Source organism: Gigantopelta aegis, unplaced genomic scaffold, assembly GCF_016097555.1.
Source record: "Gigantopelta aegis isolate Gae_Host unplaced genomic scaffold, Gae_host_genome ctg2714_pilon_pilon, whole genome shotgun sequence".
NCBI classification, from domain to species: Eukaryota; Metazoa; Mollusca; class Gastropoda; order Neomphalida; family Peltospiridae; genus Gigantopelta; species Gigantopelta aegis.
In genome coordinates this window covers 11,073-76,423 of record NW_024533008.1, presented here as the reverse complement: position 1 = coordinate 76,423, position 65,351 = coordinate 11,073, and the positions used below count along the sequence as shown (strand labels likewise).

The following is a 65,351-nucleotide window of genomic DNA, read 5'->3' as shown; positions in this document are numbered from 1 at the left end:
TCATATTCGAAGTCTTCAATCTAACTTCATCATGAAAACACAGACATTAATCAATCTTGTATTAAGACAATTATCTGAAAGTGATACTTTGGAATTGTCTATTGCAAAATGTTTTGCAACATGCATTGAAGGTGTGTCATAGTATCCGGAGTTGGCTAAAAAATTCCTCTCTTACGATTCTATACAAATTTTAGAATATTTCCGTTCACGTCAGTATACTTTAGCTCGGGTAGCCACGCCTACTTAGCAAGTAACACATACAGATACTATAATTATAGTATGCATTAAAAGAAATACTTCCTCAGATTTAATATACGGTGAGGATAAAGTAAGGACACTATAATTATTTATATATTTATTATATTTTCTTTCTTGTAGTCATTTTATCTTTCTATTGTATTTTACTCTTGTTTGCTATTTTGATTGGTTTGAGATTGATGGATTCTCACTGGACCTTATAGTGCTGTGTTGCCTGCCTCTTTGGATATGGAATGGACTAGTTTTGGGTGGTGTGGTCATGGGTGTGGTGCGATGGTTTAGCAGCAGTAGAGACTTCAGGTAACATAAGATTTGTGTACGAAATTTATTAACCTATTTATATCAATGGTGTAATAACTGTTTGTGTAATTTATTTTCGAACATCGTCCACTATTCGAATTTTTTTTAAAACAAGCGAAACTTTCCAAATCTACGATATTGTTTATGTATCATTTATGATCCATCATCATCTAACCATTATCTATTTAATCTAAATTATCTGTCCATTTATCATAATACATCCATATAGAGAAAAAGACGAACATGTCTATCAATTCAAGGCTATGTGACATCAGAAAGTCTCCAAGTCCCAATTTTTTTAACAGAGCTCTTAATATCTATCAATATTGATACCAGCAGTATGCATGGAGTGCTGTATTCACTCCACTTTACCTTTTATGGTTTCTCAGTATACCTCTTGTATATGGGGTTGTTATCGCAAGATCTTAGAGGTAGGTCATGGTGACTGAGGCTATGAATGTCATTAGTTTTTTGGTTAGATTGAGCTCTTATCTATAATGACATTACTTCAGCTGGTATTTTTTGGAATACGTTTGGATCGGGCAGTCAATTGGAGGTGGGCGGTGAGTGGTACATCCCCTCTGTGAGTGTTACCATTGTTTCTTGCTAGATTGTTTTATACCCACATGGTTACTGTTATGTGGACTTGTAGTTGGTTTAATTATAATGGGTGTGGTCACTATTTTATTTCATACATTTTGGGAGAGAATCAACAGGACTTAGAGAAACGTAAATTACCTGATCATATTCTTTGGTTTTTGCATCTACTTTCGCCATTTTTATTATAATTTTTTATGGTAAGTGGATTATAAGTAGATGATATTCTAGTACATTACATTAGACATTGAATGTTGATGTAATGCTCCTATATTCTATATTAGGGTTTATTATCCAGTCGTCTTGATGAGAACATCACTTCCCCCTATTTCAGCCATTTTTATTCCTCTTTATCTCTCACTCTTCTCTCTCATGCAATGACTCTAGGTAGAAAACCAGCCAACATTTGTAAGTAGATACAACTCTTCTAATTATCTTTCTCTCTTTCTTTCTCTAGGTGGTTTGGAGTTAAAAAAGAACTTTGTTGATTTTGTATTAGAATGGTGTCCATTATTTACAAGATTATGCTAATGTCTCTTATAATAAAGTTAATGATGATGTTCTTACAAAAAGTGAAGAAGGTCAGAATAAAAAAAGACATCAAACCAATACACCCAGTAGCAATAAAACATCTGATGATGATATCTATCAATATGAAAACATTTATGAACCAGATTGATAAAGTAGGTGTGGTTGTTAATATCATATATATATGTTTATATAACAGTTCCTGATGGGATCAATATGGGATTTTTCAACCAATTGAAAGACACGCCCATATATTGCATGTTGTTCAATATACTATAGAGAGTGAGAGAAGGGTTAAAATATTGGCATTCATCCTTACTTTGAAATTAGCCAGTATTTGTTGATATTTATGTAGACATGATATGTCTGTTAATGATTGTGTTTGTGGATAGTAGTCTGTGAATGATATAGATATTTGTAAGGCCTGTAGTCCTTCATGTGTTTCTATGGAAACAAGCTATGTCACATGATTGTCATGTGATGATATATATATATATACCTAATAATTTGATAACCGCTTGAGGTGAGATACGAGTGTGAGTTAAAATAAATGAGACAAGAGAGGGAAAGAGTGATGAAAATTTATCGCTGCCTGCCACACCTATTTGTGGTCCCTTAATTACATGCAAATATTGCAAGTTAGGTATTGTTGACCACTAGAGGGGTGTGGTCAGGTAGGAGGTGAATAACAACTGACCTACCTAGTTGTATGAGACCTTGTAAGGTTATACCATTTCCTCCGAGGGTTAAGGCGAGAGAGAAGGGGAAACCCCTGACTAATATGATGTAAACAGTCATTGTTAAATCGATAACGAGTTCTTCGTCTTCTGTTGGTGGTAAGTGAAGTTGTTGGAGTTTTACGCAACCATTAGCTAATGACCATAAGCTCTCAAAGTGGCTGGGAACTCTTCTGAGTGATACCACAGTGAGATAAGGTGAGGACAGTATATGCTAATTAGCCAAAGACATCTTTCAGTCAGTAGAAGAGAACATTCATATATTGAGATTGTTTTAATAGATTGTCCACATTGTTGTAGTAAATGATTTAAGACCTACTTCAAGACCAGCTCTAGAAAATGATTGAGTACATTAATATTTAATACAACATTTACTTTTGACGATAAATATAACTTTGTAAATCTTCGTCAAATGCAGCTGGTCTAGGAGATAGTCCTGAAGAGAGAGAGAGAATCAAGGAGTCATTATGTGACATAACTCTTACCTTGTAATGTGATGTGTTCTGTTTTGGAACAACGTGTTGCTATGGTAACTAATGCCTATAAATAAAGTGACTTAAATTCCTACAAATGTATTCAATTACTTTAGAATCTAATGAGCCCATCAATTAGTTTTAAATGCTGCCATAGCAACGGATGATGACTTAACTCTCGCCACTGTTACAGACTCGTCCAACCTTAAACAAATTCATTTGGTGAAAGATATCGGATACTAATAACAAACTATTAATAGTAACATTGTCGCTGATGAAGCCTCTAGAATGTAAGAGTTAGTATCTGCATCCTCCTCTTCAGTAGGTACGACATGTTGTGAGGGTGATGTGTTGTTCCTTTGATCAGATGATGGTGTCTGAGATAATTTGTCCTCTAGTTGTACAATATATTGCTCAAGAGAGACAACTTTAGATTGTAGTTCTGTTATCCTAAAAATAATGATATTAAATTCTAATGTAACACCTACGGTCTCATTCCCAGAAGTTTAGGTATGAGACCAAATACCTTGTCTTAAGGTGGTGATTGTCATTATTATTGACTTCATATTGTCGTGGTAAATGATTTAGTTTGAGGTATGAAGGAGAGTAGAACAATGTGTTAGTAACGTCTGTAAATGTTCTGCTTTAGTCGATAAACAATCCTCCCTCTTTCCTGACATATTGGGTGGAGCTGACTGGTGCAGGCGTTGGGGGTGTGGCTGACTCATTTGCGGTATATTATTTAAATAGTGATGATTTCGGTCATTGAATGGCTGCCCACTTAACAGCTTTGAGCTAGTAGTCGTCAGTTATGATAAAAGCCCTTTTGTAAACTGACCTTGCAGTTAATAAATGTCTATACGCGGTATTCAATATGCCTGAGCGAATGGTAAGATTTTATACGTTGGGATCAACCTACTAGCTCTTAATATGTTGCAGGAGTCGTCTGCTGTAAGCTCTGAGAGTGAGACTGATAGCGGTAGCAGATCTAAAGGGAGTCATCCTTCAGCCACTGACTTAGGCAAGAGAGTGCTATTTCGTTCTCAACATGACAAAAAGGAAAAATACGGTACTTTAAGGTAATATCAAAAAAATAACAAACAAACAAACAATACTTTATTGTTTATGTTTTTTTTTCCAGATACTGGGGCACTCCTGAGTTGCTCCTGGTATTTGGTGTGGTATTGAGTTAGATGAGCCTGCTGGCAAGAACAATGGTTCAGTTCATGGCATACGATACTTCTCCTGCTCAGTAAACTATGTGTCTTTATACCAATAGGTCGTGTGGAGCTGGACTCTGCAGGCCTCAGTCGAGCTAAACCACAAGCTACCACTGTTGAAAGAACCAAAAGAGCAGCTCAGCAGTAGCAAAGGAATTTTTACATATCATACTTTACAAGAGCATCATCCATACCAGCTCTCAATAAAATAGCTAGTTCTCCTCGCTCTGCAAACTCTCTCTTCGTCTACAAGATTAGAAGTACCTGGAAAAAAACATGTTGCAGATAAAAAACATTCTGCTCCTAGTATGGGGTTGAGTATATTGAAACACAGCAAGAAATCAAATGATCCTGCAGTTAAAAAAAGTCAATTTCTATCAACAAGTATAGGATTAAAAAAGTATACATCAGAAAGTAATATCAGAGGACGTTGACAGAATCTACAAACATATCAGATCATCAAACTAAAAGATCAACTCGAAAACTTTTAAGTAGTTGTTCAGATACACAGTCTAAATTTGAATCAAATTCTTTAAGAAGTTTTAACAGCTGCAACGATTTAAGTCGCCCAGCTAAGAGTCTCCCACTCATAGTGCTGTTCTATTCCCTCGTACTTCAACACCTTATGACTCTGAAGATAGCCAATCTCGATATAGCAGTACCTCAGATCTCTCTCGAAGAAAAGTACCCTCCGACTCTGACCCCACACCACGATCGTCATCAACTAGTCCCGATATTGAGCCTACATTACTAGAAACTGCTGATAATGCATTTCTCTTAACACCACTAAATGATACAGTTATAAAGATACCATCACCAGAACACAGAGTACCATTACCATTGGGACTTAGCACACCCACCACTAACTTTATTGAGACATCTCGTTATAATGGTGGGCGTGGAGGTGAATGTAGAATGCCATCACCAGAACAAACTCCTGTAAAAAGATATCATAATAGACAGAGAGTGCGTACATTAGAACATCCACTTATCAATGGCCACTCTGCCTATAGACTTCCATCTGAATATTGTGATACTACAGAAGAAGAACAGGAAACATGACGATATATTTATAACATCACATGGACAGTCACAAGAGGTAGTCATTGCGGTAAGTGAAGTGCTACTTGTCACTACACACTCAATTTATTTTTTGGCACTAGATCTTGTCTTGTAGTATCTAGTTACATCATCTAGTAGGATGTGTATTGTGTAGTTAAGAGATTATTGAATTAGAGCATTGTAATAAAATAATTTGTGATAGTGTACATTTCATTATAGAATGGTTATGGTAACCATGGGAGACAGAGGTGAGAGCAAGTCTGACCAGTTATTGCTACATGATATGCAGGTTCAGTTGGAGCAGTGTCTTAGGATCATGGTAAACAATTGTCATAGATATTATCACCTAATATAGTATATTTATATAAACTAGCTTTTTTGTAGTTTAGAGAAGTCTCCCTTGACATTATTTTATAATCTCTAGTGACTACAGTGATCAGTTTATAGGGAGTTCCCTGTTAGTTGTGACTATGTATTGTTATATTGACCATTTGATCTAGTTACTTCACAAACACACACAACACTGTTGGTAGGTAGCCCTTATGTGGTCTGGCAATCACTCCCTATATAGTACATTTTATTAATTGCAGAAATCAATTTGTGAATATTCTTAAGAAGGGCTATTAACTTTATAAGCTTCTGATGAGACTGAATAATATTGTCAAGTTAATTAGTTACAACAACAACTTGTGTTCCTATTAAGTATTATATACAAATATTATACTACATCACATAATACAATACAATGTAGAACAATACAGTACAATACAGTACAATGTAGAACAATACAGTACAATACAATACAATGTAGTACAATAGTGTACAATGTAGAACAATACAGTACAATACAGTACAATACAGTAGTATTGTGTTCTTGGTAATGTTGTTGATACTTCTCTCAATAATGTTCTCAGTAATGTTGTCAAAATAGTGAACAACATATTATATTATATTCTTTATTAGAATCATTGGAAGGTCATGTGAAGGAGTAGAGGCTTCTCTAAAGAATGCACAATGTCAACTTGAGACAGTTTTAAAGGGAGGTGTGTATGTCTTGTCAATAAAATAATTATACTACTATAATTAAATATATGTACTTTACAAAGGAAAGTGCATTGACGTATGTCAGTTACAAGGATTCTAATGTATACATATTAAGACATCTACATGTACTATATGTACATATACACAAACATTGTAAATACATTCACATTTTTAGACAAATGCCTTTAAATAATAAACCATACCTGTTTCTAACTAACCATAAGTGATGATACATATATATGCTAGTCAAGATATATGTACACTGTCAATGTGTATACATACTAGTAATGTTAGTCTGTCTGTTTGAATTAATGGAACTTAACTGTCTCTGACTGATAATAAGTGACATCATTTATATATCTATTTGGTAGTCAGGATATATTTACATGTATCGTTACATGTACATGATAAAGAATCCTTACTAACTAGAACTTATTATAATAATTCTAGAAGATAAGATATGGTTTCTGTCAACATTACTATTCTTATCTTTTTCCCACATTATGCGCAAGATAACTTTCAAAGACAGGGTAATGACGCATCATACATTGAAAATGCATGACGCTACATAACTATTATGACAGCTTTGTCTCCATGACAAGCATAATTAATGGTTATCATTTTATTAATGGAGGATTTCCATTCACTGTATAAGAAAGAGATAGAGCAGCTTCAAGAACACATTATCAAGAATTGTTGGCATTACATAAATCCCATCAACATTCCATTGAAGGTAAGGTTATGTGGTGTCAGGTTTTGATAACTGGTTTTCTGCGTTTTAGAATTGAGAAAAAGAGTTTTATTCAATCAAACAGAAATCACAAAATAAAATTGTATGTTATTAAATGTCGCATATATATTATTATTATTATGTATTTATAAACATTTATAAACTATTATTGTTATGAATTGTTATTATTAAAATCTAAAATTATAATTTCTACTGCGCATGCGTACAATATATTTTTTGGCGCGGCGGAGGGAACCTACACCTTTAGTCTTTAGTGATCTCCTTCAGTTATACGTCTTTAAGATCTCTCTAGGGCCATTATGTATCTTCACGTATCTACGTTATAAACGCGGTAAGTTCTTTCTAAAAGTTTAGAAACGTTGTTACTCGTTAATATTTGTAGATGGACGCAAAGAGACTGTCATGTTTGACAAGATTACTTCTCGTATCAGGTAAACTCTGTTACAGACTCAACCAAGACTTTGTTGATCCTGTAAGAACCAATAATAGCCGTAGTGCTCACTTTCTCTCTCACATAGGCGGCCATTACTATGAAGGTTATAAATGTGTCTATCGGGGAGTGACCACGTCAGAACTGGACACTCTAGCAGCAGAAACTGCTGCTAGTATGACAACTGTCATCCTGACTACGCCATATTAGCTGCTCGAATTGCTATCTCTAACCTTCATAAAGAAACCAAAAGTGTTTTTCAGGTCAGTTACTTTGGATAGCACCCCTATCTTATAATTATAATTATTAATTACAGCTGTTATGCAAGACCTCCATGATTACATTACCCTGTCATGGTCGGCATTGTCCTAAGGTTTCCAAGAACCAATGATATCATACAAGCTAATGCTGATGTAAGATTGTAAATTATATTTATTTCACATATATTTTGTTGCTATAGAAACTGAATTCTGCTATTATTTTATGATCGAGATTACAGTTACTCCTTTTTTGGATTTAAAGTATGACTCTCTCTCTCTCTCTCTCTCGATCCCTCATCTCTCTCTCTCCTCTCTTCATCTCTCTCTCTCTCTCTCTCTCTCTCTCTCTCCTCTCTCTCTCTCTCTCTCTCTCTCGGCTAACGTTCCCTTCTTCTGTTAAAGAAACGAAATATTTTTTGTTAAGCCGTATATTAATCCATTGCCTTCACTCACATGACTTAAAGTCCTAGTCATGTGACCTTGCCCATTGGAACATCCTATATCACATGATACCTGATATTAATCACATGATATTTCTCTTTTTTGTAGACATTGGAACGATCATATCTTCTCAAAATTGATGGCAAACGTAAGACATTTTTATCTACTCAAACTTCAAAGTAACATTTACTCTCTCTCTATCTGTTATTGCTGAACGACCTCAACACCTGTTTAATGAGAGTAGCTATTGGAATTCATGGAGAGAACTTAGATGCAGCTATAGAGGTAACTGACTAATTTCCATATTGTCCTATCCTCATACCTAATATTCAATCCTCAGACCTATACTCTCATGTCAGAACGTTGGTTCACTCATGCCTCACCTACATTGTTTAATGCTGGTACATGTAGACCACAACTCTCTCTTGTTTTTCTTTGACAATGACAGAGGACTCCATTGAAGGGATTTATGACACATTAAAGAGATGCGCTAATATATCAAAGTCTGCTGTGGGCATTGGGTTAGCTGTTCATTGTATTAGAGCATCAGGGCAGTTTATATAGCTGGTACTAATGGTACATCTAATGGACTAGTACCAATGTTACGAGTATTTAACAATACAGCACGCTATGTTTGATCAAGGTGTACACAGGTAAGATTAAATATAAAAGATTCCTTTCACTCACTCTCTCTCAGCGACCTGGTGCCTTTGCAGTCTACCTAGAACCTTGGCATGCTGATATACGTCTTTTCTAGATTTAAGAAAAACCACGCAAAGAAGAACAGGTTTTAGACATTTTACAAACCAGTTTCATATGGTATCATTTAACAGAGCTCGCGATTTATTCTATGCTCTGTGGGGTCCCTGATTTGTTTATGAAAAGAGTTGAAGCAGATGAAGACTGGTCTCTAATGTGTCCAATGAATGTCCTGGTCTTCATTTAAAGTGGGGAGAGAGTTTGAAGCTCTTTATGAAAGTACTAGAACACATCTCCTTTAATATTTAAATTTATGATCTAGTATGTTTGTTATTGAATGTCTGGTATATCCTGTAGGTACGAGAGAGAAGGACGTGCTCGTAAAACCATTCGAGCTCAAAAGTTGTGGTTTGCAATATTAGAAGCTCAAATTGAGACTGGTACTCCATACATGTTATATAAAGACTCCTTGTAAACAGGAAGAGTAACCAACAGGTAAAGATAGATAATGTATATATATTAATTGATTCTCTCTCTAGAATCTCGTACAATACGTCCAGTAACCTTTGTACAGAGATAGTTGAATACACTAGTCCAGATTGAGGTGAGTTATATATTGTGAATGACATCATTTTTATTTCTATTTTTAGTTGCTGTCTGTAATTTAGCATCAATAGCTTTACCACGATTTGTTACCATGACAACCGTTTTGACTTCCAAAAACTATTTGATGTCACTAAAGTTATAACACGCAATCTCAATAGAATTATTGACATCAATATTATCCTATTAATGAGGCGCGTAATTCTAATCTACGTCATCGTCCAATAGGTATTGGAGTACAAGACTAGCAATACTTTTATTTTAATGAGGTATCCATTTGAGAGTGAGGAGGCACAAGATTTAAACAGAAAATATTTGAGACAATTTATTATGCTGCATTGACTGCATCATGTGAACTGGCTCAAGTTGATGTCCTTATCAAACATATCAAGGTTCACCCAGCTAGTAAAAGGAGTATGTCACAATATAAATACTATTATGCATGTGTTATATATTATATTGTATAATATAATACTATATATAGTACTGTTAGAATGTATTGTGAGTTTTCTACTAAGAACCTCTAAAAATTTAGACTGGTTGATGACTATTTTTGAATCAAAACTTTAACTTTTAACAATTTGATATTACAGATCTTACAATATGATATGTGGATGTGATCCATCTAGTCTCTGGGACTGGACCAAACTCAAGCCACATTGCCAAGTTAGTCAAACTAGTTTACCATTAAATATCCTTGTTTATTACTAGACATGGCATACGTACCAGTTTGTTACTAGCTCCAATGCCTACAGCCTCTACTGCACAATATTGGGTAACAATGAGTCTATTGAACCATAATTACCTAGTAATATCTATACAAGAAGAGTCTTGTCTGGAGAATTTCAATATGTGTAATAAAGGTGCATACATAGCTAGATGGATGGATAGATTACTGGTTAAATGGATAAAGGGTTATCTTTAATGGATCAATGTTATATATTTTTTATTTAATAGATCGTTAACTCTCATTTAATGAGGATCTTACTGAACGAGGTCTCTGGAATGAGAACTATGAAAACATCGTCTCATTGCTCATAATGGTTCTGTACAGGTAGGTGTGTTTTAGTAACATTGGATATTAGAGAACATACTCTAATTAGAAAATTCCTGAATTCCTGATGATTTAAAACAATTGTACAGACAGTTTGGGAGATATCACAAAAGACTCTTATCATATGGCTGCTGATCGTGGTGCCTTCATGATCAAAGTCAACCTTCAATGTTCATATGGGAGAGACCAATTTTGGTAAAATGACATCAATGCATTTCTATGCTTGGAAAAAAGTTAACGTTATTAAAAATTGAGTGTTGCTATGACAACTTGTATATAGGTTTGAAAACTGGTATGTACTATCTTTCGAACTAACCAGCAGCTCAAGCCATTCAGTTTTACAGTTGACCAAAAAGTTCTTCAACAAGTTCGACAAAAAGAAAATGTTGATCCTGAATCAAAAATTGATCGTGAGAAAGAAGAGGAAGCAATGGCTTGTTTCTTTAAAACAATAGAAGCTTGCATGTCTTGTAGTGCCTAACATTATAACTATATTATAAACTACTTTATAACTACATTATAACTATTTAATAACTACATTATAAATAGAATATATGGAACAATTTATGAGTTACAAATTTGACATAATTTAAAAGTTTTTAAAAAGCAAATAGTTTAAATGAAAGGGTGGAGTTTATCATCAACATTACACAGCAGCTGTTGGTGAGAAAAAGTTTATTGCTTAAGTCTTCACTTTAAATTGACTTTAAGTGATGAATAAATTATCTACTAGATAACTGTTTATATAGGACATTATGACATGGTCCACAGGAGACTATATATAAGACAATATGATATTAATATCTGTTTATGTATCTATATTATACATCATTTGTAAGCTATATAATACTAACTAACTAATACAATATATTAACACTATATAAATTACCTTATATCAATAAACTACATTAAAAAATGTATTATTTTATATGTAGAGTTAATGTTACAGTACATGTTTATCAACTAATCTCTGATGATATGGACCTAGTACTTGATTTAATCCAATAGTCAGTGCTGGTATATAAAGACCTACATTTATTTATATATGATATTGAAGTATGTCTGTTTATGTTAAGAGAGAGACTATTCACTTGTTCAAAGATCATCAGTTACTGGACATCACTTGAAAACGCTACATAATGTATATATGTCAAAGTAATATTAGAAGGACAAACTTACATTTAGTCAATAGTAAAATGTTATAGACTTTGATTGATGTTGTAACCAAATGGTCATGTTTGTAACCAATATAATGAAACTTTTACCTTTATCATGTTATATATAAAACTCACTAGAGCTCAAACTGACTGGATATCTGAGGGAGAAAAGACACAATTGTTGTTAGTTCCAGTAAATATCAAGTTCACAGGTCATAGGACATTAAGTAGTATTTCTCAACGAACTGGAGTATGAAATATTCCACTGTTAATGATACCTACAATAGTTTCATATTACCTGACTAGAACAGACATCATATAAACTTTGACATAATATTCTTTTGTCTTCTTTCTTCCTTCAAATCTGTATCTGTTTAATAATAAAAACATCACTCTTAGCGCCATCTTTACTTGCGGGTTTGCATTTTTCCATAGTTACAGACACCCCACTAACGTAGCAGCTGCGCGAGCACAGCAGCTGTCGGTGAGAAAAAGTTTGCTGCTTAAGTCTTTACTGCTTTAAGTCTTCTTACTAGAAACTACTAAATGATAGAAGATAACTAACTAGCAAAACTGCTAACTACTAATACAGTCTACTACTGTTAATAGAAACTAAGTTTATTTTAGTAGTAAGTTAATAGTTTGGAATGTTATAAGAAATCTTCTGATGCTGTATGATGAGTACTTTAATAGAATTGTTAAAAGTGAGTGTATTATTAAATAAACGTGTTATTAAATATAATCTTACTTTGTTAAGTGAACTTGTGTGTAGGAAATAAGTTTTTAGGTGATTTGATAAATTAATTGGCTTTAATTAATTGATTTTTTATTAGTAGTAATAATTAGTGGTATTAGACGTAGCGATAATATTTAATTTTATATAGCTACTAACTAGAGGACTATTAATGTACAATTTTAGTCTTAGTTTGTTTGTTATATTGTATTTGTAAATATTAAAAATAAAAATATTGGAGCTTTTATTGTTAATTAATGTAGGCGTGGTCAGTTGTCAAGTAGAGAAGTTGAGTTTTTCCTAGAGAAGAAGTGATTATAAAAATGTTAACTTTGTTAGAAGACAAAGAACTGGAAACTAAAGTATTTAACTAATAATTGACTTATTGGAAATTTAAAATAATTTATTTTTTAGTAAAAAAATACAACAACAATAGTAACAAAATGTAATGGCTAACAGAGTCTATTCCATTAAACAAACAAAACTCTTCAAACTATTATTTTTAACAACAACATTTTTAATTGTTTTATACCAAATTTAGTAATTTTAGGACAGTTATCGAGCCATAGTGATTGTAATGTGTTATGTTAATGAAATGAGATTAGAGAGATGAGGTATATCATTATTAGTAATATTAGTGTCATCATACAACTGTAATACCTTGATTATTTTATTAACAGTTACAGCTGTTGTTAGTAAGTGGTAAGTATTTGGTAAGAGAGGTGAGGAGTAAAGACTAGGACCTCCATTGTTTTGTTGTAAGTTACTACTTGTGATAGTTGACTGACACAGTTACTATCAAAATGAGTGTTATATATTCTGAATCTCCACACTTACATTTCATTAATATCAGTTAATAGTGTTAGTAAACTTTGAGGAGATAAGTGTTTGAGTTCAATATCCCATGTTGTGTGTTGTCGTCTCTTTAATTGATGTATCACTTCTTTACATTCTGCCACAGTAGATGAAGTAAGTATAACACTATCACTGTACCACTTAACACTTCCAGTGTCTCCTATAATAAAACATAGTTACTATATAATATTTTTACACACACAACAATAGCTATAGACACACTCTAACATGCTCAACTACAATTGTCCAAGGCCTAACGAAGAAGACGACGCCATTACTAGTGTTAGGTTACTATAACAACGATGTACGGAGATGAACGGATTCTACAAAACGGAATAATTTAATTATCTGAGCCAAATGGAGACATCATATCTACTGACACAGAGGCACACAGGTACTGAACTGTTATATTATTAATTTACTGTATTAGTTGAAGGCTAAATTGTTGTTCATATAATATTACTCATTGATCTGAGTCAGGATGAGATAATCAATATCTACAAAGCTAATACTGAGACCATATAGGATACCTAGTAGATAACTGTAAGAATAACTAGGTACATTACAAACAACACTCATTATGTAACAGATAAACAGGTACATGTCTTGTTTATTGTGTATTTATAATATATTGAATGAACTTTTGTAGACTTTTGCAAATTAACATTTTATTATTAACTTCATCTAATTAAGTCAACATCATTACCAGTCCATTATATGAGTATAGTCCTGATACTTTACAAATGTCATAATGTAATGTTGTGAGATGACTCACAATGTTGTGTCATTTATAATACATGTACATCAATACATTTATAAAACTTTATATATTGAATAATAATTATATTATTTAGTGTAATTTAATTCAACAGTACCAGTTTATAGTTTTTGATTATTTTAATAGAATATTCCCAAAGATTATAAAATACTATTAATATTTTAAGGAAGGCTTATAAATATTTATACACATAGACATTGGGAACTCCATAAATATATCTATTGAGAAAGGGAGTGGCTAGCTACATGAACTCCCCACCTATTTGATTGAGTTTTCCAGATTCCTCAGTATATTTCTGTTCATGTTGATAATGACTGTGGTTTAGTGGAATTCCACTTCATCAACCTAACTTGGGTGTGGCATTGTAGTTGCAAGTTTTTTATTAAAGCTCTTAAGTGTTTTCTTTATCCACAATACATAATATTTATTAATATCATTAGTAAACAAATATATGAGAGAGAAAATGCTAGTCTCATTGGGTCCACCTACTGGAGTAGGTGTCCAAACTACATTATGATGTAAAGTATATGATATAATACTTCATATTATCATATGTAGATATTAATATTGTATATTATATAATGTAATGTGATGAACATGTGATATAATGAACTAACATTCAAAATACATATAATGACATCATTATGATGTCATATATGTAATACATTAGTTTGCATTAAAATGTTTAAAAGGGAAGTGACTTATCAATAAATATTAGGAATTTCTAACATCATTTTCTTCATTATTATATATTATTATCATAGTGTATCTCCCTAATATTATCATTATTAATGAGGTTATATATTAAGAGGATTTACTTAATTTTGGGAAGAGTAGGTTGAGACAGTTTAACAAAGTTTCTGGGGAACATCCCACGGACTCCATTAAGATTCCCATGTACCATTCTTCATCAACCTATGAAAATGAATATGTTCAGTAGAAATGAATGGATGGAAGTCTCTCTACCATACATACCTTAATGACATCTTTGATAACATCTCCAATATTTAAATTTAGTTGATCATCATCTATTTTATTATAAGTGAACTGGACAATAGCTTCTACAGGAGGTTTCTCCCAGTAGTATGTACGAGTGTTATGATCAGCATAATAGGTACGTCCATTAGGGTAATCCTACTTTCCCATCCAGAGTGTAATAATTCAGATTGTTGATATGATTGTTGAGATACTGTGTAATATGATAAGTTAATAATATAACAATATAACATAATTATAATGTGTGATTTATTTATCAGTTAAGATAATGATAATTGTCTATAAATGTACTATTAGAAGTTCTCCTACAAATATGTTTCACTAGTTTTACACAGTAATGTAATGTGACATGTTCTAATATTAAATAATTTTTTTTAAAATTAAAATAATTGTCTATATAGTGTTAGTTAGTGAGTTAGTGTCATAGAGCCATTCTCTCTCTGTTAAGACAATTTGTGAGAATTATATTGATAAGTTATTAGTTGGAAATATAATACTGTCAGTATCCTAACATTCCAGGTCATAACTAATATATATACATAGTTCAAATTAAAAATATTATATCAAACATATATAATATATATAATATAATATATATTAATATACCTTGACTACTTGAGATCACTTTAGTAACTGTTGTATTATCAGATGATATCTTGTCTTGTACATCAGATGACACATTGGTTATAACTAAGTCTGTCTCCTTCTCTTCACTTTGTGATGTAACTTGACTAGATGACATCTCTGAATTAATTTATCAGTTACTATCTCATCAAGTGATTCTGATTTGACAGACTTGATTTCTGATATTTGAGATTGTAGACCTGATAATAATAATCATAATAATTTCACTGATATATTTTATAGTTTTATTACTTTTAATCTTTTCCATCAATTGACTGATTGCTCCTCTCTCTCCTTTAATTCTAAAGTTAATGATGTAATTTTCTCTTGTAATATCTCAATCTCTTCTTGTTTCTCTACTAATACTTTATCAGTAGCTATAGAACATGACCATATATGGTATGTACTGTACTACTAACAGTATTATAGCTCACCTTCTTTATATCTAGTTAACTTCTCTATCTCTAATGTCTTTGCCTTATTCATTCTATCTATAGTTTAATCTTCTCTATTACATTAGGTACATAGTTATATCTCAATTAAATGTACATGTACCTGATAAAGTGTCAGTTTGATGATTGATCTTGTGGTCCTTCTCTCTCCATACTGGTATAAACTAATGTTTAATGATACATGTATATTATTACTGTATTATTTAATAAATCCAATTATATAAATCACTAATGAGAACAAAATTTTCCAAATCTTTTATCTACTATACTTATTACTACTGATAAATATAGTACTCAAGATCACCTTCAAGAGAAGAGTTCAGGTCCATTATTTCTGATCTTTCTTAGCTATAGCCTTTCTCTGTAACTCTACTTCCTCCTCAAGATATTGAATCTTCTATAAACATCAAATAATAATAATTATATTTTAATTTATTATCTCTATACTTCATCTCTTTTATGTACATCCCAAACAATACAATGACCAATGGTCATGTAATTAATCCTTTCTTTTTTATTGACAGGATTGTCTTCTGAGCTTTAGCAACAAGTGGACCCAGTAGATTGAATGGAAAGGTACAGGTCACAATAATGGAGTTGCCTTCTTTGATTACTTTTACTGTCACTCTCTTTTGCTAGTCGTTTGAATACAGCTAACAATAGTGTTCTTATGTCATCAATGTGTAGTCATCTGGATCCCAATCAAGGACAAAAGTGGCAGTCTCACCAATAAGAGGAGTAGGAGTAGTTGTAGCTGAAAAGATTTCCTCTAGACAAACACGAACAGATGAAGACTGGCAAAACTCTTCAACCATTTTCTTGTAAGCTTCAATATGTTTCTCACTTCTTCTACATTGAATCGCTTTACTACTTCTTCCAGACAATTGATATCAATCAGTGTACATTTGTCTCGAACAACATCTAAGACATCACTGATACTTTTACAGTGATTCTAAGGAAGGCTTTAGTGGAGGGTACCAATCTTCAAGAAACTTTTTCATATCTTTCAATGGAGGTGGTTTGCCTTCAATATACTTCTAATTTTGTTAAAGGTAATACCAAATTCACTTCTGACATTAGTAAATTCTGAACTCATGCTTTGAGGAATTGAGACTTTATTGGAATCTGTTTATAATAGGTCATTATTACACAACAATAATAATAAATATGTGTGCTTACCTCGTTTGTGAACTATGGTCAATAATTGATGTGGAATGTTGAGGTGTAACTTTCTTAATTGTATTTGCTTGTTGTGTACTGTTATCAATGTTGGTAGTTACTGAAATACAAAATACATTATGTTAATAATTTATTATAATAATTATTAGTATACCATCACTGATATTAGTGTCTTCAGCTACAACTTTGTCCTTTATCACTGTTTTCACTATAATCATATTAATATGTACTATAAATATAATTCATAATTTATATACTAACCATAAATCATTAAAGATAGCATTACCAAGTGGTACATTTTTCAGTGAACCTCTTTAATACACTAGCAAACACCTCCAGGTTATGATGATTGATATAAACAGCATGACGTAGTGATTTTAACAAGACTCCTTTTATCACTGACTGAGATTGACTAGAATGTTCTAGACTACTTTAGGTGTTTCTTCTGATATTATCGTTGGATCTTGATCACAAAGTAGCCACCCAATACTAAATAGGATCATGTAGAGACTGAGATAGAGTGGCATAGTGACAACGAAGAATATCACTAGCACATTGTTCAGGAAGACTGATCATGATATTAGTACTATGACTGTTCACTGCTTCATTAGGAGCTGTTGATATCTCCTTGTCTTCTGGAAACTTTTGATCTGAATAAATGAATAGACTTAGTGGAATATAATATAGAGTACTTACCATATTTATACTGGATAATTTTTTTGCTAAGGCTCTTGTCTCTTCATATTTGGACAAAACTGTAGCAAATTTTTTGAGGGCTTTGTGATCTGAAGAAACTGCTGCACATATAGCAGTCAAGAGAATTGTCTTCTTATTATCTGCTGAGCTCTCAGGTGTTTCAATCTCATCCAGAGTTCTTTCACTAATACATCTCTCACTATACAATAACTGAGATACATCAACAGGATAGATCAGAGACTGTGATAGTGCAGTATAATAATGTTGTAGAATAGCAACAGCTTCATCATGAACTTCTGATACTATAATGGAGGAGATTTAAATTATTTAGCAACTACACACTATCTGTCACTTACTGTTTATAGGAATTGATGACTGTCTTAAGAATTTTTCGTACTCAATAGCTAGATTCATTTGACCAACAGCTTTCATATTCAATGTGTCCAGAACTTGTCTCTTGTAGCCTGAGGATTAGTATCCAGCCACAGTCATACATTTTTGATACTTTGTAAGGACAGGTTTGGATAGGTCTTCAATTTCATTTAACTTTCTAACATCAAGTTCAAGTTGTGTTCCCATTATATACCAGTTAGTGCTGATAGGAACATGTGCACATAACTCAGCTAAATTGGTTTACCATTTAATATCTCATCAAATGACTATCTCTAGTAGCCATTTTAATCTAAATAATTGTTGTTGTACTATATATAATAAGCAATCAAGATAATAGTTATTTACTTTACTGAACAAACTAATGCGTCTTTTATCTCCTCCTTGGAAACCTGTCATATGACACTATCATAACAATGAAATGATTTCCAATGTAATATAACAATGAATAAAACTAATGACTCTTTTTAAAAATGTATTTGGTAAAATTAATATCTGTAATTAAAGTCATTTACTTACCATACTGAGGTATGTGTTCTCGTTCAGTGGATTTGTATTTATATTAAAAAAAATATGATTATTGGCCTTTTTTATTTTTTAAACAAATTAAATATCAATTTTTTAAGACTTTTCATTGTATTATTGCTTAATCATTAAAATTGCAACAAAATTTTCAAAAGGAATGCATTGGAAATTAAAAAATATTGAGTTAATAGTCAACATTCAAATTTTAATAGTCAGGTCAATATTTAATATTCATGTGCAATTACCTAAATGAAAAATTATTGCACAATGATCTTAACATGCATGTCATAGCAACATGGCGAATGCAACTTTAATTTCTTGTTTAGTTTCTACCAAATATATTACTTTATACTTTTATGTATAAGATATTTTAATGATAAATGAGAGACCATTAAACATAACATATATTACTTTATACTTTTATGTATATATTTTTATAATGATAAATAAGAACTGACCATAGTCAAAATAAATAGAGGCTCAGATCAATATTAGTTTATTCATTATGGAAGCAGTACTAAAACATCAGCAAATAATGACTTATACACTGACCAGAAAGTCATCCTAACAATATAGGTGACATGTATCCACAAAACCTCTTTGATTAAAGTGAGATGATATAATATGATAGAGAGAAATAAAATAAGTTTGTTTATAGAGAACTAAAGTAATCTCTATAAAAATGATACAAGAGAGAACCTAATGACAGCTGATTTGGAGAGATTGTTATCACAACAGGAGGTAAACCCCTGACTAATAAATAAAGAGCTAAGGTATTACTATATTACTTAATGTAGGAACTTAATATTATGAAGGATATAGTTAAGAGTGTTGGGAGAAGTGGGAGGGGCTGCCCTCTATGGAATGGGACACATCTTGGAAACAGCACTGTAGATCAACTTCAACCAACTATTTTTGCAAGTGATATTCCTAGTCTAATGGTACAATGTAGGTATCCTAAGTTACTGTTAATAAGTACTGATATTCACTAGTCATCCTAGAGGTCACTATATACTGAGTTTATAATGTCTTTCATGTTTTAGACTCATCAAGATCCTCCTTCTTGGTACAGTGAATTAAAGCAGAGAGCTGATATACACAAAAGAATATGCCATCCCTATAGCTAAATACTAACAATAATATTTAATTTTATATAGCTACTAACTAGAGGACTATTAATGTTCAATTTAATCTAGTTTGTTAGTTATAATTCTATTTGTAAATATTAGAAAATAACAATATTGAAGTATTTTCTTATTAATTATTGTAAGCGTGGTCAATTGTCTTTTACTAGAAAAAAAGTGAATTATAAAAATTGTTAACTTTGTTAGGAGACAAAGAACTGGAAACTAAAGTATTCAACTAATAATTGACTTATTGGAATTTAAAAAGAATTTATTTTTAGCAAAAATATCAAATAGTACAAGAATAACTAATAATTAATGGAGTCTATTATAATTAATCTGCAAATACTTCAAACTATTATTTTTAGCAACACATTTTGTAATTGTTGTTCACCAAATTTAGTAATTTCAGGACAGTTAATGAGAACTAGTTCTTGTAACATTTTATTTTTAGTAATGAGATGACAGAAATGAGGTATATCTTTATGTTATTGTCATCCCACAAGTATAATTCCTTGATTATTTTATTGTCAGTTAGAGGTATGTTAGTAAATGGTAAGCATCTAGTAAGAGAGGTGAGGAGTGTGAAGACGTAGTTCCTCCATTGTTTTGCTATGAGTTACTACTTGTGATAGTTGACTGACACAGTTACTATCAAAATGTGTGTTCCATATATCAATCTCCTCACTTGACATTCATTAATATCAGTTAATACTGTTAGTAAACTTTGAGGAGATAATGAGTTAAGTTCAATCCACCATGTTGTGTGTTGTTGTCTCTTTAATTGATGTATCACTTCTTTACATTCTGCCACAGTAGATGAAGTAAGTATAACACTATCACTAGTCCACTCAACACTTCCAGTGTCTTTCTATAATAAAACATAGTTACTATATATATTTTACACACAACAATAGCTATACACACACTCTAACATGCTCAACTACGATTGTCAAGGTCTGACAAGGAAGTAATGCCATTACTAAAGTTAGGTTACTATAGCAACAATGTATAAGGACATGAACAGATTTTACAAAGCAAAATTAAATTTACTGAGTGTTATACTAATAATTTACTATATTAGATGATCTGAGTCAGGATGGGGATGTCAATATCTAGTGACGCAGGCAAGCAAGGTACTGAATTGTTGTACTAATAATTTACGGTATTAGTAAAAGGCTAAAGTGCTGTTGAATATTAGACTCAATGATCTGAGTAAGCTGGATGAGGATATCAATATCTTACAAAGCTACTGAAACCAGTACAGGGTATCTGTTAGGTAGCTGTAAAGATGACTAGTACATTACAAACAACACTCATTATGTAACAGATAAATAGAGTACATGTCAATGTCAATTCTAACATGTTCACATAATTCAGCAATAGTTGGTTTCCCATTCAAAAACTGGTTGAAGTAGCTGGACGAAACGGAGGACGAAGCCATGACTATTGCAGAGGGAATTTGTTGGGTGGGGGCTCAATTAGCCATTATTCACGATGTAGTCGCTAATGAGCATGCGCAATTGACTCCACCCTAAAAATAATAATATTTTATTAAAAACGTAAAAAAATTAAAAATTATATTTCTTGTGGTTTTATTGTCCCTGTATGAAGTATATCAGTGACATTAAGTCATTGACTATATTACAATAATGATAATACCTTAGTTTTGAATTTGTTTGAGATCTTCAGGACCCATATAATGAGGATCTAATATAAGAAACCTAAAATAGAAAAAACTTAGCTAAATATTATGACAAAAATTTGTATCTATTTTATTGATTACTTATCAGTCAAAGAAATTGATGAGAATAAAATAAATAGAGACAATAACTCCATACGGTAACAAAAACACACAAAGAGCTATTTACAAGAGAAGTGCATTATTATTTTTTAACCTGATGTCTCCTGACTGTTCATTGTATTCATCTTCTAATACGGTATGAGTAAATGGTTTTTATTAGCAGTAGTAATTAATGTTATTAGACGTAGCGATAATATTTTAATTTTTATATAGCTACTAAACTAGAGGACTATTAATGTACAATTTAGTCTAGTTTGTTTGTTATAATTCTATTTGTAAATATTAGAAAACAATATTGAAGTATTTATTATTAGTTAATGTAGGCGTGGTCAATGTCAAGTAGAGAAGTTGAGTTTTCTAGAGAAGAAGTGAATTATAAAAATTGTTTACTTTGTTAGAAGACAAAGAACTGGAAACTAAAGTATTTAAAACTAATATTTGACTTATTGGAATTTAAAATAATTTATTTTTAGTAAAAAATACAACAATAATAATAGTACAAAAATAACTAATAATTAAACGGAGCCAGTTACCATTAACAAACAAAAAGTTCAAACTATTATTTTAACAACAACATTTTGTAATTGTTGTTTACCAAATTCAGAAATTTTAGGACAATCATAGAGAGATAGTTCTTGTAATGTGTTATTGTTAATGATGAGATGAGAGAAATGAGTTATATCTTTATTAGTAATGTTAGTGTCATTATACAAGTATAAGCTCTTGATTATTTTATTACCAGTTAGAGCTGTTGTTAGTAAGTGGTAAGTATTTGGTAAGAGAGGTGAGGAGATAAGAGATAGGTACTTCAATGTTTTGTTATAAGTTACTACTTGTGATAGTTGACTGACACAGTGACTATCAAAATGAGTGTTCTCTATATCAAGTCTCCTTACATGACATTCATTAATATCAGTTAATACTGTTATTAAACTTTGAGGAGATAATGATTGAGTTCAATCCTCCATGTTTTGTGTCGTTGTCTTGTTAATTGATGTATCACTTCTTTACATTCTGCCACAGTAGATGAAGTAAGTGTAACTCTATCACTAGTCCACTTAACACTTCCAGTGTCTCCTATAATAAAACATAGTTACTATATAATATTTTACAAGCACACAACAATAGCTATACACACACTCTAACATAGTTTAAGTTTATGTTATCAGTACGGTCCTTATGTGTATGTAACAGCATGACATGGTTTAGTCGTTCTTGGGTCATAGTACTTTGTAGGTAATTTTTTAGTTGGCGTAAGGTTGAAAAAGGGCATTCCACTGTAGCAGAAGTCATTGGTATGGTTAGATACAGTCTAATTAGTTATAAACTTCGGAAAGCATCATTTTACCAGTGGATGTTTCATTCATCGTATCACATATTGTTAATGACGTTATTGTGTACATAGTCTTGGGTGCAAATCAGGGGGCTTAGCCCCCCCTTTACTACCCCTATGATTCTTAAGATCTAATGAATAAGACGACACCATTACTATAATAGTGTTATAACAACAATGTACGGAGATGAATGGATTGTACAAAACAGACTTAAATTTACTGAGTGTTATACCAATAAGACATTGGGGACTAAATAAATATATCTATTAGAAGAGGGAGTGGCTAGCTACATGAGACAGCCCACCCATTTGATTTGGTTTCCAGACTACACAATATTTAATGTATTGTATTCTGTTCATATTGAGAATGATTGTCATTTAGTGATATTTCAATAATGACCTATGTCATCAACATAACATGGGTGTGGCATTGTAGTTGTAAATATTTTTATTAAAAGCTTTTCATATTTCTTTATCCACAATATATACACAGTACTTATTAATATTATTAGTGAACAATATATGAAAGAGAAACTGTTACGTATAACACAACAGGTAGAAATGTATGGACATGTGACATGTTTTATTAAAACTAATCATTTTATTATAAATGTAATTACATCATTATGATGTCATTAATACAATGGTAACACTTACATCTCCTCTTCACATTCTTAGTTTACAATGAAATAATTAAAAGGAGAAGTCCTTACAAATCTAATAAGTTATCTCTTATAGACTAACTGATATATTAAACATACTACATGTTATTAATAATTAATATAATAAATTAGTAGATTTTGTATAGTATATCTATTGTTATTTATAATTAATAGTTATAATTACATTTGGTTAGTGATGTTATATTGTGAAGATGGTGTTAAAAACTTATACAATACAAACATTTCCAAACTTTCAGTAACTTACTTTTACGTCTGACTTGTATATGTTTTGTCTCAGTTTCATCTGATGCTAACTCTAATATATAAGGAAATAGTTAGTGATAAGAGATTATATAAGATATAATGAAGTCAGTCTAGTCTATAAAGATAAATTTGATCTTTTTATTAATATTGTGATGAAGTAGAAATTTGTTTGTTTATTGTAGTAAAACTCTGTATAGAGATATATTGTTATCTGCTAGAACTGTGTCACATGTATAATTCTAGAACCTTCTATGTCACATGTTGAGTAATATATAAAAGCAAGATGATTTTTTGTAAGGAGAGTTTCTCCAATTCTCTCACAAATTTAACTTTACCAATTTGGAATTCTTTCACATATATATTGTTACATGTAATGTTTGTTGTATTATTTTGAAGACACACTTCAAAGTATTAATATAACTATATTGTGTAGTACATGTAATTGTGTTAGTATTTATTATCTAATTAACTGAAATGGATCATAAAATAATTTTGTTACTTGTTACACTTTACAACAGATCCTATATATATACTGTCAGTATCCGATTCTTTTATATATATGATAGTGTTACTATGACACATATATCTAAGTATATAGAGATGAAGGAAATTGAAATAAACAGATTAGTCATGATGTATGCTTGACTCTAGATATCACTACTAACTACCATCCAATACTTGAAAAGAACTACTATAAAAGTGAATACTAAATACTACATATATACTGTCAGTATCCTAACATTCCAGGTCATAACTATTGTGACCTGATTTGCAAAAAGGGACCAAAGTATTGTGACGTTATTTGTGAAAAAACAACTGTTATAACATATCATAAAACAGTTTTGCAAACATATATTTATGTTATGCATACATAGCAACTGTATGTATACAAAACTGAGATATTTGAATTGTTTTAACACTGGTTTGTATATATATATATATTATATATATATATATATATATATATATATATATATATGTATATGTATAGTTCAAATTAAAATATTATAGCAAACATATATAATATATGATAATATAATATATATTAATATACCTTGACTAACTGTTGTATTATCAGATGATATGTTGTCTTGTACATCAGATGACACATTGGTTATAACTAAGTCTGTCTCCTTCTCTTCACTTTGTGATGTAACTTGACTAGATGATATCTCTTGAATTAATTTATCAGTTACTATCTCATCAAGTGACTCTGATTTGACAGACTTGATTTCTGATATTTGAGATTGTAGACCTGATAATAATAATTATAATAATTTCACTGATATATTTTATAGTTTTAGTACTTTTTATCTTTTCCATCAATTGACTGATTGCTCCTTCTCTCTCCTTTAATTCTAAAGTTAATGACGTTATTTTCTCTGTAATATCTCACTCTCTTCTTGTTTATCTACTAAACTTTATCAGTAGCTATAGAACATAACCATATATGGTATGTACTACTACAGTATTATAGCTCACTGTCTTTATATCTGGTTAACTTCTCTATCTCTAAGGTCTTTGCCTTATTCATTCTATCTAATAGTTTCATCTTCTCTATTTACATTAGGTACATAGTTATATCTCAATTAATATACATGTACCTGATAAAATGTCAGTTGATGATTGATCTTGTGGTCCTTCTCTCTCCATACTGGTATAAACTATATAATAAGTAATAATAATGACAATATAATCATTATTTTATTATTATTATGTATACATACCTTCAAGAGAAGATTTCAACACTTAAGAATTTGCTGATCTTTTTCAACAAGCTTCTCTTCTAAACCTTTCACTTCATTCCATAAGACCTCTCACCTCCTATATATCAATATATATAATATAATATCAATAGTACTAGTCATCTCTTATACCTTATCTCTTGTACATCTATCATAAACAATGTGATAGCTAATACTTAATTTCATTAAGCCCATCTTTATTAGTATGTCAAGATTCTTCTCAGCTTCCATTAGTAGTATGTCCATTATATTGTATGGAGCATAGCAGGTTACAGTGATAGATTTACTTTCTTCTGCTTTTCTAACTAAAACTCTCTTAGCCATACTTCCAAATGCTTTCCATAACAGATCTTGTATTTCACTAAGTGGTGTGTTCATCAATATTCCACTCCAAGAGAAATTCAATTGTTTGACATTTGAGAAGAGAAGATGGATCTGTCATGAAATTCTTGTTTTCACACACACGGAGTTTTTACCTCTTCACAAAACTGATCAACTTCCACTTTGTATGCTGTGATATGACTCTTTGCCTCTTCAATCTTGTAACGATTGATAAGGCCTCTAGGCAAGCAATATGATAATGGTACATTCTCTCTCGCACAATATCCATGACATCATCAAATGATTTCTGCTATCGCTAACTGAGGTTTTAGCTCTTGGAATGACATTCGAAGATATGTTTTCAATTCTTTCAATTTTGATGTGACAACAGATTCAATAAGAGGTAACACAGTGAGAATAAGATCTCCTAACTTTGTTCTCATTTGATCAAAATCATATTTATAAGTAGGTGAAAGATGATGTGTCATCACACTACCTGTGTACAACAGTCATTATAAAATAAACAATCATTTAATAATCTAACTTTGTGTGGTTGTTTGATGTAACTTGTTGAGAGATCTGAACAGTTGTATCTGTTACTAAAATTATTATATCATATAATACATTATTAAATGGAACAGATATATTGTAGATACATACCTGATTGACTTTGTTGTGAGGGTACTTCAAGAAAATTTTGATCTATAATATTAAATTTTTAATATTATTAGTATAACCACAAACCACTTACTGTATTCTTTGAGTATATCTTTTGCAAAATGTATTGTGTCTTCCAATTGTAATAATACAGTACTGAATACTTTTAACTGGTTTGGGGTCTTCAGATACTGTATTGACAGTGCTCTCAATGAATCATTAGTTAATGATCCTTCTGTTCTCTCAATTTCATCTAATGTCTCCTTAGAAATGACTCCCTCTTTATGTAACATCCAAACTGTCTCCATTGGAAACACAAATTGTAAGAGACTTTCAGAGTATTTCTGTAATAGTTGACGTGGAAACTCCCTTTTGTACTATTTTTGTGAGGGAAGAGAAATAATATATTACAATATTAAAATGAACCTATTTCATTAACTCACTTTCTTTTAATACACTTTGATATTGTTCAGCAATAGTATTCTCACCAATGGCATCTTTTCGTAGAGTGTCAATAATCTCTCTTCTCATAGCTTTTGGTTTAGAACCTAACCATAATTCAAACATCTTTACAACTTTGACATCACTTTCTTTGTATTGTTGTTCAATACTATCTAATTTAGTTATATCTAATTTAGGGAGCACTCCAAACTTGTACCATTTAGTGTCAATTCTAACATGTTCACATAATTCAGCAACAGTTGGGTTTCCCATTCAAAAACTGGTTGAAGTAGCTAGACGAAACGGAGGACGAAGCCATGACTATTGCAGAGGAATTTGGTGGGTGTGGCTCAGTTGGCCATTATTCATGACGCAGTCGCTAGTAGGCAAGCGCAACCGACTCTCCTGAACTCTATGTTTTTTAATAAAGGTATTGTAACAATAATAAAAAAGAATAGAAACAATGATAACTGATAATTTATATTTCTTGTGGTTTTATTGGCGTACACATATTATAACTGACCTAAAGAAATAAAATAATTATCTAATAATATTTCATATAAAATAAATCCTCACTGTTTGGTCCCAAAAACTCATTGTCTTCCAACCACATTGTCCCTATATGAAGTATATCAGTGATATTAAGTCATTGACTATATTACAATATTATAATACCTTAGTTTGAATTTGTTTGAGATCTTCAGGACCAATATAATGAGGATCTAATATAAGAAACCTAAAATGGAAAAACTTAAAGTAAGTAAATATTATAACAAATAGTATCTATTTTATTGATTACTTGTCAGTCAAAGAAATTGATGAGAATAAAATAAATAGAGACAATAACTCCATACGGTAACAAAAACACACAAAAAGCTATTTACAAGAAGTGCATTATTTTATTAGTAGTATTTTTTAACCTGATGTCTCCATCTTCTAATATGGTATGAGTAAATGGTTTTTTATTAGCAGTAGTAATTAATGTTATTAGACGTAGCGATAATATTTAATTTTATATAGCTACTAACTAGAGGACTATTAATGTACAAATTTAGTCTAGTTTATTTGTTATAATTGTATTTGTAAAATATTAGAAATAACAATATTGAAGCTTTTATTAATTAATAAAAGTCAATTGTCAAGTGAGTTTTTCTAGAGAAGTGAATTATAAAAATTGTTTACTTTGTTAGAAGACAAAGAACTGGAACTAAAGTATTTAACTAATAATTGACTATTGGAATTTGAAATAATTTTTAGCAAAAATATATATCAATAATAGTACAAAAATAACTAATAATTAATGGAGTATGTTACTATTAATCCACAAACTCTTCAAACTATTATTTTTACTAAATCATTTTGTAATTGCTGTTTACCAAATTCCAGTAATTTTAGGACAGTAAGTAAGATGTAGTTCTTGTAATGTGTTATTTGTTAATGATGAGATGAGAAATGAAGGTATATCTTTATCAGTAATGTTAGTGTCATCCCAAAGTCTAGTCTCTTGATTATTTTATTATTAGTTACAGCTGCTGTTAGTAAGTGGTAAGTATTTGGTACGAGAGTGAGGAGAGAAGGCGTAGGTACTCCATTGTTTTGTTGCAAGTTACTACTTGTGATAGTTGAAACCTGACACAGTTACTATTAAAATACTGTTCACTATATAAAGACTCCTCACTTGACATTCATCAATATCAGTTAATACTGTAGTAGACTGTGTGGAGATAATCTGTTGAGTTCAAATCCACCATGTTGTGTGTCGTCGTCTCTTTAATTGACGTATCACTTCTTTACATTCTGCCACAGTAGATGAAGTAAGTATAACACTATCACTAGTCCACTTAACATTCCAGTGTCTCCTACAATAAAACATAGTTACTATATAATATTTCACACACACCATACGACTATCAAGGCTTAACAAAGAAAATGAGGACATTACTATGTTAAGTTACTATGGAAACGATATACAGACAGATACTAATAAACAGACTTAGATCATTTACTGAGTGTTATACTAATAATTTACTATATTTGGATATCTGAGTCAATGATGGGAACGTCAATATCTACTACTGAGACAGGCACACAGGTATTGAACTGTTATTCTAATAATTTACTAAATACATTATGTAATTAATGCATCTAAGTATATGGAGATGAAGGGATCGTAATAAACAAACTTGTAATGCTGTCTTCAACATACTTTGTAGATGTCTCTATTAGCTAGTAAGTTAGTCTACCTTGAGTGTAATACTACAAATTACTAATCCATGCTGATGTAACATGAGGATGATGCTAAATCAGTCTGGTAACTACTGTATCTTCTTTTCATGCTTGACTGATGTCAGTATTATTACTATGACATCTGAGCTTTATGGAAAATGCCATATAACAAAAAGATTTGGTTATGATTTAACTATACAATTTGGTAACCTACAAATGAAATTTTAACCCTTTAAGACTGAATTGGATGGAGACTAAAAGCTAAAGCTAAAAAATTGCTAAAAAATTGACAGATTTTTTTAAATACAATATTCTCGAAGTAATAAACTATTAATATTAACAAGACACAAGATATACACTGATATAACTAACTAATATAACTGGTAGGAGAGGGTCCTGCTAGCTCTCATTGGGTTCCCCCACTGGAGTAGGTGTCCAAACTATATTATGATGTAAAGTATATGATATAATACTTCATATTATCATATGTAGATATTAATATTGTATATTATATAATGTAATGTGATGAACATGTGATATAATGAACTAACATTCAAAATACATATAATTGACATCATTATGATGGCATTATATGTAATACATTAGTTTGTATTAAAAATGTTTAAATGGAATTAAGTGCTTATCAATAAGATTGGTTTTAAATTTCTTAATATCATTCTCTTCATTATTATATATTATTATATCTAGTGACTAACATAATATCTCCCTAATATTATCATTATTAATGATTTATAATTAAGAGGATTTTACTTAATTGGGGAAGAGGAGGGTTGAACAGTATAACAAGTCCCTGGGGAACATCCCACGGACTCCATTAAGAGTTCCCATGTACCATTCTTCATCAACCTATGAAAATGAATATGTTCAGTAGAAATGAATTGATGGAAGTCTCTCTCCATACATACCTTAATGACATCTTTGATACAATCTCCAATATTTAAATTTAGTTGATCATCATCTATTTTATTATAAGTGAACTGGACAATAGCTTCTACAGGAGGTTTCTCCCAGGTAGTAGTACGAGTGTTATGATCAATATAATAGATACGTCCGTCAGGTAAAACCCTACTTTTCCCATCCAGGAGGTAATAATTCAGATTGTTGATATATATTGTTGAGATACTGTGTAATATGATAGTTAATAAAACATCAATAACACTTATAACATATCATTCATTTAATGTATTATAATTTAAGATAATTATCTATACATGTACTATTAGAAGCAGGCATGGGGACAATACATTGATATTTGTACTTGAGTACTATACGTAGATCTATGTAAGTACTTCTTTTACTTAGTCCTTACAATGTACTTAGAATTTCTCCTTTAAATATGTTCACTAGTTTACACAGTAATGTAGTGTAATATGTTCTTATTATTATATAATTCATTACTATTTACAACTAGTGATTATCTATACAGTGTTAATGAGTTAATCTCACAGAGCCAGTCCCTCCTGTTAAGACTATTTATGAAACTATATTTTCAGTTACTAGTTTAGATTTATTAAATAATCTGATAAGTTTTGAGACTTTAAAGTTATAAAACTCATTAACTGACACAACCTCCAAAATAAATATATAATAGCAAAAGTTTTGCAATGTCTATCATTCTTATCATTTCTTCCCAATACCTGAAAAGGACTACTATAAAAGAGTACTACATATAATACTGTCAGTATCCTAACATCCCGTCCATAACTATAATATATTACAGTTTCAATTAAAATATTATAGCAAACAATATATATAATATAATATATATTAATATACCTTGACTACTTGAGATCACTTTAGTAACTGTTGTATTATCAGATGATAGAGTTGTCTTGTACATCAGATGACACATTGGTTATAAACTAAGTCTGTCTCCTTCTCTTCACTTTGTGATGTAACTTGACTAGATGACATCTCTTGAATTAATTTATCAGTTTACTATCTCATCAAGTGACTCTGATTTTGACAGACTTGATTTTCTGATATTTGAGATTGTAGACCTGATAATAATAATTATAATAATTTTCACTGATATATTTTTAGTTTTATTACTTTTATCTTTTTCCATTAATTGACTGATTGCTCCTCTCTCTTCTTTAATTGTAAAGTTAATGATGTAATTTTCTCTTGTAATATCTCAATCTCTTCTTGTTTCTCCTACTAATACTTTATCAGTACTATAGAACATAACCATATATGGTATGTACTACTAATAGTATTGATAGCTCACTTTCTTTTTCTCTGGTTAATTGCTCAACTTCTTTTCGGTTTCAATCAATACTTTATCATTACTACAGAATATAACCATATATGGTAAAACATTGTATTATAGCTCACCTTCTTTATGTTTTGTCAACTTCTCAATCTCTTCTTGTTTCTCTACTAATACTTTATCAGTAGCTATAGAACATAACCATATAGGGTATGTACTTCTAACAGTAATTATAGCTCCCCTTCTTTAATCTGGTTAACTTCTCTAATCTCTAATGTCTTTGCCTTATTCATTCTATCTAATAGTTTCATCTTCTCTATTTACATTAGGTACATAGTTATATCTCCAATTAATATATACATGTACCCTGATAAGTGTCAGTTTTGATGATTTGATCTTGTGTCCCTTCTCTCTCCATACTGGGATTAGCTAATGTTAGAAGAAGTTATCAAGTTTTTGACTTGTATACTTATAATGACAATACTTCTATTAAGAGAAGACTTCGGTTTAATTGTTAGGGTTATCTCTCTTAGTTTACCTCCTCCTCAAGACATTGAATCTTCTATAAACATCAAATCATAATAATAATAATATTTTAATATTATCTCTTACTTCATCTCTTTTACAACATCCCCAAACAATACATGACCAATGGTCAATGTAATTAATCTTTTATTCTTTATTGACAGGATTGTCTTCTGAGCTTTAGCAATAAGAGGACCCAATAGATTAGGTGGGAAGGTACAGGTCACAATAATGGAGTTGCCCTCTTTGATAACTTTACTGTCACTCTCTTTGCTAGTCGTTCAAAGACACTGACAATATTGTTCTTATGTCATTCAATGTGTAGTCATCTGGATCCCAATCAAGGACAAAAGTGGCAGTCTCACTAATAAGAGGAGTAGGTGTGGCTGTAATAGGAAATATTTCCTCTAGGCAAAGACGAACAGACACAGATTGACAAAATTCTTCAATTGTTTTTTGTAAGACTTAATATGTTGTCACTTGTTGTATGTTGAATCGTCTCACAACTGCTTCCAAATAATTGATATCAATCAATGTACATTTGTCACGTAAAACATCTAAGACATCACTGATACTTTTACAGTGAGCTAAGGAAGGCTTTAGTGGAGGTAACAATCTTCAAGAAATTTTGTCATATCTTTCAGTGGAGGTGGCTTTCTTTCAATTATACTTCTAATGTTGTTAAAGGTAATACCAAATTCTGTTCTAATACTAGTAAATTCTGAACTCATACTTCGAGAACTGGAATTTTACAAGACTCTATAATACACAGATCATTATTGCTTTATAAAAATATAATACTATATATACCTTGTTGTGTACTGCTATTAACAGTAGTATCTTGTTGTGTACTGCTGTCAATGGTGGTAGTTACTGAAATATAAAATATATTATGTTAATAAATTTATTATAATAATTATTAGTATACCATCACTGATATTAGTGTCTTCAACTACAAACTGAACTTTGTCCTTCATCACTGTTTTCACTATAATCATATTAATATGTACTATAATATAATTCATAATTTATATACTAACCATAATCATTAAAGATAGCATTACCAAGTGGTATATTTTCAGTGAATCTCTTTAGCACACTAGCAAACACCTCCAGGTTATGATGATTGATATGAACAGCACAACGTAGTGATTTTAAAAGGACTCCTTTTATCACTGATTCAGATTGACTAGAATGTTCTAGACTACTTAGTGTTTCTTCTGATATTATCGTTGGATCTTGATCACAAAGTAGCCACCCAATACTAATAGGATCATGTAGAGATCTGGGATAGAGTAGTATAATGACAACGAAGAATATCACTAGCACATTGTTCAGGACTGATATCAGTACTATGACCTGTCACTGGTTCATTAGGAGCTGTTGACATCTCCTTGTCTTCTGGAAACTTTTGAGCTGAATAAATGAAGATAGACTTAATGGAATATAATATAGAGTATTTACCATATTCACTGAATAATTTTTTTTGTTTGCTAAGGCTCTTGTCTTGTCAAATTTGGACAAAACTGTAGCTAACATTTTGAGTTTTAGATGATCCAAGGACACTGCTGTATGTATAGCATTAAGAGAATTGTCTTCTTATTATCAGCTGAACTCTCAAGAGCTTCAATCTCATCCAGAGTTCTCTCACTAATACATCTCTCACTATACAATAACTGGGATACATCAACAGGATAGATCAGAGACTGTGATAGTGCAGTATAAAATGTTGTAGAATAGTGCTAGCATCATTGGATACTTCCAACACTTCAGGTACTATACACAAGAGGAGATTGAAATATCATAATGTTAGCAGTTATCATTATTAAATACATTCTAATTTACCAGATGTACTGGTGAGATATAATCTCTCAATTTTGTCTCATATTTCTCAGCAAGAGTGAGCTCTTCAATAGATCTCTTCCCTCAATGTCTCTACAATTTGTCTCCTTGTAGCTTGTGATTGGTCTCCAACCATAGTTCATACATCTTTGTCATTTTTATCCATAACATTAGCACCCTGGAGTTCAATTTTCCTTTAGTTTCCTGGTGTCTAGTTCAAGTTGGACACCCATCTGATACCATTTTGGACTTACAGGCACGTGCTCACATAACTCAGCAAGACGTGGTTTTTTGTGTCAACATCTCTTCAAAAGACATGTTTCTAGTGGCCATTGTCGAACCATATGACCATCAATTAAGGGGTGTGCTCAGTATACTTGCAGCTCAGACCACAAAACAGTGAGTTACAATGAAATATCCATCATTATGATGTATATTGCAATATGTTTAAAGCAGTTCTTGTCCAAACTGTTATTAGTTTGTAATCTGACAATAATGACTACTGCACTCAAAGACAACAAGAACACTCTAATATAATAATAATACAATAGTCATTACTCACTGTCAGAAGAACATTTTGAGTATTATTATTATTATTATTATTATAGGCACATTATAAATAAGAGGAATGTACTACTTGTGAACAACATCAGATAAACTACTTGATACAGAGAGGATTACAGACCTACCTGCTCTTTAATTAGACTCTTGTGTTGAAAGAGATACACTAGCACACTCCCCTCTATAACTTGATATTGAAACTAATTATGAAGTTTCGTATCAAAAATACTAATATTATTAACATCACCCAAATATTATAAAATAGTTCTATTTAGAGTCCAGTAAAATAATACAAATAAATTAAACTATTTAGTTCAGAGATAATACCAATATTAACATGTATTGTACAACTTGATAATCCAACCATTACTAATGCACTCAGTGATATAGTAAAGGCAACAAAGAATAATACAATATTTTCTCCACCCCTAATAATAATAGTAATATTATAATATAATGTTATAATAATTATACTAACTTTGATCTCTCTATATCCAGATACCCCAGGATGAACTAACAAAACCTGGTCCCTATGGTAACAAAGATCACATGATCAGTTAATGAGTGTCTTTACCTTACAGCTGTCACTATTGAAAAACTAACAGCCAACGACAGATGTTGATTAGCAAAAACCATCCCACTAAAAAAAGGAGTCATGTGACAAAATCAAAGGGTCATGTGACATATCCTTACCCATTGCAATACCCCAAATGATCCCACTAGCCAGAGCAGGCAAGATAACTTCAGGATATATTTTAGGTTTGTTCCTCTTCCATACACAATATAATATAAACCATATTGTACTGGTTACTAGGATACCAGTAAATTGTCCAAATACATAGTCCAGTTCTATAAAGGGGTGGAGTTTTAAGTCCATTATAACATTTATAACTCACCATCACATGAGTGTGTGTCATCATTACATAATCTCATATGTTCAACTCCAAAAATCCAATTCCTAATGACAGTCAAAATCCACTATAAGACAATGAGATCATGTGATGGTCACATGATTTTTTTACTTACATTATTCTACGTGGCCCATTTTCCAAGTTGGTCCACCCACGAGTATCCAAGTCCTCATCATCTGATAAAGGACTAGTACTACGTGAAGCAAATGTTATCTTTTGATGAGCTCCATTACTTTTTTAGTAATTGATTGACCTTGTAACTAGAGAGAGAGAGAGAAGAGAGAGAGAGAGAGAGAGAGAGAGAGGAGGAAAGGGAGAGAGGTAACTTTAAAAACTTAAAAAGACATACCAGTTTATCAGTCAGTGATCCTGCTAAAGAATTGTTTGATTTTTTCAGAGTTTATAAGTGGTGTCTTTTCAGAGAGAGGTGGTAAGTCCTCACACACTTTTCCTTCACTTTTAACAAATGCTAAAATAGTTTTTACTAAAGGAGAGAAATGTTTATTAAATGATTGTATTAACCAGACATAGCTAATGTAATACCTAGTATATGTAATATAATGTACCTTATTAAAATAGTGGCTATCCCTCCATAGTTAAGACCTTCACAACTCAGGTCTTGTTTTAAAATAAATCTATAACAATAACTAAATATTATCTTTCAGTAAACAAGTTTCTTTACCGTCCAGTCATCCAACCTGCTAACAAGTTGGTCACACCCCATAAAGTCAGACCCATAGATTGTTTAACTCTCATTTAATGAAGGATCTTACTGAACATGGCTCTGGAATGAGACTATGAAACATCACCTCATTGCTCATAATGGTTTTGTATGGGTGGGTGTGGTTTTAGTAACCATGGATATTAGAGAACATATTCTAATTAGAAATTCCTGAAAACAATTGTACAAGACAGTTTGGGAGATATCACAAAAGACTCTTATCAGTATGGCTGTTGATCGTGGTGCCTTCATAGATCAAAGTCAGTCCTTCAATTTCTATGCTTGGATAAAAGTTAGTTTTAAATATTAAGTGTTGCCATGACAACTTGTATAACAGGATTTGAAAACTGGTATGTACTATCTTCAAACTAGATCAGCAGCTCAAGCCATTCAATTTACAGTTGACCAAAAAGTTCTTCAACAAGCTCGACAAAAAGAAAATGTTGATCCTGAATCAAAAATTGATCGTGAGAAAGAAGAGGAAGCAATGGCTTGTTCTTTTAAAAACAAAGAAGCTTGCATGTCTTGTAGTGCCTAACATTATAACAATATTATAACTATATTATAACTACATTATAACTACATTATAACTACATTATAACTATTTAATAACTATATATAAAGTAGAATATATGGAAAATTTATGAGTTACAAATTTGACATAATTTAAAAGTTTTAAGTAAAACTGTTAATGTTAGCAGCACACATTGTTATTGGACATTTACAATGTACAATACAATTGATATAGTAAAGGTTTACCGTTATAAAGAATAGCACAATATTTTCCACTAGTAGTAATAACAGATGCACTAACTTTGATCTCTCTGTATACCAAGATAGTGTCCAAATACATGATCACTTTATAAAGAGGTGGAGTTTAATAATTATCATTAATTAAAATTAATAATTGTGTGTTGAGGTTCATTGCTTTTCAGAGTCTGAGGATCTTGTACCTGAAGAGACAAAGAGAGTTAAATAACTTTATAATTATTTGATAGAAGTATGTTAATTACATTTATTACATTTATTTGTACATGTTTTCAATTTCCATATATGATCTCAGGATTAAGACAGTATGTTCTCTGTCATCAACTTGTAACAATGTTATTAAGTTTCTTGATATCTGAGAGAGATATATTACAAACTAGTTCTCACAAGTTAATCCTTTTATTTGATAGAGGAACATTGTTTAATCAAGTGACAAGAATGTATTGAAATATAAAATAATGAATTAAATTTCATAGCAAATACTCACTGATAAACAATACTATATGTGACATAGATGTATTATAGTTTTGTTACTAGACTAAATTACTGATCAATACTGTGTGGGTGGAAGAGTTGATATTGAGACAAATATACCAGGTTAGTTTTCTCTCCAAGTAAAGGCTAACTCACATACTATCACAAATGTTATTAACTCAACATATAATTGACCTTACAAATATGATTGAAGTGAGTACATTATGACTGATATATTCCTGCTAATGTCAGACATCTATTAGAAGATAATTAGTTTTATTGTGATGCCAGCCCTTTATATGAAAAGAGAATCCTAACTCTTAAATTAGAAATACAAGTTGATTTCATACTCATCTTTATGGTCCAGAGCTGAAGTCCTCTTTTATTTATGATATATTGTGTGTGTAAATAAATGATCAGAGATTACATTTTACAGATTCAACTCCAAAACAGATCAATGTCTCTACATCACATAATTATAACTTCAAAAGGGCGAATCTATCTGCCCATTTTGTACTCGCAATTGGAGACCTGGAGTGCCCCATACATTACTCAGCAGCTGTCAGTAACTGTAAAGAGAGCAATTTATTGCTTAAACTTTAAGTATTCTTTACTAGAAACTACTAATGATAGAAGATAAACTAACTAGCAAAACTGCTAACTACTAGATACAGTCTACTACTGTTAATATAAACTAAGTTTGTTTAGTAGTAAGTTAATAGTTGTAATGTTATCAAAAAATCTTCTAATGTTGTATGGATCAGTACTTTAATGGAATTGTTAAAAGTGAGTGTATTATTAAATAGAACGTGTTATTAAATATAATATTAATTTGTTAAGTGAACTGTGTGTGTAGGAAATAAGTTTTTAGGTGATTTGATAAATTAATTGACTTTAATTAAAATTGATTTTTTATGAACATTAGTAATTAGTGGTATTAGATGTAGCGATAATATTTAATTTATATAGCTACTAACTAGAGGACTATTAATGTACAATTTAGTCTAGTTTTGTTTGTTATAATTGTATTTGTAAATATTAGAAATAACAATATTGAAGCTTTTATTATTAATTAATGTAGGCGTGGTCAATTGTCAAGTAGAGAAGTTGAGTTTTTTAGAGAAGAAGTGAATTATAAAAATTGTTAACTTTGTTAGAAGACAAAGAACTGAAACTAAAGTATTTAACTAATAATTGACTTATTGGAATTTAAAATCATTTATTTTTAGTAAAAAATTACAATGACAATAGTACAAAAATAACTAATAATTAACGTAGTCTATTACCATTAACAAACAAACTCTTCAAACTATTATTTTTAACAACAACATTTTGTAATTGTTGTATACCAAATATAGTAATTTTAGGACATTTATGGAGATCTAGTTCTTGTAATGTGTTATTGTTAATGATGAGATGAGAGAGATGAGGTATATCATTATCAGTAATGTTAGTGTCATCCCACAAGTATAATCCCTTGATTATTGTGTATTACCAGTTAGAGCTGTTGTTAGTAAGTGGCAAGTATTTGGTAAGAGAGGTGAGGAGAAAAGATATAGTTCCTCCATTGTTTTGTTATAAGTTACTACTTGTGATAGTTGACTGATACAGTTACTATCAAAATGAGTGTTCAGTATATAAAGTCCCCTCACTTGACATTCATTGATATCAGTTAATACTGTTAGTAAACTTTGAGGAGATAATGACTTGAGTACAATACTCCAGGTTGTGTGTTGTTTTCTCTTTAATTGATGTATCACTTCTTTACATTCCGCCACAGTAGATGAAGTAAGTGTAACTCTATCACTAGTCCACTCAACATTTCCAGTGTCTCCTATAATAAAACATAGTTACTATATAATATTTTACACACACAACAGTAGTTATACACACACTCTAACATGATCAACGGATTCTACAAAATGGACTTAAATTTACTGAGTGTTATACTAATAATTTACTATATTGGATGATCTGAGCCAGAATGGAGACATCAATATCTACTGACACAGAGGCACACAGGGTACTGAACTGTTATACTATTAATTTACTGTATTAGTTAGAAGGCTAAATTGTTGTTCATATAATATTACTCATTGATCTGAGTCAGGATGAGGATATCAATATCTTACAAGCTACTGAGACCAATATAGGATACCTAGTAGATAACTGTAAGGATGACTAGTACATTACAAACAATACTCATTATGTAACAGATAAACAGATTACATGTCTTGTTTATTGTGTATTTTATAATATATTGAATTAACTTTGTAGACTTTTGCAAATTAACATTTAACTTTATTTATTAACTTCATCTAATTAAGTCAACATCATTACCAGTCCATTATATGAGTATAGTCCTGATACTTTACAAATGTCATAATGTAATGTTGTGATATGACTCACAATGTTGTGTCATTTATAATACATGTACATCAGTACATTTATAAAACTTTATATATTGAATAATAATTATATTATTTAGTGTAATGTTAATTACCAGTTTTATAGTTTTGATTATTTTAATAAAATATTCCCAAAGATTATAAAATACTATTAATATTTAAAGGAAGGCTTATAAATATTTATACACATAGACATTGGGACTCCATAAATATATCTATTGAGAAGGGGAGTGGCTAGCTACATGAGACTGCCCACCTATTTGATTGGGTTTTCTAGATTACTCAGTATATTCTGTTCATGTTGAGAATGACTGTGGTTTAGTGGAATTCCAATAATGACCCACGTCATCAACCTAACTTGGGTGTGGCATTGTAGCAGTTGTAAGTTTTGTTATTAAAGCTCTTAGTTGTTTCTTTTATCCACAATACACAATATTTATTAATATCATTAGTAAACAATATGAGAGAGAAAATGCTAGTCTCATTGGGTCCACCCACTGGAGTAGGTGTCCAAACTATATTATGATGTAAAGTATATGATATAATACTTCATATTATCATATGTAGATATTAATATTGTATATTATATAATGTAATGTGATGAACATGTGATATAATGAACTAATGTTCAAAATACATATAATGACATCATTATGATGTCATTGTATGTAATCATTAGTTTGTATTAAAATGTTTAAAAGGAAGTGACTTATCAATAAATGTTATGAATTTCTTAATATCATTTCTTCATTATTATATATTATTATCATAGTGTATCTCCCTAATATTATCATTATTAATGATGTTATAATTAAGAGGATTTACTTAATTTGGAAAGAGGAGATTGAGACAGTATAACAAAGTTCCTGGGGAACATCCGCCCACGAACTCCATTAAGAGTTCCCATGTACCATTCTTTCATCAACCTATGAAAATGAATATGTTCAGTAGAAATGAATGGATGGAAGTCTCTCTCCATACATACCTTAATGACATCTTTGATAACATCTCCAAATTTTAAATTTAGTTGATCATCATCTATTTTATTATAAGTGAACTGGACAATAGCTTCTACAGGAGGTTTCTCCCAGGTAGTAGTATGAGTGTTATGATCAATATAATAGGTATGTCCATCAGGTGCAATACTACTTTCCCATCCAGGAGGTAATAACTCAGATTGTTGATATGATTGTTGAGATACTGTGTAATATGATAAGTTAATAATGTAACATAATAATATAGAGTGATTTATTTATCTATTAAGATAATGATAATTGTCTATAAATGTACTATTAGAAGTTCTTTAAATATGTTCACTAGTTTACACAGTAATGTAATGTAATATGTTCTTATCATTGAATAATTACAGAATGGCTAAGACCACAAAGTGGTTGAATGCTATTCTGAGTTATATGAAGAAGGTGAAGTCGAGCATATCAATGGTGTTTGGCCTAGTTCCTAACTTCGTATTAGAGAATCCAAGTTAATTTGTAGTATAATGTATAATTTTTATTACGGTATTAGCCACGCCCTGTCACGTGTGATAGGAGTGGTCAGACAAGAGTATAAAAACCCAAGGTGATCCTCATACCTCGGCCTTTTTTCAAACGACATGAAAATTATTGTTGATCTCAGTATTATTGAAGAAAATAATATTAATCATTATCGTTGTTCTCTTGTAATATGTAATATACATCTCTTATCACATATCAATGGGGTGTGGTGGGTGGGAGCCATTGATATGCTCGACTTCACCTTCTTCATATAACTCAGAATAGCATTCAACCACTTTGTGGTCTTAGCCATTCTGTAATTATATTTCAGAAGGCTCCGTCTCACATATCAATGGTGATTTCATGATTTGAGAGGATTGACCTGGCAAAACTTGAAGTGTGGACTGGTTTATATAAAACTTTTGGAATGTAGATTCTGCGCTCCAATCGGCTGCTTTAAGTATATCTTCTGTAGTTACCCCCACATTCGCAGCCCTTGAGGTGGATGCACCTCTGATTGAGTGGGGCTTTGAAGATTGAAGTGTCAATGCCTGCCTTCAGGAGGGTTTTCTTTTAGCCACCTGGCAATGGTTGAAGAGGTCACTGGACCATAAGGCTTCACAAAAGATATGAAATAACAGTGATTGGGTTGTTAGGGACTTGGTTTTTGATATGTACAGTTCTAGGGCCTGTACTGGGCATAAATCCAGGTTTTCCTCAAACCTAGGAAAAAAGAACTCCTTCACAGGCTTACCCTGCCTAGACTGCTTGGACAGTGAAGTTGGAAGGAAGGCAAATCCCTCTGGAGATGATTTGTGTGCTGAAATATCCAGTTTCGATAGATCTACTGATCTTGAAGGCGAGATAATGCAAGAAGCGTGACAGTTTTTAGTGTCACTGACTTAAGTGAAGAGTCTTGGTCTAGTTTCTCGTTGGATAGGTAGGCTAGGACTGTAGAGATACCCAACTCATGGAATACCTTGGCAGGGGAGGTATAGCATGAAAAACCCCCTTTAGAAGTCGGGTCACCATTGGGTGTTGACCAACAGACATGCCATCAATAGGAACATGGATAGAAGCAATGGCTGAGCGATAGGCATTTAATGAGCGGTACTGATAGCCCTCTTAGAACAGATGAACCAAGAAGTTAAACTATCTCTTCTATAGGGTCCATGAATGGGATCACCACCCCATTCATTACACCAGCTGATCCACCGTTTGCATAACGAGTCATGGGATTGAGCTGACTTGACTCTCCATGAGTTGAGAAGGAGTGTTTGTAGCTTCCTCAGAAATTCCTTGGTTGCTGTAGGTTTTTCCTGAGATAGGCCACACGGCTAGTTTGTGGCAGAATTTCCGGGAAGGATCCTGGCTGCACTTCCCACAGCAATCTTCCTGAGGTTGGATTTTCCGTGGGAGGTCCTGCAGTAGGCTCAGAAGCAGAGGGTACCATGGTTGGGATGTCCATATGGGAGCCACTAGTATCAGATTTGCTTCCTGTTGTTTTTACCTTGGCCAGGACCCTTCCTACTAGGTTCCAAGGAGGGTTGGCAAAACCCCTTAGATTTCTCCAGTCCTGGAGGAATGCATCTGTTGCTTCCGCAAGAGGGTCTGGTCTCCAGCTGAAGAACCGAGGCAGTTGATTCGTTAGCCAAGATGCAAATAGGTCCACTTCCATAGGACCCATTTTCACCTGGATTTTCTGGAATATTTGGGGTTTAGCATCCAGTCTGATCGGTCTCTCACCACCCTTGACTCCAGATCGGCGATCACATTCTGCTTCCCTGGTAGGTGTTGTGCTGATAGAAATAATATCCTTCTCCAGGCACACACATCCACAGATCTCTTGCTAAGGTGGTTGCTTGTAGGGATACTGTCCCACCCAGGTTGTTGATGTATGCTAATGCAGTCATGTTGTCCAGGTACAGGAAGAACATATTATTGTTTGTCTGACCTTTGAGAATTTTTTACTGCTAATGTAGCAGCTAGTAGTTCTAGGCAGTTTATGTGCCAGTCCTCTCGGATGAGGACCAAGGGCCCCCAGTCCTGACATTCTGTGAAGTGGCTCCCCACCCTGTGAGGAGGCATCGGGATTCTATTGTCAAATCCGTTTCCTCAATAGGAGGGACTTCCCACTCCACCTGGCTAGATGTGTGCCCACCAGTCGAGGTTCTGTCCTCGCCCCCTCTGAAAGTGGGCAGGAACGTTGTAGCATTGGTTGCCCTTCTCTAGTGCCCTTGCTAGATCTCTCTGGATATGTCTGTAAAAAAGAGGCGCTGGTGGCACAGCTTGTGACACTGAAATTCATCTTCCCTAGTACCCTCGAGACATCTCGAGCAGAAGGAGGTTGCTCTAGACTTCCCAGTTTGTTGGCCTCTGCCCTCAGTTTCTTGATTTTCTGACCTGGGAGGCGGAGCTCCAAGGAGGGGGCGTGTATCATCATACCCAGGAACTCTCTATCTCTTATGTTGGGGTCGTGATCGCTTTCTCTGGATGGACTATAAAGCCTAGGTTTCTCCAGGAGAAAGATCAGAGCTAATGTGTGGTCCTTTGACCTTTCTGGGGAGTCGGCCCATCACCAAAATGTCGTCTATATAGGACGCTAGCCTCACCCCTAGCTCTCTGAGCATAGCCATCACTGGCCTTAGGGTCTTGGTAAGACCCAAGGGGCACATGATAGACCGAAGGGGAGGCAAATGAATTGGTATAACTTCCCTTCACCGGCGGGGGGTAGGAATTTCCTGTCCGTCTTGTGAATTGGAACCATAAAATAAGCATCCTTTAGATCCACCCTTGGTGAGCCAATCATTCTCTTTTAGCAGGTTCTTTCAGAGTATGAATGCCCTCCATCTTGAAGTGCTGAGGAGGGATGAATTCGTTGAGTTTTCTTCAGTTGATGACCTGGTCTTGTTCCCCATCCTTCTTGGGGACAAGAAATAGGTTTGAGTAGAAACCTTCCCGACTCTCTGGAGGGTGGATTTCCTTGATTGCCCCTTTGGACAGCATAGACTCCACCTCCAGGGTCTATCAACTCCTGCTCATTTGAGGAAATACTGGAGTTGATTGGGGGCCTGCTTGGAATGTTCCCTGAGAATTCTATTTGGAACCCTGTAATTGTTTGCAATACCCAATGATCCTGGGTTACTACTTCCCAGTTCTGTATAAAACATGCCAACCTGCCCGCTAGTGGATGTGCTCTCGTGAGCTACTTACTAACCTGTGCTACAGAGGAATTCCTCTTGTAAGCAATTGACACATTACTATAGGGTTTGCACAATAATTCTGTATTATATAATAAATGAAAAATTAGAGGCAGGTCTCTGCCTACATACACTATGTCTGAAGGTGCAGTTTGAGGTGGTCTCTTTATTTGGTTTGGACCTTCTGAAAGTTCTCTTTTCCTTGTCGAGAGAAAGGCTGGAAACGGTGTTTTTCCTCCCCGAAAAGATTGGTAACTGTAATGTTTATTATATTTGTTAGATTTATTTGGTCACGTGATTAAGTGTGACCTCGTGTTGTTAATGTCTAACTTTGTGAATTGAGTTACCTTAAAGAATCTGATTGTTGGTATATCAAACAACATTATAATTGGCGACGAGAGAGATATATTTTATGGTCATTTTAAGTCCAAAATGGCTACTAAGCTTGATTTGGCATTGCTTCCACCGTTTGATCCTATTTCGGACCCGACATCGTTGAGGTCAAACGTTGGAAAATATGGAAACGACGCTTCGAGACATATTAGTGGCTGTGGGAGTCACAGATGATCAACAGAAACGCGCTCTGTTATTATACCAGGCAGGAGCTGAAACTCAAGAAATATTTGAAGCGATTCCAGAAGCAGGAAATGATTATGCGTCCGCCATGAAGAAGCTAGATGATTTATTTCACACCTAAGAAAAATATTTGATATGAAGTTTTCCAGTTCCGTCAAACCACACAACATGATGGTGAAAATGATCGATCAATTTGTAACCAGGCTAAAAAAATTAGCTGTCCACTGTGAATTTGCTGATATTGACAGGGACTCAGGTCAATGATTATTCAAAATTGCAAATCAAAACACCTAAGACGATATGCTTTACGAGAAGATGACCTCACACTTGAGAAACTACTAGCAAAAGCCAGAGCACTAGAAGAAAGTGAGAGATTAGCCAGTGGCATGGAACAATCAAGTAATTACGAAAGTGCAAGACTGATTAAACATCAACAGTTTAAGTCGAAAACAAAAGTAACCCGTCAATGAAACCTAAATTATCACTTTATGAATGTACTCGATGTGGGGGAAAACACACACAAAGGCATGTGTCCTGCTAAAGGTAAACAGTGTCACAAATGTTTAAAATTTAATCACTTCGCAAAATGCGTCGAGGAAATAATAGAACTCGAAACAAACTACAACCATCTTGTGTTCGTAAAATTAATGAAAAGTCAACACCAAGTAGCAGTGAGGAAGAATATGTTTATACTCTTGGTGATAATACTGGCAAAGTCCCAGAGATGATGGTCAAAATAAATGGAGTAGTACCAATTAAAGTCACAATTGACACGGGAGCATCAATAACATTATTGATGAAACAGCATTGATGACAATCAACAAGAGGAAACAGGTGACCCTCCGAAACTCATCCACTCGAATTTGTGCATATGGATCCCAGTCGTGTTTAAAAGTATTAGGTCAATTTGACCACAAGTACAAACAAAAGATAGCAGTATCAAAGCAACAATCCACGTACTTCAAGGTACAATGGCTCTCTCATGAGTTATATTACAGCTCGAGAACTTGGACTAATTAAGGTTAATGTTTGTGCTATGAACATCAAACAGTTGACAGAATAGTATGCTGAAGTATTTGAAGGAGTTGGTAAATTAAAGGACTACGAAGTAATGTTGCACATAGAATGAGTCGGTAACTCCTGTACCACAACCGGCACGACGAATTTCCATTTCACATGAGGAAGCAGGTTGAGATTGAGCTGGAAAGATTAGAGAAATAAGACATCATTGAAAAGGTAGACGGTCCTACTCCATGGATTTCTCCATTAGTAATTATTCCCAAAGGAATGGTGAATTCGTTCTCTCAAAAAAAAAAAGAAAAAAAAAAAAAAAAAAAAAAAAAAAAAAAAAAAAATCATTGATATGCGGATGGCAAATAGAGCTATACTTAGAGAACGGCACCCCAGTCCCACAGTAGATGATTGATACACTCTCTTAATGGTGCCAACGGTATTTTCCAAGTTAGATTTGAGATCGGGATATCACCAGTTGTCTTTAGCTTCCGAAAGTAGATATATCACGACTTTTGCAACCACACAAAGGATTACGAAGGTATAAACGACTGAATTTTGGGAACTAATTCAGCCAGTGAGATTTTCCAGAATGCTATTAATGAACAAGTCAGAGACATTCAAGGTGTGTAATCAATATTAGTGATGATATTATTGTGTTTGCGCGAACCTCAAGAGAAAACACGATGAAGCACTGGAAGCAGTACTCAGAAGACTCTTGAGTGTAGGATAACAGTAAACAAAAAAAATGCGAATTTAACAAAAAAGTCACTTGAATTTTTCGGATTTGTCTTCTCAAGAAAGGGCATTTCTCCAGATCCTCGAAAGGTCAAGACAATACAAGAAGCAAAACCGCCATCATCAACCACAGAAGTACGAAGTTTTATCAGCATGGCAACCTACTGTGCCAAGTTTATTCCAAATTTCAGTGACATTACAAAGCCACTACGGGAGTTAACAAAGAAAAATGTCAACTTTAAATGGACAGAAAAAGAAAGAGAATCATTCGAGCAAGTTAAGCAAATGTTAACTAGTGACACAGTGATGGCTTATTTGATGGAACGAAGCAAACGGAGCTCACTACAGATGCCTCACCATGGGATTGTCAGCCATATTGTCACAAAAGACACCAGGTACAGATGACCGAAGGATAGTTGCTTATGTGAGCAGATCGTTATCAGCCACAGAACAGAAGTATTCACAGATAGAAAAGGAAGCTCTTGCTATAGTTTGGGCAATCAAGCGACTACACATATACTTGTTTGGTGGTCATTTCACGTTAGTCCAGATGCAAGCCACTTCAATTCATTTTGAGAATAAAAAGTCGAAAGCATCGGCAAGAATTGAGAGGTGGAACCATGTTATTACAAGAATATGATTTTTTCAGTTAGACACATAAAGGGAGAAAAAAATCCATCTGATTACTTATCGCGACATCCGAGTCAGAATGTTTACTGAAGACGAAGTTAAAGTTGCGGAAGAATATGTCAAATTCATCAGTATTAATGCAGTTCCAAAGGCAATGTCACTAGCAGACATACAGAAAGCAACAAAAGAGGATAAAACATTACAAAGGTTGGTACAAAGTGTTAGATCAGGAAAATGGGATTTTTCTGGTGAAGTCAATGTAAAAGAACTCAAGCTATTTCAAAAGTTCGTGATGAATTGACGATACACAGTGATTCGAATATCATTCTCAGAGGAACTCGAATTGTGATACCAAGTGCACTAAGAAACGTGCAATGGAGTTGGCTCATGAAGGACATCAGGGACTAGTTAAGACAAAGCAATTGATCAGAGAAAAAGTATGGTTCCCAGGAACTGACAAAGAAGTAAAACAAGTGATAGACTATTGTACACCATGTCAAGCAAACACATCAAGTTTATGTCCAAGTCCATTACAGATGTCAGAGTTGCCACCAGAGCCATGGCATACTGTACATGTAGATTTTGTGGACCTTTCCCCACTGGTGAATACCTATTAGTTGCCATAGATGCGTATTCACGATTTCCTGTAGTCGAAATTGTTCAGATGACCTCTGCTAAAAGTACAATCGTGAAGTTAGAAAAAATATTTTGTACTCATGGTATTCCAAGAATTTTGAAAAGCGACAATGGACCTCCTTTTAACAGTCAAGATTTTAAAGTGTTCATGCAAGAATATGGAATCAATCACAGAAAGAGGTGACACCCACATTGTGGCCGCAAGCAAATTCCGAAGCAGAAAATTTCATGAAGCCATTGTCAAAAGCGATAAAAAGTGCTCATGTAATGAAGAAGGACTGGAAAGAAAGAAGTCAATGTATTTTTTACTAAATTATAGAGCTACACCTCACTTGACGACAAACGACCTCCATCTAAATTGTTGTTTAATAGAGTCATAAACACAAAACTTCCAGAATTGGTAAAGCAACAAGATCATCCAGTTAGAAAGAGAGATAAAGAAAAGAAAGTACAAATGAAAGAAGATGCAGATAGAAGAAGAAGAGCCAAAGTGTTGGAGTTGAAAGTAGACGATGTGGTACTAATGAAACAGAGAAAAAATCAATAAATTTTTCAACAACGTTTGATCCAGTTCCATTCAAAGTAGTGAGAGTGAAAGGATCGATGATAACAGTAACATCGAAATGGAAAGTATCTTACGAGCAACATATCAATGTTAAAGAAAGTTAAGTCAGTGGAAATGTGTAACAGATGATGAAGATAGTGATTATATGATATAGAAGATGACAGAGATAAACAGTGAAAGTGATGAGCAAGACAGAAATGAACAAGATAGAGACGGAAATGAATCAAGGTATCCTGTGAGGAACAGGAAACGTGTTCAACGATATGGACAGAACATTTACGATTATTGATAACAATTTGTGTGAGTTATTTACATTGGTATTTGTCACATATTTCATTATGTTATTTGAGTTATTATTTTATTTTGAGAGAAAGGGAGATGTTGTAATGGTTTATTATTATTGTATATTATTTTGGTCACTGATTAAGTGTGACCTCGTGTTGTTATGTCTAACTTTGTGAATTGAGTTATCTTAAAGAAATCTGATTGTTGGTATATCAAACAACATTATAGTAACCGCCTCCCTGATGGGGATAGAGGGGCGGTTTGGTCCGAAAAAAAATGGCTTATGAACTGGTGGTTTTGAGGGGGGCGTGCCCTTAAGGAGCTTTATCACCTCAGCCTTTCCTTAGCAGTTCTTTCAAACCCATTTCTGAAGAGTTTGGGAGCTGCATCCTTGAAAATCTTCTTCTGTCGGCCAAGTCTTGGATATCTGAGTTGAGCTCCTTTAAAACTTTTTTCCTTCTGAGCTTTGAGATCTGAGAGAAGCAGTGCTAGGAGAGTAATAGCACCAGAAAGTGTTGATATGGCCTCATCCTGTTCCAGTGTACCTGACTGCATGCCTCTAACAGCTGAACCAACAGTCCAATAGGGTCCCGACGAAAGCTGAAACTCTGGCAAGGTCCTGTTCAAAGGCTTTTGCCTCTCCTCTGAGAGACGAGCCAGCAGTCTTGAAGACTGAGTCTAGTCTTGGACATCTAGTTTCTCCTCCACGTTAGGGACGTGGAACATTCTCCTCAATTTATGCCTCTCCGCGTAAGGGAGCGTGGAGGTGAAATATTTTTTTCCAGGAGAGCCGAGGTGCTCTCTGACACTTCGAATGGCTCTTGAGTGTCGCAGCCAGTCTCCTCATCATCTTAATCGTCAACAGGGCCCACGCGGTAGGGGGGGAAGATTGGTGACAGTATCAGTCCGAAATCAGCCCACGGAACGCTCTTAGAGGAGGATTCTACCTCAAGCGTTGGAAGCCCCGTAAACCCTCTCAGTCCACGGAGCAGAGACTGCGTTCAGAGAGAGAGGATGTGAAATTTTGCTCCATCCTTCTGGATGGCAGCAAGAATATTACTCTGGTCGGTTGCTCTGTCCGCCAGTGGCGTCTGAGGTTGTTGGAGTTAAGGACATAGTCACAGTGAAGGTAAACTGATTAGTAAATCGAAGTTAGCAACAACGCAAAGATCTAGACTTCGAGAGTCCTCACACAAACTCTTCCACGATGGAGTTAGAAAAAAGGCCCAAGGTGTGAGGATCACCTTGGGTTTTTTATACTCTTGTCTGACCACTCCTATCACACGTGACAGGGCGTGGCTAATACCGTAATAAAATTATACATTATACTACAAATTAACTTGGATTCTCTAATATGAAGTTAGGAAACTAGGCCAAACATCATTGATATGTGAGACGGAGCCATCTGAAATATAATTCATTACTATTTACAACTAGTGATTATCTATACAGTGTTAATGAGTTAATTCACCAGAGCCAGTCCTTCCTGTTAAGACTATTTATGAGAACTATATTGTTCAGTTACTAGTTAGATATATTAAATAATCTGATAAGTTTTGAGACTTTAAAGTTATAAAACTCATGTACATCACTGCTTTGAAGGGAAATAATTGACCACACCCTCATAAATAATTACATGATAGCAAACATTTTCAATGTCTTTTTACATACCTATCATTCTTATTATTCCATCCAATATCTGAAAAGTACTATAAAAGAGAATACTAAATACTACATATAATACTGTCAGTATCCTAACATTCCAGGACATAACTATAACATATAGTTCAAATTAAAATATTATATCAAACATATACAAAATATGATAATATAATATAATAATATTAATATACCTTGACTAACTGTTGTATTATCAGATGATATGTTGTCTTGTACATCAGATGAACACATTGGTTATAACTAAGTCTGTCTCCTTCTCTTCACTTTGTGATGTAACTTGACTAGATGACATCTCTTGAATTAATTTATCAGTTACTATCTCATCAAGTGATTCTGATTTGACAGACTTGATTTCTGATATTGGAGATTGTAGACCTGATAATAATAATTATAATAATTTCACTGATATATTTTATAGTTTTTAGTACTTTTTTATCTTTTTATTAATTGACTGATTGCTCCTTCTCTCTCCTTTAATTCTAAGTTAATGATGTTATTTTCTCTTGTAATATCTCAATCTCTTCTTGTTTCTCTACTAATACTTTATCAGTAGCTATAGAACATAACCATATATGGTATGTACTACTATGGTATTATAGCTCACATTCTTTATGTCTGGTTAACTTCTCTATCTCTAAGTCTTTGCCTTATTCATTCTATCTAATAGTTTTTCATCTTCTCTATTTACATTAGGTACATAGTTATATCTCAATTAAATGTACATGTACCTGATAAAGTTGTCAGTTGATGATTGATCTTGTGGTCCTTCTCTCTCTCACACTGGTATAAACTAATGTTAATACAGAAGGGTTAACTTGTACATTTATAATGACAATACTCACTATTAAGAGAAGACTTCAGTTCTATTATTAGTTTATCTCTCTTAGTTTACCTCCTCCTCCTCAAGACATTGAATCTTCTATAAACATCAATAATAAATAATAATAATATTTTAATATTATTTCTTACTTCATCTCTTTTATGTACATCCCAAGCAATACAATGACCAATGGTCAATGTAATTAATCCTTTCTTATTTATTGACAGGATTGTCTTCTGAGCTTTAGCAATAAGTGGACCCAGTAGATTGAATGGGAAAGTACAGGTCACAATAATGGAGTTGCCCTCTTTGATAACTTTTACTGTAACTCTCTTTGCTAATTGTTCAAAGACAACTGACAATATTGTTCTTATGTCATTCAATGTGTAGTCATCTGGATCCCAATCAGGACAAAAGTGGCAGTCTCACTAATAAGAGGAGTAGGTGTGGCTGTAACGGAAATATTTCCTTTAGGCAAAAGACGAACAGACACAGATTGACAAAATTCTTCAATTGTTTTCTTGTAACACTCAATATGTGTTGTCACTTGTTGTATGTTGAATCGTCTCACAACTGCTTCCAAAATAATTGATATCAATCAGTGTACATTTGTCACGAACAACATCTAAAGACATCACTGATACTTTTACAGTGAGCTAAGGAAGGCTTTAGTGGAGGGTAACAATCTTCAAGAAACTTTGTCATATCTTTCAATGGAGGGTGGCTTGCTTTCGATTATACTTCTATGATGTTAAAGGTAATACCAAATTCTGTTCTAATACTAGTAAATTCTGAACTCATACTTCGAGGAACTGGAATTTTACAAGACTCTACAATACACAGATCATTAGTTTATAAAAATATATAATAATATACTTACCTTGATGTTGTACTACTATTAACAGTAGTACCTTGTTGTGTACTGTTATCATGGTGGTAGTTACTGAAATACAAAATACATTATGTTAATAAGTTATTATAATAATTAATAGTATACCATCACTGATATTAGTGTCTTCAACTAAAAATTGAACTTTATCCTTCATCACTGTTTTCACTATAATCATATTAATATATACTATAATATAATTCATAGTTTATATACTAACAATAATCATTGAAGATAGCATTACTAAGTGGTACATTTTCAGTGAACCTCTTTAGCACATCCACACTACATAGCAAACACCTCCAGGTTATGATGATTGATATGAACAGCATGACGTAGTGATTTTAACAACGACTCCTTTTATCACTGACTGACTGAGATTGACTAGAATGTTCTAGACTACTTAGTGTTTTCTTCTATATTATTGTTGGATCTTGATCACAAGTAGCCATCCAATACTAATGGATCATGTAGAGACTGAGATAGAGTGGCATAGTGACAACGAAGAATATCACTAGCACATTGTTCAGGACTGATATCAGTACTATGACCTGTCAACTGCTGGTTCATTAAGAGCTGTTGATATCTCCTTGTCTTCTGGAAAAACATTTGAGCTGAACAAATGAAGATAGACTTATAGGGATATAATATATGTACTTACTATATTCACTGAATAATTTGTTTGCTAAAGCTTTTTGTCTCTTCATATTTGGACAAAACTGTAGCAAATGTTTTGAGATTTTTGTGATGTGAAGAAACTGCTGCAACGTACAGCAGTTAAGAAGAATTGTTTTCTTATTATCAGCTGAGCTCTCAAAATGTTTCAATCTCATCCAGAGTTCTCTCACTAATACATCTCTCACTATACAATAACTGAGACACATCAACAGGATAGATCAAGAACTGTGATAGTGCAGTATGATAATTGTTGTAGAACAGTACTAGCATCATTGGATACTTCCAACACTTCAGGTACTATACACAAGAGGAGATTGAAATATCATAATGTTAATAATATATCATTTATAATTATAAGTGATAATATAAATACATTCTATTACCAGATGTAGTAGTGAGATATAATTCTCTCAATTTTGTCTCATATTCCACAGCAAGAGTGAGCTCATCAATAGATCTCTTCCTCAATGTTCTCTACAATTTGTCTCCTTGTAGCTTGTGGATTGGTTTCCAACCATAGTTCATACATCTTTGTCATTTTAATCCATAACATCAGCACCCTGGAGTTCAATTTCCTTTAGTTTCCTGGGTCTAGTTCAAGTTGGACACCCCCTCTGATACCATTTTTGGACTTACAGGCACGTGCTCACATAATTCAGCAAGACGTGGTTTTTTTGTTCAATAAGCTCTCAAAAGACATGTCTCTAGCGCCATTGCCGACACGAGTGGCTAAAGACAGGAATGTTTTGCCGAATCATGACCATCAATTAAGGGGTGTGGTTCAGTATACTTGCAGCTCAGACCACAAAACAGTGAGTTTACAATGAAATATCATTATGATGTATATATTACAATATGTTTAAAGCAGTTCTTGTCCAAACTATTATTAGTTTTTGTAATCTGACAATAATGACTACTGCACTCAAAGACAAAAAGAACACTCTAATAATAATAATAATACAATAGTCATTACCACTCACTGTCAGAAGAACATTTTGAGTATTATTATTTATTATAGCTACACTATAAATAAAAGGATTGTACTACTTGTGAACAACATCAGATAAACTACTTGATACAGAGAGGATTATAGACCTCCTTGCTCTTTAATTAGACTCTTGTGTTGAAAGAGATACACTGGGACACTCCCTCTATAACTTGATATTGAAATAATTATGAAGTTCGTATCAAAAATACTAATATTATTAACATGACTCAAATATTATAAATAGTTCTATTTTAGAGTCCAGTAAAATAATACAAATAATTTAAACTATTTAGTTCAGAGATATTACCAATATTAACAATGTATTGTACAACTTGATAGTCCAACCATTACTACTATGCACTCAGTGATATAGTAAGGCAACAAAGAATATACAATATTTCTCCACCCCTAATAATAATAGTAATATTATAATATAATGTTATAATAATTATACTAACTTTGATCTCTCTATATACCAGATACCCCAGGATGACTAACAAAACCTGGTCCCTATGGTAACAAAGATCACATGATCAGTTAATGAGTGTCTTTACTTACAGCTGTCACTATTGGAAACTAACAGCCAATGAAAGATGTTGATTAGCAGAAAACCATCCCACTAAAAAAGGAGTCATGTGACAAAATCAAAGGGTCATGTGACGTATCCTTACCCATTGCAATACCCCAATGATCCCACTAGCCAGAGCAGGCAAGATAACTTCAGGATATACTTTAGGTTTGTTCCTCTTCCATACACAATATAATATAAACCATATTGTACTGGTTACTAGGATACCAGTAAATTGGTCCAAATACATAGTCCATTTCTATAAAGGGGGTGGAGTTTTAAGTCCATTATAACATTATTACTCACCATTACACGAGTGTGTGTCATCATTACATAATCTCATATATTCAACTCCAATAAATTGGAAACCAAACAAAATCCAATTCCTAATGACAGTCCAAATCCACTATAAAGACAATGAGATCATGTGATGGTCACATGATTTGTTACTTACATTATTCTACGTGGCCATTTTCCAAGTTGGTCCACCCATGAGTAATCCAAGTCCTCATCATCTGATAAAGGACTAGTACTACGTGAACCAAATGTTTATCTTTTGTTGAGCTCCATTACTTTTAGTAATTGATTGACCTTGTAACTAGAGAGAGAGAGAGGGGGGGGGGAAGAGGTAACTTTAAAATCTTAAAAAGACATACCAGTTTATCAGTCAGTGATCCTGCTAAAGAATTGTTTGATTTTTCAGAGTTTATAGTGGTGTCTTTTCAGAGAGAGGTGGTAAGTCCCCCTCAACAACTTTTCCTTCCTTTTAACAAATGCTAAAATAGTTGTACTAAAGAAGAGAAATGTTTATTAAAATGATTGTATTAACCAGACACAGCTAATGTAATACCCAGTATATGTAATATAATGTACCTTATTAAAATAGTGGCTATTCCTCCATAGTTAAGACCTTCACAACTCAAATCTTGTTTTAAAATAAATCTAATAACAATAACTAAAATATTATTTTCAGTAAACAAGTTTCTTTACCGTCCGGTCAATCCAACCTGCTAACAAGTTGGTCACGCCCCATAAAGTCAGACCCATAGTCATCCCAATCATTTTAATTATGGGTACAACCATGATGTTACCTTGGTAACCAAATATCACACAATAATAGTAAACAAACTGAACATACCAGTGGTCCATAGCACACCACCAAATAACAAAGGCATATAAAATGGTGGTTGGTAACGTATTAAGTTGACTATAGACCGACCAACCATATACCAATACATAATATCCATTGAAAGAACATTCCATCACCAGTATTATATTTTTTAACTGGTATGAAGTTACTACCAAAAAAAAAAAAAAAAAAAAAAAAAAAAAAAAAAAAAAAAAAAAAAAAACTAACACAGCAATAACAGCACCAATATATCCTACCCACTGTTTGGAATGTGACTAACATGTCGCACCACATTTGTCCTTGTCAATATTCCCTCCAGTTGTGTTTAGGGCTTTGAAATAAATACATTAATTTAAATAAGATAGTAATATAAAGATATATTTAGTACACTGAAATAAGAGTACTGATACAACTTAAGTTATAATACAAGAAGTTTGTGTTGATATAATTCTGAAAGTTTTGTTAGTAGTAGTATTAAGAGATTTCCTTACCTCCTGCTGTAGTATAACAAATCCAATTATTCGGTTTATCAGGATTACCACTAACTAAAATAACAGCTGAACAGGAAAAGAAACAGCAATAGTGTTGTCTTCATCTCCTTTACGACAAGAATGGGTTGGACCATATGAGCTATGAATACAATTATAAAATACTCTGTTATATAGTTACAATTTCTGCACATGTGGTCCATTTCGTAGTATTTAAAATTATACAGCAGTATTATCTGTAAACATAAGTTTTTAGTAGACATCACTAATAGTTGCTATGCTGATAGCTCCTACATCACCAAACACTGCTAGCTATGCAGTTCGGTCAGCGAAAAGAAAGCAATCGTCAGGAGAAGCAATACTTTTAATGACGTGAGCAGTGTTTTCAGTAGGAAAAAGCGAGCGTTGAAACATCAATCTTCCTGTGGAGCTGTTTCACAGTTGAGCTGTATTGTAGACGATATAGAGCCCTCCCCTGCACTGTTCACAACTACTTGTTAACAATTCTTGTAAAAAGGTTTTTAATGTTAACAACATTGACAGTACAGACCACCCAGATATCTAATGATATTTTTCCTATCACGATGTACAGTGATACGAGACAAGAAGATCAGTGTCCTGGCAGTATGGCCTGGAAAACGAAGACTTCTCCCACATCAAGCCCGTCAATGAGACTACACCATCGTCCTCCTGGATTGAAAATATCTCTAGTAAATTTAGTGATAAAAACTAAAAAGAAAACTAATGGTTTGTTTGGATCTTTGAGAGGTCGTTCTGCTAGTAAGAGAGGAGAGATAGTAATGCTGGATTGGAAGTTGTTTTCTCACCAGGTAACTGCCCCCTAGTCCTCTGTTAGTAGGACAGCAGAGACAGAGAAGTGACACTGATCCTTCTAAGCAAAAATTGTCTGTAAAGCCACAACCATCTTTAGACCTACAACTTAAACCTCACCATCACTGGAATTACAAGGTATACTGGTTTCCAATTGGACCATACAGATTCTATTAATGGATACGATGATCCTAGACCACTACACCAATCAATATGGTTCTTGTCATGAGTTGTCTGGTGAGATCAATGAGACAAGTGAGGACAGAAATGCAGCCATTGTTTCGTAAAACAAAGTCACTTCCTCGTGCCATCTTGTGTTCTCCTGTGATGTCAAGAAAGTTAAAAGACCAACTAGCCAATGGATATTGAAGATGTTATACGTAATAATTCTCCTGTACCAACGTCATCTCCATCAACATCAGCACTATCATCTCATCAAGGAAGTTCGGATACTTTACAAGCTGACCTTCTCATTGGTGAGGATATAGGATCTTTGCCGCTATTAACACCGACTGATAAGGAAGCAGGTGGATGGAAATCTGTGTCTCCACACTGTGAACTGGTTCCTAAACCAGTTTAACTCGTAGTTCAAGTTTGCCTTTTTGATTCAGACTTAATAGTTTCCGACTATCTTCACAAAAAAGATGTCCCTGGTAAGTCCAGATTGGTTTTAGTAAGAAAATATTGGGGGACGGCTAGCTCTAAGATCTCAATCATTCAACACTCGCTATAATACTCATTCTGTTGTTCAACGGACTCATTCCAAGAATCGGTAAGTATGAGATTGAGAATGACATGGGACTTGATAACAACTGAGATTGAGTATTGAAATATTAAATTGTGGAAAGACATTACAATTAATAACAAGTAATTTGTGGTATCAAAATAATAGGAAAAGAATTATATTGAGAATACAATGTAATAATATAATAATAATAGTGGTAACAGACTCACTAATATTGTATTGTCTAAAGGGAAGCTAACACGCAATGTGGACAGCTCTTTGTTACACAACATTTCTCTCTGTACTCTCTTTCTCTTTCCTCATCTGCCCACCATTATCTTTAGATGGTCATGAGAGAGCACATTGTCAGGTTTCTATTAGAAACAGAACAGTCATATATCCTTTCACTGCAGAGTCTTATTAAGGTACTTTTTATCCCACCTGCACTCACAACCACCTGTAATGAAACACTAGATATGTCAGTCACATTAGAATATTGGAAGCTATATCATGTACACAAATACAAGTACATATGATAAAGGATATTACACTAATGATCTAATGTCAATATTAGAATTATATATATATATATATAAATTGTTCATTTTATATGGTATTACCTTATATGGTATGAGTAACAATTGAACTGATTTGTTTTAGACACTAATATTATGTACAAAATAGTGGGAGGTTGTATCCTCCTTTATTATGTTACTTGATAGCTCTACTTCTAATGTTCATTACTCTCCAACTAACTCCTTTTTTGTTCTAATGTTACATTTTTTAAATATCTTTTAATTACTATTATATAACGATAGGGTTATTCTGATCTCCTTGGACAATTGGTTTTAGATGATAACCAGTTCTGTTCAACAAGTATTTCAAGTTTTACCTCATCTTGTTTATCAACATAACAAGTTTGGAAAACTTGTTTTAGAAAGAACAGAAGATTGGCAATCAAGAACAAGAGATTGGAGATGTCTTTGTGGAAAAACTGTGAGTATATGTCTATTATGATGAAGTAGCTGTCCATTGGAGTACAATATGCATCCATTATTATGAAGTAGCAACTGTCCATTACAACAGAATATCTGTCCATCATATGTAGTTTGTTTTTATACATCAACTGTTCATCCATTTTATACACAATGGACTTATTAAATTAGTTACTTAGTCATCCATTATATTATTCATTCATCCATTTCATATCAATATGGATCCATTTTTTCATATATGGATTTTTCTATATTCTAGTTTCTCCCAACATCAATTCATTGACCTATACAATCGTTTTATACAACACTATTCACAAGCTCGTTCTGCAATAGAATCTGTCAAGCACACAAAGTCAAAGTAGCCAAGTTATTAGAGGTAATTGTTATAACAATTTCATTTCATTATGATGACAGGGAATGCCCCAACTACATAAACAAATACATACTAATATAGATAATGTATTTGTTATATTTGCAGTAACTTGTAATCAGTAGATAGTAAATATATATCTTTGTAAACTCTAGTTACCATTATAAGTCTAGACTAGTAAACATCAGTACTTATCACAGTAACCTAGGATAACTACATTAGTAAGCTCTAGACTAGTAAACATCAGTACTTATCACAGTGACCTAGATAACTACCATTAGTAAGCTCTAGACTAGTAACATCAGTACTTATCACAGTGACCTAGGATAACTACCATTAGTAAGCTCTAGACTAGTAAAACATCAATAACTTACACAGTGACCTAAATAGCTACCTTAGTAAGCTCTAGACTAGTTAACATCAGGTACTTACTATAGTGTATTTATCAGTGGACCTGGTGTGTTCTAAGTAAGTACTGTTAAGTCTCCTCTGTGGTAAGTATCCTCTATATTAGTATCTGTTTGTTATTACAAGTGTGGTGAGAACAGTGTTTACTGATAATTAAGGCATCCTAAATTTACCAACTGGGTGAGTCTTGTAGAGGGTCTAAATTATATTGTTTATGAATATTATAGGAACGCTCTCGTGAAAACATGGCAAGCTAACATTAGAGGATCTACTGATCAAACCAGTTCAAAGAATTCCACCTATCTATTGTTTGTTAAAGATTTACTGAAACATACTTATTGTAATCATCCAGATATGTAGCATTACAACATGCTCTGTTAGTATATGTCCATTTTTATTCATTTCCATCCAATTCCCATTCATCTCATCCATTCCATTCATCTATCTATCCATTCCATTTCAATCCATTCATCCATTAGGAAGAGCTGTCAAGATTAGCTAGTCAAATTAATGAATCAGAAAGAGAGTCGGGACGTCTCCAATTACACAAAGAACTGTTAAGTACAGTTTGATGGTCTAGCGAAGTAAGTGGGTGTGGCCTTATATGTAATATGACGTCATCACTATGTAGATATTAACAGAAAAACAAGCTCATTATTACGTTGTGATAGTAATAACAGAAATTGTGAGTTAATAATTAAATTAATTAATTAAATTAATTAATTGTAATTAGAAAGGGGACTGCCCACAAAAAGGATCGATTATTAATGAATATTCACAGATCTGTTAGTATGTTTTTTGCATCAACAAGGAGACGTAGTGCTGGTTTTCGTAAAAGGATCTCTAATGTAAAATACTCATTAATTATTCATGAGTGTTTTAATTAATACATAGGAATGTGAATTCAATTCAAAATGATACATTAAAATATCATATAAAATGGAGCACCCCATTGTCCTCTCTTTCTGTTACCACGGGTCAAGGTATTATCTATCCATCCATTCATTCATCTATTCATCCATTTATAGCTTACTTATGGAACGAAGAATTACAATACATTAGAGAAAAAACTCTACACAATTTTACACAAGAGAAGAAGCTATCATACTTGAAATGATCTCATCGTGTTCCACTCTTCATTGGCCACCTTATGATCTGGACAATACATTACAGGATGTATTGAGTAATGTCAGAAGTACAATGTCTAAAAAACGTCATGAAATGGAAAATATACCTCACGATACAGCTCGAGTTGACTTGATGTCACAGGACAGGTAATATGAGATGTCTACAAGTGTAAATGTCCTCTCTCTCTCTCTCTCTAGTTCCCTCCAAAACAAGTATTGTATAGTTTTTCTCATCACAAAAAGATCGCCAAGAATGGGAACAAGTCTTACGAAATGCTCAACTATCGTTTCGCAGGACAACAAAAACATAACGAGACTAACAAGTCTCATAAAAAGTTTTACAACGTAATTCAAGTCTATCATCTCAAAGTTATGTACCTCGATTTTCTCTGGCATGTTCCTCTTCCTCCATGCAGAGTAGGATCACAGGTATATCAACGGGGAGGGATGTTTTGATGATATCATGTATTAGTGAAAAACAATGTACGTGTCTAGACATTATCCTGTGAAGTATAAAGGGAAGACATTATTGATATTAATGTTTTAGTTGATGTGGTTAATTAGTGTATATACAGCGTTATTGGTTTAGTTGGGAAACCTTTGTAATTTTTTTCTCAATTATTAGTGACTCTCTCTCTCTCTCTCTCTCTTCTCTCTCTTGCTCTCTCTCTGCCTTCTCTCTCTCTCTCTGCCTCTCTTCTCTCGCTCTCTCTTAGCTCTCATCAGTCTCTGCTCCTTTGAATTCTAAAAATCAAATATTTGTATGTATAATGATATGTGTGGGCGTGGCAATATTGGTATATTGAATACTCGTTCTCATTTAAAAGGATAGACGTCCTCACCTTGTTGACTACTCTCCCTCTCTCTAGCTCTCGTCTTTGGTGTTCTGTTTGTGTGGAACATCATACAAACCTGTACATACAACAGGTATGTATCCATTTGTCTTAACTATCTGTCCATTTCTTATATTGTGTATCCATTTAGTCCCAACAGATGTTATGATCATGTAGCGAGGGTAGCTCCCACTTCTTCCGACAGTCCTGCTGAAATAGATGATTCTTTTTTTCCATATAGTCCTCAAACTTCTGCAGATCCAGTTCAAAGCTCTCCCATCTGACACACCCCTCGATCCTCGTTCTTGTTCAGCTCCACCGACATCTCACTTAAATGTCCAGACAACATCACCATATATATTGCCACACCCACCTGTCAACGAAGAGAAACAATGGACTAGTGACTTGACTCCACCCATTCCTGAGGGTAATCCAATGGTTATGGTTAGGCTCTGAAGAAGGAATAAATAGATATATTAAAGTGGGTGTGTCATCTCTTCATGTAGCGAGTTCATTAAGGTTGTTGACGTCCCAGTCAAGTGTACTTTGTTTAACAGCAGATTATGAAAGAGTGTGGGCGGGGCTTGCTAACGGAAAAACTGGCCATTTTTAATTTTAAAACAAGGTACTTCTCAATCTATCCATCCATCCATCTATCCATCCATCTATCTATCCATCCATCTATCTATATATCCATACAGATATAACTCGACCAGAAGTTATCTGTCCATATCGTCCTCTTCTATTCAAGCATTAAAGAGTAAACAACAATACAAATTGGTTGCTACGGGCAACGTTGTAATCAGTATAGATACAGAGCTATCTCATAAGGTAAGTAGCTATTAGCTCCACCTGCTAATAATGAGGTCTCTATTATAGGAGCTCCTCTCGTTATCTCAACAAATTAGTGATCTTGTTGTGTTTGAATAATTATATTTTCATGAGTCTACAAAGATCATTAACAATACAAATGCTCATGGAACAATGTTGCTATGGAAACAGTGATGTCAGTGGATTGTACAACTAGCGTCATGGCATCTTTGAAATGTACGACTGTAATAATGTTATGATTTCTAATTATGCTCTTTTTCTCCCTTTTGCAGACTATGATTCCATTATCACACAACACAAAATGCACACACCTTTGTATTACAAGTATGACAAACAGCTGGTAACATGATACTGATTGGCACGAGTGTGGCGTCCTCATTTCTCTCTACCTCTCTCCTTTTCTCCTGATAAAACCACACCCCCTTCATGTCTTATCAAGAGGTCATGGTGATAGAGTGAGTACCCTATTTGTACTACCTCAAGGTCATCGTCAAAGTCGTCATTACCGGAGGACATGGACTAGAGGAGATATCAAACGCTAGAGCATCTGATAGGGTCCCAGAAACTGTTTATTTTTCGTTTTTTTATTGTTTTGTGGTATCTTTCTAAACAAAAAAATGGTCACATGATATCACCATTCTGTCATGTGACTAGCACATGATCTAATCCTGTGCTATTATAGTCTCATCATTTTTCATGTAATATATGAACTAAAAAATATAACACTAAAACATATTATTATGTAAATAGTTGTTTTTAAAAACATGATAAATTAATTTAATTAATGTGTTGTTATTATTATTGTCATATTGTTGCGCCAAATAACATTTAATAAAAGCCATTTCTCCACTAGTTGTGTGACATGTTCTCTTGATAACAAACATATAATTCTCTTTTTCCTTCTCAAATAATCTCCATATGATGTAATAATGACATCATAGTAATTATCAGGTACTTGTTTTACCCTATCACCAATAATCAGAGAATTGGTGGAGTTTTTAGTCGACCTGATGTTCTTAAACCATCAGTGGGTGTGGTCAGTGTTGTACATGACAATAATACACCATGTTCGATTATGGGACTGCCACAAACTGAGAATGGTTATTATCTGGACGTGTCTAATACAGATACAAACCACACCAATAGTAATGACCCTACTATACCTCTGTATCTTCATTGTGATTTTTTCATCTTCCCAATCAATGTCTGCCTCATGTTTTTTTTGATGTAAAATATTATGAAGATAACTTGCTGTGTCTTTTAAAAACATTTAATAAATGACTATGAACTGGCTGTTCTCTCATATGACTCTCACCGGTGATAAGAGATATGCCACGCCCACTTTGTAACAAGATATAGTGCAGTAGGGTGATTCTCCATACCAGCTGTCCAATCTATGTTATATGAAGTTAATAACAATATCACTTATAGCTCTTACAAGTATGCCTCTCTTGTTGCCGATGGTAACACACTGTTCTAGTATCAGCTGTCGATTGTGCAGACTTGTTCTTATGTCGTCGTAATCTAAATGATCTAAAAAGTTGCTTGATGACTTTTTCAACACAAGGGAAAGAGCACTAGGTTCTGTGTTGAATCTGATAAGGAACCACCACTGGCAACTGTATGGTGTCAGTAATGATGGGCTGGGTTTATGGGTGTGGGTTAACTTACTAGTACTGATAGAGTATATTATCCCTGTACTGCTACGTGTCATACGATTTTTACTAGTTAATGATGATGTTAATTTTAGAAGCTAACAGAATATCTGCTGATGTTAATGCTGGTAGTTTCAATGAGATTCTAAAGGTTGCCATGGTGATGGTAACAATTAGCATTAATTTACCTTCTCTCACATTCAGATAAGAGACCACTAGCTTGGACTCCTCTAGAACAGCTCGTGCATTTTTCTTACAGCGATCATCTGGTAACTGATCGTTATCACTAGTAACTTGAGTCACAAGACAAAGTAAAGTAATGTTCCTGTGTATTTGATGATAATCATTAGCCACACCCTCTAATTAAGCACTTAACCATCCCCATAATTAAAAACAAATAATTTCTCATAATTTGGAAAATAATTTGTTTCCACAGTATTGTTAATTCTGAGAACGGTCATCAGATGTTAACTCCAGTAGTTGATGACAATGAGACAATAAGAGGACTCCCTGTAAGAGATTATCGGAGAGATGATGACATACAAGATAGCCCTTATAAAAGAGACAAGAGCCAAGCGGAGAGAGGAGAGACAAAACCTGTACCGATAACTAGCTGCATCAAGCATGATTGAGGTGATAGCTTAACTGAGCCTATTGTTGTTGTCATGACAACCAGTTCACACTAATGATATATATACTTCCATAGTTTTAACAGAGATAGGAAGTTGTTTTAACATTAAAGGGAGAAATGAGTCTGGTGATAGCAAGGAGACATGAGCAATGAGTCTAAACACACTGTCTAAAGTACTGCCATTTTCATCTTTAAATGCACTGATAAGAGAGAGTAACCATAGCAACAAAGAATGACTACAAACCTTATAAACTTCCAAAACAACAGCAGTAAAACAATTTAAATATTCTTAAGTAAACTTCGCACTTAAACACATTGCACATACATTACATTATAATATAATATACATACATAATATAACATAGTATAATATAAAGTATAATATAATATACTATAATAATATAATACAATATAATATAACATAATAATATAATATAAATATGTAATATAATACAATATAATATAACATAGTGTATTAGTTTGTATGTACCTTGAACTTAATAGAGTTACTACTAATAATTGTTTTCCCTATCAGATGACCAGCTGTATGAAATAACTGACCATCTACAACAATGGAATAGCTAGGATAGACAGACAGAGATATGAAGCCACACCCATTAAAGCTACACATACTTTGTATAATGAGACATTGAGAAAGTATACACGAGATCACTTAATGTGAGGAACACACCACGGAGTTGAATTAGTTT

At 33.0% G+C, this 65,351-nt stretch overlaps 2 pseudogenes; both read left to right on the top strand.

Annotated features, from left to right (window-relative positions):
• The first annotated feature begins 7,285 nt into the window (after positions 1 to 7,285).
• LOC121391608 lies at positions 7,286 to 36,750 on the top strand (annotated as a pseudogene).
• A 20,070-nt stretch (positions 36,751 to 56,820) lies between these two features.
• Positions 56,821 to 65,351, top strand: part of LOC121391607 — a 14,698-nt pseudogene continuing 6,167 nt past the window's right edge.